Genomic DNA, 72089 nt, shown 5'->3' on the forward strand with positions numbered 1-72089 from the left:
GCTATTCATGGAATTCATATTTAAAGAAAATTACAGTTGACAAATGGCTAAGAATTATAAAATATAGCTCAAATACATAAAAAGGAAAAGTTAACATAGAAATGAACAGCTGTCACATTTTTATTTTTATTCCATGCTTACCTCAATGGTGTCCATAGAAAGAGCCAAAGCCCCCTCCTCACCAAATACATGGTCTGCACAGCTGTGCACGTCTCCTGTTGTCAGCCACACAGACCTCCTGCTGCCTCTTCTAATGCATGGTCCCCATGTTCACTCCTGCACTAACAGGAGAAAATAATGTCTTACCATGTTTCTATGTCTGACTTCATGATAGCTTTCTTATTTCAGTTATAAAAGCAGATCTCAGCACCATTTTGATAAAAATACTTTAATTTTTCTATATTCCATTTTTTTAACTAGAGGGTTACCTAAAATTGGATGAAATCCAACTTGTAAATTACCTTCAATTTTGACATTGTCATAAAAGAAAAACAAATGAAGTTGTATACACGTTTACGTGGGATACTGTTATGGTGCGTAAAAGAGGGTGGTTCCTTGTGCTTTCTGGTCCCAATCACTTTGGTTACCCTTCCTCCCTCCCTCCATCCCTCCCTCCCTCTTTTCCTCCCTTTCTGTTTTTTTTTTCCCCAGGACAGATTCTTCTAGTAGCTTTGGCTGTCCTGAAACTCACTCGTTAGACCAGGCTGCCCTTGAACTTAGAGATCCCCCTGCCTCTGCCTCCCTAGTGCTGGGATTAAAGTTGTGCACCATCACCACCCAGCTTTGGTTACTTTTTGCATCCTTTCACTTTAAGGTAGTTCCTGCTCTTAACACAGATTTCTTTTCATCAACATTTAGCTAGCCTGTTTTGTGTGTGGAAAGTCTATTAACATTTGAAGTTATTACTGCAGAGGTGTCCGTCGTTCCTCTCTCCAGTCTCCCCTATGCTTCGTCCTCTCTCCAGTCCAAAGTGTTGCTGTCAGGGCTCTCCTGTGGGCTGGTGTGATCGACATGAGTTCTATTAGCCTATTTGTATCCCAGAAACTTTTCCTTTCTCGTTTTGCAATATCTGATAGTTTTGCTGAGTATAGTAGTCTATGTTGGGAACTCTGGTCTCTTCCAACTAGGAGTGACGTGGCCCAGGATCTTATAAATTAAAAAAAAAAACTTTCTGAAACTTAATGAACTTAAAGTGGTCCTGTGGTGGAAATTTATATCTTTAATAGTATATGTTTAAAAAATCATAACGAACACCAGTGACTTTATGACTCAACTCAAGAATTGTGCAAAAGAACAACAATCCAAACATAAATCCAGTGACAAAAAAGATAAAAATCAGAACATAAGGTGTTGAAATATAAACCAAGAAAACTATGAAAACAACCAATGAGACCCCGAGCTGCTTCTTTGGGACGAAGATGAACTGTTGGCTCTGCTGACCGGAAGGAAGAAAAAGATGATCAAATTAAAAGGACCAGGGATAAACTGGGCAACACAACAGTGAACACCAAAGAAAGGGAACACTTGGAGCCTGCCCTCCATCCCATTGGAAATACAAAAGAAAAGCTCGCCTGTCTAGATTCCCCCAAACCACGTATGCTAGGCTAAGAGGAGACCAGGGCACCAACAGACCATGCCAGTGTCGGAACTGAAGCTAATTCAAAGCCTTCTCTCTCACTCACAAGAAAGTCAACAACCCCTTCCCCGCACAAAAGAGGGAAGGAGGGAGAGAGAGAGTGCAAAATAGATTCACAGAAGAATTCTACCCTGCTCTTTTAAACAAAATCAATAGCCAGGATTTCTTAAAACATTGCATAAAAAAAAACCAAAGATAAAAAGAAAGGGGAGCATCGTAGCCAACCTGTGACTCAGTTTCCATCTGGAATCATTTCTGACTTAAAGAAGTCATTGGAATGCTTCCAAACTCCTAGAAATTCAGTGTTACTACCACGCTCTGAGCACATTCATCGTGAATTGCTGAGAAGCCACTTCTCACGCACTGTGGCTTCCGCTATGAGAAATGTGTGTGTGTGCAGTGTGCTGCATGATACAGGCATAGGATTGATCCCCTACTAGATGTGTTCGATTTACTTTTAGCATTGTTAACTGTATAACAGCCATGGGCACGTATAGGGCCTTTTACCATTCTCTTTACATGGGTACTTAGGTTCATGCAACTACATAAAAAATAAATTGGTTGTATCATTCTCCCATGTCAGCAGCATTTCTAGCTCTGCTTTTACCTAAGCACAAACACATGATGCCTGTTGGTTTAAATGGTTTTAATCAACTTATTTAATGGTTTTAGTTATTTTATTGTGTGGTAGTCATTTGTTGATCTTTATTTCAGGAAATGGTGTCATTCAAGGATGTGGCCATTGATTTCTCTGCAGAGGAGTGGGAATGTCTGAACTCTGCTCAGTGGACTCTGTACAGGGATGTGATGCTGGAGAATTACAGCAACCTTGTGTTCCTGGCCGAGGATCACGTCCAGAGTAAATTCATAATTCACTGTCAGCCTGTAACTTCCTTCTATAGACCATCTCATAGGAGCTTGTACTTTCTAATGAGGTTCACATAAGCTCGCTTTTTTGTTAGTTTGCTTTGAAAGAGGGTGTTTCTGGCTATCCCGGAACTTTCTTTATAGGCCAGACTAGCCTTGAATTCAGGGTGCCTCTGAGTTTTAACCTCTCCCTTTAACCTGGGGTTAAAGGCATGAGCTACCTTGCCCAGCTCATAGGCCCCCTTTTCAGGAAGAATTGTTGATATAAGTAAGACATATTTCATCTTAAGCTTTTCATCTGTTTGTCTTAGTGTGTGTATCCTTCACTGTAGTTGTAATGTCAGAAACTAAATGGGATGCGACATGGAGCACACATGGAAAAGAAATATTTTTTTCTAATTTTATAGTCTTTGTAAATGACAGAAATGAAGATCTGTGATTATAAATTCCTCCTAAGTAAGTATTCTAAAATGCCTATCCAGACTGATTTGATTTGATTTTTGTAGTCATTCATTTATATTTTATAACTTTTTGAGATTTGTCTTTTATGTATATTCTGCTCTTTCTGCGCATACACCTGCATGTCGGAAGTAGGCATCAGAACCCATCATAGATGACTGTGAGCCACCATGAGGTCGCTGGAAAATGAGCTCAGGACCTCTGGAAGAGCTGCCAATGCTCTTAGCCATCACCGAACCATCTTTCCAGCCACCTCTTCAGTCATTTATTGTGTTCTTTAATTCTCTTCTTTGTCCCTTCACACAGGCCTTTCTTTCTCCAAGCCATTACTGGTCAGATTTCTGGAGAAAAACCAAGAGCTTTGGAATGTGAAGAGACAAACAGCAGCTGTGCCCCGAGGTGTGTAGCAATGAGGGGTCAGAGGGCAGGGTGGGAGGTTAAATCCAACAGAGAGGTCAGATGCCGGAACGAGTGGTCAGATCCAACAGAGGGGTCAGAGGGAATTTTTTTTTTTGAGATTACATTATTTCCCTCCTTTGCTTTCTTCCTTCTACATCCCCTTGCTCTCTTGCAAGTTTGTGGCCTCCTTTTTAATTAATTATTGTTACATGCATATTTGTATATATACTGTGTATGTTTTGGAGATCCGGTGTAGAGTTATTTAAGATCTTTTCCCATTCTGTAGGCTGCTGTTTTGTCTTGTTGACCATGTCCTTTGCTTTACAGAAGCTTCTCAGTTTCAGGCGGTTCCATTTATTAATTGTTTCTCTCAGTGTCTGTGCTACTGGTGTTATATTTAGGAAGTGGTCTCCTGTGCCAAAGCATTCAAGTGTACTTCCCACTTTCCTTTCTATAAGGTTCAGTGTGGTTGGTTTTATGTTGAGGTTTTTGATCCATTTGAGTTTTGTACATGGTGATAGATATGTATCTATTTGCATTTTTCTACATGTTGATATCTAATTATGCCAGTACCATTTATTGAATATGCTTCCCTTTTTCCATTTTATATTTTTAGCTTTTTTGTCAAAAATCAGGTATTCAAAAGTGTGTGGATTGATATCTGGCTCTTCAATTTGATTCCATTGGTCCTCCTGTCTATTATACCAGACTGTTTTCCTTACTATAGCTCTATAGTAGAGTTCCAAGTCAGGGATGGTGATTCCTCCAGAAGTTCTTTTTTTGGACTGGACTGTTTTGATTATTCTGGATTTTTTTTGTTTTGTTTTTCCAAATGAAGTTGAGCATTGTTCTTTTGTGGTCAGTGAAGAATTTTCCTGAGATTTTGATGGGCATTGCATTGAATCTGTAGATTTCTTTTTGTAAGATTGCTATTTTTACTATGGTTATTCTTCCTACCCAAGAGCATGGGAGATCTTTCCATTTTCTGGTATCTTCTTCAATTTCTTCCTTCAAAGATTTGAAGTTCTTGTCATATAAGTCTTTCACTTGTGTGGTTAGTTACCCCAAGATGTTTTCTAGTATTTGTGGCTATTATGAAGGGTGGTGTTTCTCTGATTTCTTTCTCAGCCATTTTATCCTTTGTATAAAGGAGGGTTATTGGTTTCTTTTTTTTCCAGTTAATCTTGTATCCTGCTACATCACTGAAGGTGTTTGTGAGTTATAGGAGTTTCCTAGTAGAGTTTTTGGGGTTACTTATGTATACTATCTTATTATCAGCAAATAGTGAGAGTTTGACTTCTTCTTTTCCAATTTGTATCCCATTGATCTGTTTTTGTTATCTTATTGCTCTAGCTAGAACCTCAGGAACTATATTGAATAGATATGGAGAGAGTAGACAGCCTTGTCTTGTTCCTGATTTCAGTGGGATCGCTGGGAGTTTCTCTCCATTTAGTTTGATGTTGCTGTTGACTTGCTGTATATTTGTTTAGATTTGATTGTGTTTGGATATGTTCCTTGTATTCCTGCTCTCTCCAGGACTTATCATGAAGGGGTGTTGAATATTGTTGAAGGCTTTTTTACCATCTAATGAACCTTACTGTTTTTTTTCTCCTCCTGTCTTCTGTAGCTATCTCCCTCACCCTCTCTGATTAGAACCCCGCCCCTTTTTGTTTCTCTTTGTTTTGTTTTCTCAAGACAGGGTTTCTCTGTGTAGTCCTGGCTGTTTTAGATTTTGCTTTGTAGACCAGAGACCCACCTGCCTCTGTCTCCCAAGTGCTGCAATTGAAAGCATAGACCACGCCTGGCTCTATCATGGTTCTTTCTATCATGTTCTTAAATTCCCTTATCGGAGTGCTATCTGAAACATTGTATTCATCTTCATGTTTTCTCCCACAGTGTCAGTGATTTTACATGCATGCCCTTTGTGGGTGGCCAGTCATGGGTGAAAGCTGTCCAAGTGTAGAAGAATGTTTCTTACAGTAGCTAAGAATTTTATTTTGTGAGTTTGAGGTTCTTTGTTCCTCATTTTGCAGGTCTGTTTTCTCTGTTATGTTTTGCCTTCTACGGCGCCTGAAATCATCTGTTTGCATGGGCTCCGTGTATAATCATCCATGAAAAATCTATATTGAAGTATCTACTTCTGTGACCAACAGACTTGTATATTTCTGTTTATGTTTGTAAACATAGGCCTCATATTTTGCATTCCTTGTTTATTTTCTCTCTTTATTGGTTATTCAGTAGTTATTTCTCTAGCAAATAAATAGTTCTTTAAAATGTGTTGATTCACAGGTATGTTGTTAGCAAAATTATGTTATTTGTAGCAGAACTTGAATTTTTTCTGATATTATCTTTCTGATATTTATGTTCTTGTCATTAAAATATAATATAGAGCCTACTAATTTAAATTGATTAAAGATATTATCTAATGGCGTTATGAACAGTCCTCTTGTTATGCAGCCTCCTTTTTCTATTTTCCACAACTAAAACTTCATACTTAGGATCAAGCATTGTCTTTTTCCATGTCTGTCTTGTTTGGTATCATCATCAACTTCCTGTTTTCCTAGTTCATCTACTTCATAATTTTCTTGTGTGCACACTCCTATGATTTCTCTGTTTGTTTAATGGATTGCTTTCTGTTAGCACAATGTCTGAAGATTTTCCACTACTATCCATGTTACATCTTTTGTAGTTAAATTTGAATTATATTCCATTATTTCTATACCCTCTTTTGTTGTTTTTTCTCTTTCAATTGAAGTTTAAATGATTTCCACCTATCATATTTTCTAAGTATAGGTTCAGTGAATATAGATGTTGAATATATTATAGTTTCTTAGTTATCCATGAAAATAAAGTCTCGGTGTTAAAGATAAGCATTGTAAATATGACAAATATTCCTAAGTTTTTCTCCATTTCGTTTTATTAACCAGGAAAGAAACTCTATAAGTGTAAAGAATGCGGGAAAGCCTTCACTAGAAACTCAGTTCTTACTTATCATCTGAGAATTCACACTGGAGAGAAGCCCTACAAGTGTGACGTATGTGGCAAGGCCTTTTTTATGCACTCCATACTTAATAAGCACCAGAAAATTCACATCAGAGGGAAACCCTACAAATGTGGTGTGTGTGACAAGGCCTTTTCTATGCCTTCCACACTTACTAACCACCAGAAAATTCACACCGGAGAGAAACCCTACAAGTGTTCTATATGTGACAAGGCCTTTTCTATGCCTTCCACACTTACTAACCACCAGAAAATTCACACCGGAGAGAAACCCTATGAGTGTGAAGTATGTGGCAAAAAGTTTTCCAGTCGTGCAGACTTTACAAAACACCAAAGAGTTCATACTGGAGCGAAACCATACAAGTGTGAAGAATGTAAAAAACCCTTTAGTAATCTTTCAGCCCTTAGTAGACATAAAGTTGTTCATACTGGAGAGAAACGCTTTACCTGTGAACAGTGTGGCAAAGCCTACAGTAGGAGTCACCACCTTAGGCGGCACCAGAAAGCTCACACCGGACAGAAATCCTACAAATGCAAAGAATGTGGCAAAATGTTTTACTATGCTTCAGACCTTAAAAGACATCACAGAATTCATTCTGAAGAGAGACCCTATGAGTGTAAGGAATGTGGCAAAGCCTTTCCCAGTCCTTCCGACGTTACTCAGCATGCAAGAACCCATAAGAGAATCAAGCAGTACACCTGTGAAGTGTGCGGTAAGTGCTTTACTATTCAAACGACAATTTCTAACCTCCGTAAAATTCGTCTTGAGGGAAAGCCATCTGAGTGTGAAGGATGTCGGAAGAACTTTTAAAGACTCTTTGTACTTTAAAACACGCAAAGCGTTCAAACAGCCCGCAAATGTGAAGGACATGACAGAGTTTCAGGTATCATTCACTTGTTGCTCAACCTCACACAGTTCATATCTGAGAGAAACCCGACATGCGTGCAGGAAAGGACCAGGGTTTAGCTGTTCCTCATGTCTGTATAAGCATCGGAAACCCCATCCTGATGAGGAAGCCTACGAAAGCAATCAGTGTGACTGACGAGTTCTTTACCTGTTCATGCCTTAAGTATCCCCAGAGACGTCAAACCTCAAAGATTTTTTAAAAAATTGTGCTTAAATAACCAAATAACTCATACTAGTAAGGAACTTTGTGAAGGCAAAGTTATTGGTTAGCTATTGAACAGTGATTTTGATATCCTTCAATATTTTAAATTTAGACATAGAGAAACCCTGCAAATTCAAGTGATAAGAGAAATTGTTTATTCGTCACATATCACAGAATGTGTTTTGTTGAGAAGCCATATATATAAACCATATATTTATTTGTCACACCTCTTCCAATAAGGACTGATGTGGGAGAATTATCTGTATTCTGTCAATCATGTATTTTAGTAAAACGCTGATTGGCCAGGCAGGAAGTATAGGCGGGTCAACCAGACAGGAAGTAGAGGCAGAGCAATGAGAATAGGATAAGGCTAGGGAGGAGAACGCTTCCTCAGCATTCCTGTACAGACCACCGAAGAGGCAGCATGTAACTTGCCCAGCAGAGAAAGGTACGGAGCCATTATGGCTAACATAGATGAGAATAATGGGTTAATATAAGTTATAAGAGTTAACAAGAAGCCTGACCTAATGAGCCAATCAGTTTATAACCTTATGGAGTCTTGTGTGTGATTTTCTTTGTTGCTTGCCGGCTGTTGGGGTACTGGGAGGGACAGAAACCCCAACAAGCCAGCCCTCATACTACAAAGGACACATCTCCTGATTCTTTCTAAACAGTCTACCAACTGAAAACCAAGCATTCAAATACATGAGCCAGTCCCATTCTTGCTCAGACCACCATAGTGGTGACCGCAGCCTTTGACCATGAGCTAGATTAAATCCTCCTTAAAGTTGCTCATGCACTGTATTGCACCGATTGGAACACTTACTAATGAAAATAATGAAAGTGTCCATTTGATATCAGATATGTACGCATATAGTGTTTTCTTCCTGCCTCTTTATTTCTCTTCTCTTCTGCCCCCTTATTACCCGTTTTCCTTCCTAAAGTGTTTTCTGTTTACGTGTACACACGGCCATGAACACTGGTCACAGATGCAGTATCAATATTCTTTTATGTTTAGTCAATGTCGTTATATTTTTCTAAAAAAATGCAGAAAAAAGAAAAATTGTCATGTGGTTTAAATGTGTGCATGTCTGTGCTATTATTTACTCTGATAATATTTGCATTTTAGTGTTAATTTGTTATCTTTCATCCTTTAATATTTTCTAATTTGCCACTTAAATCTTTAATGGTGTTTCATCATATCATGACCCTGTGACTTGTAAGAGATTTGAGTAACATGGTTATTATTAAAATTCCTTAATTATTTCCTAGCATTCGCAAGACCATTATTGGTATTTGGTTATAATGAGAGACCTAGGAAGGACATGCTTAGTGTTGTTTGACAAAGTCAAGTTCCAGATAGGACACGAAGGTTATTTTGTTGGAGCTCCCAAGCCTTGTGCTGTGTCCTGTAGCTGACTCGTCAGGGAGAGGCGCTATCCATGAACCTAGTCAGTTTTATCACAGATCTCTGCAAAACTGACCGCAGAGAAGGGTCCGTATATGAAGCTGAAGTCTCTTTAGTTGTGGCTTTATACTGTAGAAAATCATTTCTTCAATAGACGATAGGTTTTTGTGAGCCCCCTTAATCCTCTTCCCTACTACAGTCTGATCATTTATACAGCTAAGAGAAAGCACTAAACTAAAACCAAACAAAATCTATTAAATTTGTGACCCTTCAAAAGATAAGACTTTATCCCCATAACTTTATTAGTTTAAGATTTGGGATCTTTAAAATTTAGGACAGTTTCAATCTTGATACTGCTGTTGGGTACCAGGATACTTAGAGGACACTGTGATGGAAGGGTAGAAGATTCTGAAGCAGAAAGTGCTTGAGTTCTTTCGAGTAAGCACTAAAGTTCATATCCAGCCGGTAAATGATACAGAAGTGTGAACAATTGCAATGTGCAATAATCCCACGGAGGAAAATGTAGCTGGGAGACTTTAGTTCCGCAGGCAGGCTGATGGGACAGATTCTCAGGCTGTACCAAAAATAATTTAGGTGAAAATTTGAAGATAATTTAACTTCTAATACTTGTAATTTCTATTTAACCTTTGTGGCCTCTAAGGAAATGGGATAAACATGCCATTATCTTTGCATCATAATACCCAGAGGAAATACTTTTAATTTTTTTTAATTTTCCTTTACTCCTTATTAGTTTTTAAAAATCCCTCAAGTCTATTTACACTATTATTTTAAAAATGTTTTTTGCTGTATGAGAATATTAATTTAAATATGTTTTAGTAATAAAAGACAAGGTAATTTTTTTATTTTGTTAATGTTGCTGTTGAACTGATAAAGCCACAGTTTTCCATCAACGTCAGCGAGCTGGGGATAAATGAGAGCAGGAAGTATAATCCAGTGGCCTCTGTCAATCAAATGTTTTAAATGCCATATTTAATATGTCTCTAACAAATTGGGTGATCATCTATTAAGTATGCCTTATTTCAAACAAAGTTTCTTTGTAGTTACTTCTCTATATGAAAACATGGATACAAGACTACAGCTTATTCTTGTAAGTGAATTACATTTGTGCTGAGCTTGACTACAAATACAGTCTGAGCACATGGAAGAATTGAGTCATTTAGAAGGTGACTGACCAGTAACTTGTATGGCGTAGTTATCTTTTACAATTTACAGTAAGTTACTAGCTTTTAGAAGTTTAGGATTTTACACTTTTATCTGTGTTAAGTTTTAACCTTGAAAAATTGAATTGAAGATCCCTTAGCATTAAAGTAAAACTATAAGCTATAAATATAGTTGTAAAGACAAAAATGCTAATCATATATCTTTAAGTCAGTTTCTGATAGTCTGAATAGACCTTAGGGATTTAGACCTTATTTATCAAACATATGTTGTTTTTTACTTTAAAAAGTTTAGAAGCCTAATATATACATAGAAATAAATGGTTAAACATACAGTTATCAAAGACATAAATTGTTAGACATTTCTCTCAGTCAGTTTTCTTGTTAGCTTGAATATATCTTTATAACCTTAGGAATTTGATGGTATATAAAAATCCATCTTAATCTAAAATACTTTGGAGACCCGCTGTTGACTGCTTAGTCTACAAAGAAGATATGATAATACATTAAGGACATTGTAGAAATTAAAAGTTTTACAGGTGCTACCTTTGTTTTTACAACGTGGTCATCTTAATCTAAACGATGGTGAAGTTACGTAACCTGTGATCCTTATCTTTGTAAAGATGATTGCTAACTAACTGCAGGACTATTTTATCCTGATGAGGTCATCAGCCAAGATGGAGGCAAGATACATGTCTACTTTAAAATCATCTATTTGTTTTGCAATTTTCTGTTGTAGACCTGTTTTCCTAAAAAATGTTTAATCATACTACGTAGTATAATATGTAGTTTAATGTAGTCACTTAAAATTACCTATTTATAGATTTAACTGTCAGCTGATTGTTATAAGCTTGAAGCTAAATTTTTGTTTTCTTCACCATACCCATTGAATTTATTGATCATAATATTAAGAATTTATAGAGATCAGAGAGATATTTCAATGCATCATGTGCTAACTTATACATGACATTAATCAAAATATTTAATGGTTGGAAAATATTTAGTGAAAGCTGGTTGATAATAGCAATTTTAGATTGTTGAGCTGTGCAACCCAGGAATGGGTACAATATTTTCTGTGGAGTCTACGGAATTTGTATGTAAAATATACACTCTTGTCCTTTTAAAAAGCCACGTGTAAAAGCATTAAAAGTAATCTCTGTAAGAGTGTAGGTGTAATTTTAGGCAACCCCTAATGAGTGTTTAAAATAGCTTAAAAGGGTGTCCTTTGCGTAAAGATTGCCTAACTTAGTGTTTCTGTGCTGTGAATAGACTCCGCGACCATGGCAGTTCTTACAATGGAAAACATTTAATTGGGGTGAGCTTATGGTTCAGAGGTTTTAGTATTTTATTATCATGGTGGGTGGCATGCAGGCAGACACTGTGCTGGAGAAGGAGCTGAGAATTTTACATTTTCATCCTCAGGCAACAGAAATTGGGTGCGGCCTGAGCATATAGGAGACCTCAAAGCCTGACTCCAAAGTAACACACTTCCTTTAACAAGGTCACACCTCCTAATACTGCCACTGACTATGGGCCAAACATTCAAATAAGAATCTATGGGGTCATACCTATTTAAGTCATCACAGTGATTGTCTGAGTAAGGTGATACAGCAACCTGCCAGTTACTAGTACGGAGCAAATAACCAACTTGCATTTTACTTAGTGGTGTAATAATCTTTGAGGCTCTTCTCAGTAAGGGATTAATTCTATGAACTATCCAAAAACATTATTTAACAAGCTAATAACCTGATCTCTTTCAGGTGTTATATTTCTTAGTAACAGAGTTTTCAGAATGCAATTTAAAGAGCAGAGCCAAATCCCTAGTAGTGATGGGAAGATTAGAGTGCACTTAATTGAAATACCCCAATTATAATACATTTTGCTATTTTAGTTTATTGACCATGAAATTAAGCATTCACCTAAATACAGATTTTATAGTTGAGAAGGAAAAGAGAATATCATCCATATATTTCAGGAATAATATCTCTGGGAATCTAAATGTGTTTTATGTCCTAATTGTAATTGTTCCTGTACTAGAAATTGTGCCGATTTTAATTTTTACTGATGAAGGTACCATTGGTCAATGTATACTAAACTATTACTACCATAGGGGAAAAACAAAAGGAAACTAACAAAAATAAGCAGATAACAACAGCAATAAAATCTAAGCTCTGGGGCAGCCAGCCTGGCCCATACTGTAGCAGCAGAACCCCATCAACCCTTGGAACTGGGGTGAGACAGAGGCCACTCTCTACATTGCAGTGATCAGAAAGGGCCACATGGCCAGAGGGCTTTGAGTTCCAATCAGATTTTTCAGGAAGACTGAACAAACTTGATTGGCCTGGAAGCCAAGCAGCTGCTGAGTCTTGCTGTGTCCTGCCAAGATGTGTTCAGCAGGAGAAAAAAAAAAAGGTTTTTTGTTTGTTTATTTTGTGTATGTTTTGTTTTGTTTGTCTCTCTTTTCTATTGTTTAAAAAAATAATCAACAAGGATATTTATCTCCTCCTTCATGGCCTCTTTATATTATATATCTTTATTTATTGAGTATAAAGTGGAAGAATTATTACTCTGAGTATTTTATTCCTTTGGATCTTAGGAGATTTTTCTCCACCTTGCTAGTCCCGCTGGACCAGTTACTCTCCACCTGCCGTCTCCCATCAACCGCTTGTGAAATAACCACTCTAAGCCTTACTATCAGTTACAATTGTTTGGCCAACGTCTTAGACTTCTTACTGGCTAGCTCTCTCTTTTCAGTTAACCCATTTCTATTACTTTGTATTTTTCCACAATGCTCCTGGGCTCGTGGCTTGTTACTTCTCATCTTGCTTCCCCACTGGCTACATGGAGTCTCCTCCTCTGCCTTCTCTATATATCTCTGTTTAGATTTCCCATGTAGGTATATTCTGCCTGACCATTGCCTGAAATGGCTTTATTCATCAATCAATAAAAGAAACTTGTAGTCACAGCATACAGAAGGACATCCTTCATCATCGTCTATTTTCTGTCTAATTAAAAAGAAAGATATTAACTTTAACATAGTAAAATTATATGTATAAGACAGAACAGATATCAAACAAGAATTACAGTTGCAATATTTAGTCTATTTATATTTGACAAATTAAAGAAAATACTCTATCATCTATCCTATCTTTTAGAGTCCAAAGCTCTCTTTCTAATTTATGCTCTATCATAAATAAGGAAAACTATAATTCTAAGTATCTAGTCTTTAAGTCCATCAAGGACCCCACATAAACTATTACCAAGTAAACAGGAAGTGCATTGTAAGCAGTTCCAAAACTCTAGAATTGACAGACAACTCACTACCTGGACAGTCACCCAAAGTTTTTGTAATGTTGGGGCATCCATCTTTAGCCTACTGGCAGACTTTTCAGTGAAGCAGGAAATTTGAAAATCTGTTCTGCCTTGTGCTAGCAAAGTTGGTCAGTTGCTTTCTTCCTTGTCCTGCAGAATGTCTGTCAGTTTCCTCTGTGAAACACTAGTCCTGAAGAACCATCTATCCTATCTTGACAAGTTTAGCCATCCTCTCCTGAAGGTCCTGTATGTCCAGTGCATACAGCATACCATCAAGCCGTCTACCTAAGAGCTGTTTCTTGCCCAGATGGCTAGCCTTGTCACATTGAATGCCAATTCCAAAACAAGTTTCTTTAATGCCTGTCATCCTCTTTAAGCAGACATGTCTCACTGTCAAGAAAAGACTAAGTTTTAAAACACTTTAAATGCCATATTCCATAGGTCTTTGAAGTATTGAATATTATCTATCTAAAATAGATCTCTTTATATCTAGAAAACCTAATATGACCAGAAGTTTGATTTTTATAGATGACTATTAATCTGTATTTCTTAATTATATGTTTCATTTTTAAATGAGCTACATAAACATCATACCTTAAACAAGAGTAGAAATATATGTATATATACATATATGTATATATATATATACACATACAGTGTAGCAAAATTGACCTTAAATTTGTATCAATAAGCCAAAATCCATACTAATGTAAAGCACTTATTTCTGTATCATGTTCCCTCCTTTTTTTAGAAAGAGTTTGACTATGACCATTAATAACTTATAACCAACCCTCCTTTAAATGAAAACAAGAACTTATAAACAATCATTATGGTAATTTGACCATAGTTTTATCCAAACTACTTTCTGCTGTTTGTAGGTTGAAATATTTTTAGGGTTCACAGAGACATTTCAGGGTGGTTTTGTTCCATCAAACCACATTAGTCTGGCAGGAATCCATAGGTTCTCATCTTCTGTAGAAACAAAAGTAGCCTCTTTTCCAAAGCAGCATAGTCTTAGACTCAAATTTTGGAGTCAAAGTACCTTTAAAATATATATGTTGGCTTAGTTTAGAAGCCCCCAGAAGTAAAAAAAAAAAAAAGAATTTAAAGAAAGCATAATAATATACATAATGCAGACTCTCTGTGTATTTTTTATCTTTATGTGACTTATACTTTTTAATTTTATTTTTCCTTTAAGAACCTTTGTTTATTATCCCTAAGTTATTTTGTAATCTTTGACTGTCTCTATCCTTTTGTCTTTCACACAAGCTTATGTACATCTTTTAAACACACTGTGACCTGTTTAGAGGTATTTTTTTTGTCTGAGTCTGTCCCCATTGTGTATCTGAAATCATTTTCTGAGTAAGAGCACTTTTAAAACAGTAAAAAGACACAGTTGTAGTGGCCCCAAATGCTGACTTTGCCTCTCTCAGCCTTCCAATATGGTGGAGGTATGGTCAGCACCATCCCTGGGAAGCAGTGTACAGCATGCTGCCCATATATCTTTTTTGCGTGTAAAAGCGAAATCTGTCATGTAACTCGCTGCATGGCTAGGAAGTGTCTCCATGTACCATGGCGGGAATCCGCCATGCTCTTCTGCCTGTGCACACCTAGCAGACCCAATGAAGCCAGTTGCGGAAGTGCGGAGTACTGAGCTCTCAGTTGCTTTCCTCCGAAACCCAAGCAAGCTTAGACGCCCCAGGATGCAAAGTGGTGCTGGGGCCACTTTGTCTGAATGTTTGGGTTACCCAGATATCTGGTACCAAATGGAAATGGAGATTTTTCTTCCCTATCTCGCCCATCCCACTTTTTTCTCCACTCACCAGGCCCCCACAGCTGCTTGTAAAATAACCACTCTGAGGCTTAATATCAGTTACAGTTGTTTGACCAGTGGCCTGGGCTTCATATTCGCTTGCTCTCTTGACCCATTCCTATTAGTTTATGTTTTACAGTGAGACCTATGGGCCTGTGGCTTTTTACTTCACATCTTGGTTCCCCAGAGGGTACATGGCATCTCTTCCCTGCTCCTCTGCCCCCCTCACCTTCTCGTCTTCTGTCTTTGTTTGGATTTCCCACCTAGGTATATTCTGCATGGCCATAGGATGAAAAAACTTCTTTTCATCAACCAATAAGAGAAACACAGTAACATCATATAGAAGGACACCTTACAACAAATAAATAGATAAAACACTGTCCCTGGCACAGAATACTATGAACCTATATTTATCCCACTCTCCCATTTAAGATTGTGGACCCTTTTAAGTGAGTTCTTTTGTCAGTTTGCCCCTAATTTCTGCTGAAAGAAAAACTCCCTTAACTTCTAGGACCAAGTCCCCCATTGTCAGGTCCCTGCAAGCTTCATGGCTGGCACAGAAATGGTCTATGTGAAGTGAAGAATGAAACTGGGGTCAGCACCACTTTAGCCAGTGCTGGGGCAAAAATTTCTTGGTTTTGACCAAACCATTTATTTTTCTTACTCAGTTAAACAGAGTAAAAGTTGTGGAAAAGGTTTCCATTTGAAAATTATCCTGGCAAACATTTAGATGTGGCTACGTTGAAACTCCATTGCAATGTACATCTCTTTGGTGAGGCACCTGTGACCTTTACCCTCAGAAAGGGTCTTGTTCACAGAGAAACAGAGATCAGGATAAGGAGGACGGACATGTATTTAATTGACTCAAAATGCAAATTACATAGGACCTCTTTCATAAAGATGGATTTTATGCACTGAGAGACAAAGAGACCACTGAACAATGTTCAAGATTGGGGTGGTGGCGAGATTCAGATGACAGTGGATCTATAGACTAGCAGAAGCTCACCTGGGTGTGAGACAACATCCATTCCTACTTCCTAGGGACCAGACAGCAGTCATTTCCTTCACTTAAAAAATCCTTCATGTTTAACAGTTCTGGTTCATGTAATGCTTTCCGCAAGCTGTGCCTTTTACATCATTTCCTTGGTCCTTTCACCAAAACATCTGAGAAAGTCTTGGGTCAGTGAAAGTCCCCATAGTGACTAAACTTATTGCCAAATTTCCTAATTATAAATTTGTTTAAAAATATCTGTCCTTTGGTTACTGAAACTAATGTCCGTTGGTACGGTCATCTGCATCAGTCTGTGCATGCTCAGGAATTCTGGACCTCAGCCCAGAGTGCTGGATTAGAGCTGCATCTTCATTGAATTTATCATTTGTTATTGTTCATATTGAGTTGAGCGGCACCCTCTCCATCACCATGGCTCTCTAATGTGAGAAATGTACATTATGTGTGGTGTAGTGTGATATTAGCATGGGACAAAAATGCTTATTTCAAAATTTTATTTAAGTTGTGTGCATGGTTATACTAATATTGTCTTTGTCTAAGAGTTTGTCGGATTCTCTGGAACTGGAGTTACAGACAGCTGTGGGCAGCCATGTGGCTGCTGGGAATCCACCCAGGTCCTTTGGAAATGCAGCGAGGGCTTTTTACTACTGAGCCATCTCTTCAGCTGCAACAGTACTCTTCTATAGAAACCTTTGCTCTCCATTGTGTGGTTCTTAAAAGTATAATATGCACGGGAGTTCCTAGAATCTTCTGCCATTCACTTTCCTTAGTGATGAGTCCTGTGCAACATCACAGCACTGCATCAGACTAATGTTAGGGATAGAACTCGCCTATATCAGATGCGCTTCTAGCTCTCTTCTCACTCGGGGTGACCTTTAGATTAATGTGCAGAAGTGTATATTCCTCTCTTTATTTGTTTTTATTGCTGTTTCAATTTTGTATTCATTTCTTTATCTTTATTTCAGGAAATGATGTCATTCAGTGACGTGGCCATTGATTTCTCTGCAGAGGAATGACTGTGCCCTGATCAGTGGAATTTGTACTGGGTTGTGATGTTGGAGAAGAGTTTCAGCAACTTTGTGTCCCTGGGTGTGTTGTCCTCTTTTTAAATTATCATTGCCTTTTAAGCCAAGGCTGTCCTAATCGGGAACTGCAATTCTTCCACTTCCAGCAGTGGTTTTTGTCACAAAAGCTGCAGCCAGGGGGAAAGTCCCCTCATGTGCTGCTCTTTCAAAGCTATGTTGGGAACTTATCTAAATCTCTGTCCTTCTAAAGAACTCAAGATTCGGAGGTTGAGGTGGAATTGTTCTCCTCAGAGAGGCTGAATAGCAAGTAGCCCACCTCCTCTTCTGTTTGTGTCTACTAAAAGCCCTCATTCTCCTCACCCTGACCTAAAAACCCTTCTCCACCTGGCTCCTTTGTACCAATTCCTGTCAGCTCGCTCCCGACTCAGCCTCCTGACCTCAGGTGAATTATATTTAATCAAACAAATGTAACATATCTCTGTATCATTAAACAAATGTTCCAGAGCTTGAACAAAAGTAACGTACCTTGAAATAGTATTCCTCAACTGGGTGAGGAACACTTCCACGGTGAGCTCTTAATTAACTGTCAGCATAAACTCGCTTACTTTCTACAGTGTCTCAAGGGAGCTTGTGCTTCCAACAATGAAACTTATGGGGCAAATTTTAGGGAAAATTAAGGAGAGTATTCGTGCCTTAGAATGATTTTATTTCTTCTCGTGTTCATCCTTTGTAGAGGTCTCCTTTATCTTGGTGGTAATGCTGTAAACTCAGTGGCTTGAGTGGGAAGCACACATGTTAAAGAGAATATCCTACTCTCCAGTTTTAACATTTCTCCTTGTAACTGAGGGACATGAAGCTCGGGCTGCACATCGTAAATCCCTCCTAAGCATTCTGTTGTGCCCATCAGGAAACACATGAAGAACTAATCCTACAATCCTTGTTTATATCTCCTCATTCCTTATTCATTCAGTCTGAGAGAGAACATATTATCCTCAGGACAACACTAATAACGTTCTCTTTTCTCATAAGCAGGTCTTCCTTCCTCTAAACCATACCTGGTCATGGAGCAAAGACGAGGCCTATGATATGCAGAGACAAGCAGCAGCTGCCTTGGAAACAGGTGTGTAGGAATGAGGGGACAGAGGCCAGAGTGGGAGGCCAGAGATCCAACAGAAAGCCTGGCTGTATCACAGATACTGATTTGCAAGATTCTGATAGAAATCATGTTTTAAGGATTTTCTTTTCTATCTTTTACTGTGGAAAGAGGCTGTTTATGGTGAATTGATTCTCTTATACCTTGTCCTGCCATTAGATCACCTTAAGTTTACAGTACCTACCTAAATTCTCTAAATTCTAACTCTCATTTGAATATGATTTATTTTTTTATAAGTTGGTCAGTGGATCTTGATTCATAAAATGTGAATATATCCTCCTGTCTTCAATCTTTGAAATATATTATTTAACATTGTTATGGACAGTTTTCTAGCTTTGCAACCTTACTTTCCTACCTTCCAAAACTAAAAGTCTGCATTTAGGATATATATGAACTGCAAAAACAAATGTTTTCCAACCGGGACTACTTTATATTTTGTGTTCATCTAGTCATAAAATTTGTATATTTCTTTAAGCATCTTGTTTACAATAACATAATAGTTTTGTTTTCTTAATTGTTGGTGTTATGCCTTCCTTACATGTTTGACTTTGATTAGTACTCCCTGGTTTCTTTGTTCTGTGTTGTCATGGTCTTCTTCTTTCACTGCAAGTTACCTAATTTTCACCTATCATGGTTTTTTTATTGTTATAAAATTTTTTAAATTAGGCTCTACTGAATACAGCCTTAGAAATTTATATGTAGCATATTATTTACATTGAAAGATGCAGGTATGCGTAAATGTCTCTGTTTTTAAAAATAAATATAGTCATACAGTGGTGGCACACACCTTTACCCCAGCTCTTAGGAGGCAGAGGCAGGCGGATCTCTGTTAGTACAAAGTCAGCCTGGTATACAAAGTAAGTTCCAGGCCAGTCATGAATGCACAGAGAAACCCTGTCTGAAAAAATCAACCTATCACTCAGTCAATCCACATATTCAACCATTTGTTAAAACTTACTTTTCTCAGCCTAACAGGTAAAATGGGCGTGTGTGTGTGTGTGTGTGTGTGTGTGTGTGTGTGTGTGTTTTCTGAGACAGGGTTTCTCTGTGTTACTGCCCTAGCTGTCCTGGAACTAGCTCTTATAGACCAGGCTGGCCTCAAACTCACAGAGATCTGCCTGCCTCTATCTCCCAAACAGATATATTTTTTGATAGACAGGTCATCTTCAAACACTTCAGAAATCTACAGAATATGACATTTAAGATGTTTTAATAGCAAAGGTTCCTTTTTTTTTTTTAAATTACAATAAGACATGTCTGCTAATGACAGCACCAATCTACTTTGGAGATGATAGGCATCCTACACTGTGTTTAGACAAATGTGTCTATAAGTTGTCTTTGTTAGCCCTTTGTTAGTCTTGTTTTCTGATTCTTCTGTCTTAATCACCCAAGATACTGCATGGCAGGCGGGGTTACCAAGGATGGTTTCAAAAGGCATCTTGAAGAGATGGTGCTAAGTTTTACATTAACTTCCTGCTTCCTTATTTTTAAGTAAAACAGATTAGTCTTAGTTTTCACGCAGTTGTAAGATCCCAAAATAAGTAGACCTGAGCTTTAAACTGACAGGTATTAGCGGAAATAATTAGGAAACGTGGTAAACATTACTATGAGAGGCTCGGCTCACAGGCTAACACCGGGTGCTGAGATCGCAGGACTGAAATAGCCTGACCCACTGTGGGGGTCCCTGTGCTCAAGCCTGTTTCTTCACAACTTCATCAGCAAGCAGTTGGACTGAACATAGGCACTGTACAAATCACCTTTTATGCGATCCCGGAAGTTGTTCGCGCTGACTTATGGGAAATGTGGTTCCAAACACGATGACAACACAAGACTGGTCTTGGATACTTCCGCGTTCAGTCTTGAAACTTAGCTTCTTCCCAAAGTTAGGCGAGTGTCCTGTTCAGCTCTGGGCTTGGATCCCTGACATGGAGGTTGGTGCAGGGTGCAGCGCCGTCCTGCAGATCTGAGGGACTGTGGAAGGTGGCGGGTCCGGCATGGAGGGAGCTGACTTGGGCTGCTTAGCAGGGAGGCGGGAGAAGCTGACCTGGAGATGCTGTGCTGACCTAGGCTGGGCCACAGCACCTGGGTGCAGGTTTGAGGAGAGAGGGCGCCACACCAAAGCCATGTGCTGTAAGTGCCCAGTCTCCTAGGGCGCCCCTGCTGCCCGAGCCCACCTGTGCTTCTGGGACTGCAGGGCTGACTCAGTAGACTAGGAATGGAAATTGGAAAGAACCGGGTTGCTAGGGCAGAGAAGGTCTGTGACTGCTCAGGTCTAAGGAGTGAAGGGAACTACTTTCCTGCTTGCCTGGGAAGCATGCTCTCCCTCGTGACCCTTGCTCATATAACCGTAGTCATAATTCTCAGGACTTCTAGACCTCTTTTCTCCTATCCTCTATGGTCAGCCTACTGCTCCTGATTTAAGCTCACAGAGATTCCTATCGTTCCGAGTTTCCAGAGACAGAGGCCTGTGAGGGCTATTGTTATATGGAAGGTTAGTTGTTCCCCTGTGGCATGATTTGTTATGGATGCCTCTGATTGAATAGGAATTCCTGATGTACAAGCCTTGACTTGAACCATCACATTAACACCCCGAATAGCCACAGAATAATCTTGTAATTGGTATTAACGTGTCATTGTGCAATCCACATAATAACAGATTTTACACTGCATAGTGAAAGAGACTAGACAATAGTACCACATCAGTATTGCTTGAGACTGTGTGGCGTCAGAAGTTTGGACTCCTTTTCAGATGTGAGGGAGGACTTGATGTGATGAGAGAAATGGGCCTCATGATTGACAGTCGGAGGCTTGAATGTCTGTGTAAGGGAGGGGAAAACGGCCCTGCTGTTCTGGCAGCTGCTGTACGTTGTGCTCTCATTGCATGCTTTTCTTCTATCTCTTCCTTTTGTCAGCATTGTCTGCACTCAGTAAACATGCTCAGTCACTGAATGTGGCATCCAGGTCCGCTGATGCTCCTCGAATAGTCTAGAAAGATTTGCCAAAGTTATCGTGGTGAGCTAAAGATAAATTTGGAAGGCTGCTGCCCACTGAGGGTTCTTTGGATTGCATATAGAAGCTTCCTGTTCATGGGAAAACTGCTGCTCTCATCTTAACGGGAAAACGGGATAGCTTTGTCTGGAGTCATTTGGGTGTCCATACCCTTGGGACAAAGAGTTTGGTTATCCCAAATAACTTGTTCCAATGTGGAAACAGTTTCATAGGTTTACAGAACAAAGAATGATATTAATCAAGACAAGTTTAAAATACATTGATAGATACTATGAGATAGGGGACCTATTCTGTCTGCTTAAGACACTATCTGGTGACATTCTTGACTCTTGAATAGATGGAAGCTAGCATTCTGCCAAGTCAGTGGATTCAGTCTCTTTCATCTATTGTCATAAGCTGTTTGGTCCACCACAGAGTGATAGAAGAAATGAACATTTCTGAAGGATAAAACCAGCCCAAGGAAAGGTAATTACTCTCTGAACCTGCAATATTCCAGTCTCCCCATAGTAATGAATCTCCACATAGCCCTTCAGTCTCTGCAGACACAGACTCCTCCCAAGAGTTTTCCGTCACACCAGACACAGCTTCTTTTCAGTAATTTTCCTCCACAGCCACTCCCCCTAGCTCACGTGCTCTTATATTGCCCAAGTGTGTGTCAAGCGAGGTGTTTGTGCGCTGGAGCCTGGCTGATGGCATTGGAGTGCATTCTTAGTAAACATGGGCTTCAGACCACCTTGTTTTAGCTCTTGGAAATTTCAGTTCGTTTCCAACCATATTTAAAATAATAGAGACTTCTGGTTAATGTTGCTGATCTCTAGGGAAACTCATAGCTGTATGGGAAGTGGGAAAGCACCCGCCTTCTCCATCAGAGCGTTTCAGTCAGTCAGTCTAAGGACACTTTGCAAGTGCAGTGATATGTTTTGAGTTGAAAAGTGTGTTTCAATTTGTCCTTGGAGACTGTCAAAAACTATTCAGTTGTTTTGTTTGTGGTAAGTTGGCAACGAAAGAAACAAAACCAAGAAGGGAATAATCCTGAGAAGTCTGGGTTCGAATCATTTTCAGTTTTGAGTTAAAAATTTCTGTCACTGAATCAAGGACGCTTGTCACCTTCTATGTCATGTCTCTCCATAATCAGTGTCCCAGTGTTCTTCTCAGTTTCCCTCATGAAGTCACATCCGCCCTGTCTTCTCTCTGTCAGTACTCTCTAGCACCCTGCAGGGGTGTTTGTGAACATCATAGTTAGCAAAATAACTAGGCAGGGAAAGCAGGAAGGCAGTTCTACCCAACAGCATTCAGTAGCAGGTGTTAGTTCAAATGTCAGGAGTGTGCCCCCAGGGTGTTACGTTAGACACATTTATGCACAAGCACAATTAAGTGAAAATTCTTCTGATGATAATTAACCCAAGCCCATATGCATAACAGAGTATACATAAATTGCATTGATGAATAACGTAAACTAAATACAGAACATATGTGACTACAGGGATACTCTCTGTAATGCTATAGATTGAATGAGAAAAACGGGTTGAAGGATGGATGAGATAAACTAATTTACAAGGGTCTGCAGGAGGGTCTCGGTCTGCAGGAGGGTCTCTGGAAGCATCAGCTCTAGCCACATAGATAGAACAAAGTCGACAGACTTGAAATCTGCTGTAGGCTTCTGGACAGAAAATGGGTTTTGCATTCCTTCCCTTGAAGGAAGAACCCTGTATGCTTTAAGTGCCAGGCTCCTCAAGTGCATATGTGCAGACAAAGACCTCTGTGCCCACTACGCATCCCACAAAGGTCATTTTTTACATTCCAGGTTTCTGCAGTTACTTCAGTACACATAAAAAGCATGAAGATTTTCATCTAGAGGCCTCAGATGACAAAAGACATGGAATGTTTGTCTTTCTGCTTCTGGGTTGCCTCAACGTGATCGTTTCTCGTTCCACTTTCCGGTGAATTCCATTTTTCTTTACGGCTGCACAGTATTCCCTAATGGATGTGCACCACGTTTTCATTATTGTTTTGTCAGTTGAAGGATATTTATGTCATTTCCTTTTCCTGGCTCTTAGGAATGGAACAGCAATGAACATGGCCAGGAAACTGTCTGGGAATTGGATGTCAGGATCTTTGAATATTACAGAGTAGTTTAGTTGGGGCATATAGGAGATTTATTTTTTAGCTTTGGGAATTTCTCTTTTCTGATTTCTAGAGTGGCAAATAGTTTGCAATACCAGCAAAAGTGGATAAAGCTTCGCTTTTCCCCACACCTTCTCCAGCATTGCATGTTAGTTGCTTTGCTGATCTTTGCCGTTCTGACTGGGGTAAGATGAACTCTCAGAATTGTTTAGACTTGTGTTTCCTTAATCGATCAGTACCTGAACAATTTTTGAGATATTTCTCTGACATTTTTGTCATCTTTTGAGTATTCTCTGTTCAGGTCCCAGGCTCATTTTGAGAATGGGCCCTTTGTTTAATTGTTGTTGTTTTTGGATTCTGTTTTTTGCATTCTTTGTATATTCTGGAGTTTACTCCACTGTCAGGTGTATAACTGGCAAAAGTTCTCTTCTATTCTGTGGCTTCCTCTTTCCCCAATTATTATTTCTGTAGCTGTACTTAACTTTTTTTCTGGAGCAAATCAAGTCCTGTTCACAATGTCTTTCCCTACACCTATTTCATATGCACTACCTCCTGTGTTTCCTTCTGTCAGTGTTAGGGTTCAGGTTTTTACCCCTTCGGTATTTGGTCGGTCTGTGTTATTTTTCCTATACAGTGATAGATCCAGATGTAATTTCAGTCTTCTGCAAGTGGAAATCTATTTTCTCAGGAACAGTCGTTGTTGAAGATGCTTTCTTTTCTCCAATGGATGTCGTTGGCATCTTTGTAACCTTTAAAAGGCCAAAGTTATCTATGCTCATGTTTAACAATTCAGTTTTGTTCTGTTTGTCTGGTCTACATATTTGTTTTCTGTGGTGGTTCCATTTTTCCCTTTTATTACTTTGGCTCTGCACTGTATCTTGAGGTCATGAGTGGTCCTCCTCTTTTTGCTCAAGATTGTTTGGGCTCTGGCTACGTGAACATCTTCTGTGATTGTTTATGAACTTTTGATACTGTTCACTTCTGTGAAGAATGAGATGTGGATTGGTTGGTAGGATATAATTTTTTCAATACTCTTTATATTGTGGATAGTTCTTTCTACTTCAACTATGACAGCAAGTTTTGCTTTGGATAGTAGCTCAGCTTGGATGTTATGATCTTTTCATATTTGGAATGCATTTCTCCAATCTCTTCTGGCTTTCAGAGTTTCCATTGAGAGACTGGCTGTTGTAGTGATATTTTATTTATATTTTAATAAATAAAGCTTGACTGAAGATCAGAGGACAAAGCTAAGTAAGCCACTAGAGCCGAGGGAGTGCACACACCCAGAGGCCGTCAGAACTCTGTGAGTTCAAGGCTATCCTGGGCTACACAAAAAGCATCCAGAAACAGATTCAGGTGATGGTGGCTCACATCTTTAATCCCAGTGTTTGGGAGTCACACACCTTTAATCCCAGCACTAGGGAGGTGGGGATAGGAGTGATGTGGCTGAGCAGAGAAAGGAGTATAAAGGGGAAGAGACGGGAACTCACTCAAGTGTGGAGTTTGAGGATTTGTGAAGACAGGGTCTCATCCTTTTGGTCTGAAGATTTGGCAGAGGTAAAGGGGTTCTCTGGTGGTTGGCTGCTTTGTTTTTCTGATCTTCACCTTGAACCCCAATATCTGTCTCTGATATGTGCTACAGGCTGTTATACAAATAAATGTGCTCTTTTTCTTAGAGATTTTAGTATATCATGAGGCTCATATTTTCTAGTCTTGTTGATTTAGTGTTCTTTCTCCTCCTTATATTTGTATGGGTGTGTATTTCTTTAGTTTATGGAAGATTTCTTTTATGATCTTGTTGAAGATCTTGTGTATGGCATTGCCTGGGGATTTTTTTCTTCATCTGTGCCAATAATTTGAGGGTTTTTTCTTTTCATAGTGTCTTATAATTCCTATCTTTCCTTCCTGCAGATTTTTTATTCTTCTTAGTATTTCATATTCTTAGCTTATTTCATCCAGATCTTCAATTTTATCTGTGAATTCTGACATCCTATCTGCTGCTAGATTCATCCTATTGTAAGTCTTTCCTCTGAGTTTTCTTTTTGAATTACTGGGCTTTTCAGTTCCTTCTCCTTTCCTGCTAGAGTCCTCTTCAATATTTCCATTTATTGAATTCCGGCTTCAAATGATGGATTATTTTGTCATTTATATCATTCTTATGTTTTTATTTTCTTTGGCATAACCCAGACATTTATCTTCCTTATGTTCATTGTCTTTAATGGCATTGAGATGTGTCTTCATGTCCTCCTTAGACTTTTTTTGGTAGTCTTTGATGAAGTTAATGATTGTACCTTGAAATCTGTGTCTTGGTTTGTTCATCTCTTGGTAAACATTTCTACAGAATGTGCAGTGTTTGGGGGGACGATGTCATCTGGATCTCTCATTTTTCCTGTGAGAACTGGGTGTGTGGTCTGTAGGAGAAAAACACAGGCTCACCCTCGCAGTCAGCCTACCTGTGGCAAACTTAAATGTTGTTTTACTAGGTTTGCGTGTCTGACTTCAGACCAGCTTCCTCTATTCTTTTCTGTTATGAAACAGCTCTCCCTGCTTTTGACACACGTGCTTCAGTTTTCTTTATATTCATTTTTCTGTGGTGTTGAGGTCATCCAAAGGAGGCTAGAAATGAATTTCTATAATTTGTGTGAATTTTAACAAAGTCATAAAAGTAAAATAATCAGGGAATTGTGGTCCACATGTTTAATGTGGGATACTAGTCAACTGCATAAGGATGTAATATAGTCATTTGCGACGGTATAGATAGTGTTAGATTTCTGAACACAGAGAAGAGACACAAGGCAGGAGAGAGGCTAATGACAACAGAGGAGACCAGCCATTAGTACTCACGGAGACGGGCAGCGGCTCCCTTCAGGTGCCTCCTGATGTGCTTGTGCTATCAGGCTTACTGTATCAGAAGCTCTTCCAGCTCGGATCAGCAGCACTGGTCAGCTGAACTTGGAAGTGAAACGTGATTCCTGTGTGATTACAGGTGTCAGCCTTCTCAGTCATTCTAGAAAAGAACATCTGTTGGGTCAGCCGGCCTCAACTTTGACAAACAGTGTGATGAAGGAGAGAATGCTAGAAAGAAAGGTGGGCTTCGTGCTGTCACGGTTTCCTCATTCCCTGGACACTCATTCTACCACCGTAAATGTTAGATCCACCTTTTCCCCCTGGTAGACCTCCCAGTTTCCCACAGGATTTAGACTGCTCTTTGCTGTTCAAACTAATAAATACAGTTCTGTGTGTTGAAGTTCAGACTCCTGACTCTTTTCTGTCTTCTGTCTCTTTATGCTGTCTCAGAAATCTCACATTGTCAGTTACATGTTGAATCTGGAGAATTTTAAATCAAGGAAGAGATGTGATGGTGACATCAGGAAGAGGAGGCCTGGAGAATCACTGGTTACTGGATGTTCTTGTTCAGTTAGACAACAGGAAGGAATGTTAGGTGCTATGGCTGACCTGAGTCTACAGGAATAAGGATTTCAAATGACTAGGTGCCAAATGGGAACACCAGGAGTGAGAAATAAAGATGAAAAAAGACATAAAGAAGACAAAAGCAGTAGTAACTCATGACTCAAAGACAAGGACCATCATTAAAAAGTCCAGCATGCTATATAGTATCACCAGTGGGAAATGGCCACAGGCAGCAGACACCTAAATCACTCAATGTTGGTATTAAGAACACAGGATACCTCAGAAACAGGTGCCTTGGGGCTGATAACCCTACTCTCTGGAGTTAGATCTCCCAGTAAATGCCCGATTGGCTCTTTCATGGCACTGGATCCTGTGTCTGACTGGCCCAGACAAGTACACTATTGGACAGGGAAAGAGAAATGTATTTCCCATTGTTCTTTCATGAGGTCCTCTGAGGATGCCTTGGGATAGTGTAAGTCCTCACATTGAATAAACTTCTAAATTTCCTAATTATAAACTTATTAAAATATTTGTCATTCCATTTTGTCTATGAAATCTTCATTTATTGTTCTACCTTTTGTCTGATCAAATTCATGTCTCTGGCTACACTGTTACTTGCATCCTTCTCTACCTGTTCAGGATCCCAGACCTCATCCCAGAGGTGCTGCATCAGATCTGCATCTTCATCGTATTTTTTATTCATGATTGTGTGTAATATGTTGAAAAGTACCTTGTCCATCACCGTGACTCCCTACTGTGAGGAATGTATATAATAGGTGTTGTATTATAGTACAAACATGGGACACTAGAGGAATATTTTTTTTCAAAATTTTGTTCCTTATTTATTTTCTCTGTGTGGATATTTTGCTAGTGTCCATGTCTAAGAGATTGTCTGAGCCTCTGGAACTGGAGTTACAATTTTCCGCAACCATGTGACTTCTGGGAATCAAACCAAGGTGCTTTGAAAGAGCAGTCAATCCTCATGATCACCGAGCCATCTCTCTAGCCCCACCATAATGATTCATAGATCCATATACTCCCCATTTTATGGTTCTTAAAAGTATAATGTCCATGGGAATTCCTAGGATCTTCTGCCCTCACTTTGTTCAAAGATGAGTTCCATATAACATCACAGTACTACATCAGACTTATTTTAGGGACATATTTGCTTACCTATATCAGAAGCATTTCTAGCTCTCTTCTTATTCTCAGTGACTTTTAGATTTGTATGCAGAAGCACATGATTCTTGATGGCATTTGTGCTATTATTGACAGTTTTAATAAATGCAATGTATGGTATTCATTTATTGTTCTTTATTTCAGGATATACTGTCGTTCTGGGATGTGGCCATTTATTTCTCTGCAGAGGAGTGGGAATGTCTGGGTCCTGCTCAGTGGAATTTGTACAGGGATGTGATATTGGAGATTTACAACAATCTTGTGTTTGTGGGTGAGGATTTTTTCCGTGATAAATTCTTAATAATTGTCAGCATGAAACTTGCTATCTTTGTAGACTATCTGATGGGAATTTGTACTTACAACAGTGAGTGGTAGTGTTAGAAATTTAGTTGCAAGAGCAGGGTGTGTCCATGTTAAAGAGAATTGTACACTCATCAGCTTTAGTATTTGTCCTTGTAACTAAGGGCCAAGAACCTCAAGACATTCAAGTCCTAAGTTCCCCTGAAGCAGTCTGATGTGCTCGTTAATAACACATGAAAAGTTGTTCCTCTGTGATCATTTTTTGTATCTTCTTATTCCCTCTGCACACAGTCCTGGGAAGGACATGTGATTCCCAGGCGGACACACTAACAATGGTGTTTTCTTTTCACACTATCAGGTCTTGCTTCATCAAAGCCATACCTGGTGACATTTCTGGAGCAAAAACAAGAGCCTTCAGATGGGAAAACACAAACAGCTGCCGCCACGCAGCCAGGTGTGTAGGGATGGGGGGGTCAGTGAACAGAGTGAGGGGCCAGTGGTCCCGCAGAAATCGGGCTTTATCCTTAGAACTGAGAAAAGAGATTTTGGTGGAAATCATTTTTTAGGGATCTCCCTTTCTGTCCTTTGCTTTCTAAGGAGGACATCTCTCAGATGTTTATGATGCTTGAAGTTTCCCACACTTTATTCTTCTCCTCCTATGAGGTTAGCCTGTGTTTACAGTAACTCCAAAGTGCTGTCATTTCTTAGTGAACCTGACTTATTTTTTATAATATGAGTGTCTTGGGTATTTATTTTCCTCATAAAATATTTAGTAATCTTCCTATCTTAAACCTTTGAAATATGTTATTTAATATTGTAATGACAGTCTTCTGGTTATCCAATGTAACTTTCATACCTTTCAAAACAAAACTCTGTATTAGAATATATATAAATTAGGTATATAATGTGTGTACATTATAATATATAATCATAATATATATAACATGCATATAATTTATATACATAAATTATGTTTAAATGTGTTTTCCACATTCAAATACTTTTATCCTTTGTGTTTATCTAGTTAATAATTTATATTATTGTTTAAGGGATTGATTTCCATTAGCATAATACTCAGAAGGGTCTTCTGATTGTTTTGTGCCTTCCTTCCACGTTTGATTTGGATTAATCATCCTTTATTTCTCTATTCTGTGTTTTCATAGTCTTCTTATTTCAGTGTAAGGTTCATGATTTCCAGCTGTTGTGTTTCTAAATTGTGCTCCATTGGGTGCAGCTGTAGAAATTTAGATTTAAGTACATCATTTCCAAAGGGACAGGCAAGTATAATAATGAGTAACTGTTTTGTTTTTAAAAATAAACACAGTAGCAATAAAGAATTTTGCTCAGCTTTCATTCATTTTTCATCCTTTACTTGTCAGGCAACGGACAGGATACAGTCAAAGAATGTGGTAAAACCCTTCACTGGAGCTCACAGCTTACTAACCACCAGAGGATACATTTAGGAATGAAGCCCTATACGTGTGAAGAATGTGGCAAGTCTTTTTGTTTCCCATCATTACTTTCTATACACAAGAGAATTCACACAGGAGAGAAACCCTACAAGTGTGAAGTATGTGGCAAAGCCTTTCATTCCCCGTCATTATTTTCCGTGCACAAGAGGATCCATACAGGAGAGAAACGCTACAAGTGTGAAGTGTGTGGCAAGGCCTTTCATTGTCCATCATTACTTTCTGTACACAAGAACATTCATACTGGAGAGAAACCCTACCAGTGTGACGTATGTGGCAAGGCCTTCCATGCTCCATCAGTACTTTCTAGACACAAGAGAATCCATACAGGGGGAAAACCCTATAAGTGTGAAGTATGTGACAAGGCCTTCCATTGTCCATCAGTACTTTCTGACCACAAGAACATTCACACAGGAGAGAAACCTTACAAGTGTGAAGTATGTGGCAAGGCCTTCCATGCTTCACCATTACTTTCTGCACACAAGAGAATTCATACAGGAGAAAAACCTTACAAGTGTGAACTGTGTGGCAAGGCCTTCCATACCCCATCATTGCGTTCTGTACATAAGAGAATTCATACAGGGAAGAAACCCTACAAGTGTGAGGTATGTGGTGAGGTATTTAGCACCTCCTGGCAAATATCCAGTCACTTGGTACTGCATTCTGGAAAGAAGCCATACAGATGTGAGGAATGTGGAAAAGCCTTCTCTACAAAGTCATACTTAACTAAGCACAAATTACTTCACAATATGGAGATACTTTATAGATGTGAAGAATGTGGCAAACAGCTCAACAGTTCTCAAAGTCTTCAAGAACATCAAAGGATTCATTCTGGAGAGAAACCCTACAAGTGTAAAGAATGTGGCAAAGACTTTAGAACATACACAGCACGTTCTAGACATCGGACCGTTCATATCGGAGAGAAATGTTACAAGTGTGAAGAATGTGGCAAAACCTTTTACCAGTCTTCTGGTCTAAAGCAACACCAAAGAAATCATCTGTGAGAGAAAGCACACTGGTATGAAGAATGTGCCAAGGACTTTGAGACTACAACTATTTGTTGAAATGGCAGGCTATATAAGAATATGGTTTTGAAATTTTGGTGAAAAATTCCAATACGTTAACTTAATGGTTTATCTTTGGTTATTAACCTTATAGTAAATTGTCTACGTGCTTATTTTATGTATTAATGTAGTAACTTTTATAATGTGAAATCTGTTAAACCAGGAGCTTGCAATATCCTGCTCTCCTATAACGTCTTCTTTGGGTAATTTATTTTTTATTTATTTTATTTTTGCATATGGAAGTCTTTTACGTCTTCTGTTAGGGTTGTTCCTGTATTGGTGGGGCTATTGTAAATGAACAAGTTGTTTCCCTGGTGACCTTCTCAGCCTATCAGTTGTTGGTGTATGTAGAGTCTAATGATTTCAATAAACTGATTCTTCTGAACTGCTGTTTTACTGAAAGGGGTACCTGTGAGATTCATGACTTTTTGCTGGAGAGTGTGTGACCTTTAAATCAATGGGTCATGGCATTTTCAAACAGGGATAATTTAGTTTCCTTGTTTCCAATGTTTGCCCTTTTGCTATTTTCTGTTGTCTTATTTCTTCACTGAAGTATTTTTGAGTCAATTCTTGCATGACAGTATAGATATGGAAGTCTTACCTCATGCCACATTTTAGAGAACATGTTTTTGATTTTTTTCCTTCTTTTATTGATGATTGGCTGTGGCCATTTCCATCCATTGCCTTTCTTATTGTGAAAGATTCGTCATTCATTCCTGCTTTCCTAAGGATTTATTATAGAGGTATTTTGAAGTTTGACAATTGCCTTCTCTGTAACTATTGAGACAAGTCTGTGAATTCTCTGTTTTTCTCTATCAATTTGATTTATTATACACAAGATTTGCCCATGTTTGGCCAAACTTTTTTTTTTTTTTAGGGATGAAAGTGGTCCATTGTAAAGTAGGATCTTAGTGGTAATTTAGGGCTTTTAGAAACTTTTCTACTCATTAGGGAAATTGTTCTGCAATGATTTGTTTGTTGCTGTTAATTAAAAATCTGTTTGACCAATCACAGGGTAGAAGAGATTTGGTGAGACATGCTAATGCAAAGAGAATTATGGGAGAAGGAAGCGTGGAGTCAGGGAGAGATGCCAATGTCTGCTGAACAACAGGAAGTAAAAACAATGAGGGAACAAGCCATGACTCACGTTGCAAAGCATAAATAGAAATATGGGCTAATTTAAATGTAAGAGTTAGCTAGTAACAAACCTGAGCTATTGGCTGAGCATTTATAATTAATATAAGCCTATGACTGGTTATTTGGAAACTGGTGGGTGGGAGAGAAACTTCTTTGTACAGTTTGTTATGTTGTATTTTGAGATTTTTAAAGTTTATTCTTCTCTCAGTCAAAACATTCCAACTGTAGCTTACTCTCCCTTCGCTCTTCCCACTTCCCTCACCTCCCGTCATCTTTAAATCCACTCCCCCCAGAAAAGAGCATTGCATCAAGATGGGCAAGGAAACCTAGTAGGAGGAACGTAGTCCCAAGAACAGGAGAGTCAGAGACACCCCCACTCCCACTGTCAGGAGTTCAACAAAACTCCAATCCAACAGGCATAACATATATGCAGAGAATGTAGTGTAGACTCACATAGGATCCATAATTGCAACTTCCCTCCCCGTGAGGCACTATGAGTCCTGCTTAATTCACTCTGTAGGCCATGCTCTTACAGTGCCGATCCTTCTGTCCAGCAAAATTCTTCATTCCCCACTTCTACAGGCTTTCCCAAGCTCCAAGGGAATGGACCCAATGGAGACTTCCAACCCATGGTTCTCTCTCTGAATGCCTGGCTGTGGTTCTCTGCATCAGCTCCCATTGGCTCTCAGAGGAAGCGTCTTTGATCATGACTAGACTAGGCACTGATCTGTGAATATGGCAAAACATCAGGAATAATTTCCTTGATATTTTTTTTGTCAGTTGAGTTTGGTTCTAGCCTAGGTCTTCATGCTATCCACCTTCCTGTTCATTCATACAGTGTCAGGCATAAGTTCTCTCCCATTCTATGGGTTTCAAGTTAGACTAATCATTGGTTGACCATTTCCACAAGTCACCAGTTCTGTGCCACCATTGCCCAGCACATCTTGCAGGCAGGCAAATTGTAGGTTGTATGTTTCGTGGCTGGGTTGGTGTCTCAGTCCCATTACTGGAGGTCTTGCTACTTTACAGAAGATGGCCAATTCAGGCTCCATATCCTCCATTACTAGATGTCCTCACCAGGGTCACCTTCATATATTCCAGCGAGATTCTACTGCTCTAGGTTTCCGCTGCCTCACAAATCACCTCAAATTTCAGTCATTGCTCTTTCTGCTATCTGCTCTCTCCCTCTACCCCTCCCCCAGTGTGATCCTTCCCATTCCCATACTTCCCCACTCCCAGTCCTCCGGTACAATCTATTCACCTTCCAGGAAGATGCATGTATCCACTATAGAACCCTCCTTGTTACTTAGCCTCCTCAGGTGTATGGATTTAAGCATGATTATCATTTACTTAACAGCTAACATATACTTATAAGTGACTACACACCATGTTTGTCTTTCTGAGTCCGAGTTACCTTATTCAGAATTATATTTTCTAATTCTGATGCGGGAAAATTGTCTGTATTCTGTCAATCATATTTTAATAAAACGCTGATTGGCCAGGCAGGCAGTATAGGTGGGAAAACCAGACAGGAAGTAGAGGTGATGCAATGAGAACAGGAGTATCCTGGAAAGCAGGAAGCCATTCCTTCACTCCTGCGCAGACCACCGAAGAGGCAACATGTAAGCTGTCACACTGAGAAAGGTACTGAGCCCATGTGACTAACATAGATAAGGATAATGGGGTAATATATGTTATAAGAGTTAACAAGAAGCCTGACCTAATGGGCCAATCAGTTTATAACCTTATGGAGTCCTGTGTGTGATTTTTCCTTGGGACTTGCTGGCTTGTTGGGGTACTGGGCGGGACAGAAACCCCAACAAGCTGGCCCACATACTACATAATTCCATCCATTTGCCTTCAAATTTTATGATATCATCTCTTCAACAACTGAGTAACACTCCATTGTGTAAGTGTACCATATCATCTTTATCCATTTGTTGAGGGACTTCTAGGTTGTTTCCAAATTCTGGGTATTATGAATAAATCTGCAATGAACTAATTAAGGAAGTATCCTTTTGTTAGGATGGATCATCCTTTGGGTATATGGCTAAGATTGGTATAGCTGGGTCTTGAGGTAGATTAATTCCCAGTTTTCCAAGGAACCTCCATATTGACTTCTAAAGTGGCTATAAATTTTGTACTTCTACCAGCAATGCTAGAATGTGCAAGTTGATCCAAATCATGAGCTGGCACTTGTGTTGTTGATCTTAGTCATTTTCATAGGTGTAAGATGAAATCTCAGTGGCATTTTGATTTGCATTTTCCCGATGGCATAGGATATTGAACATTCCTTAAATTGTCTTTGCCATTTGGGATTCCTCTACTGAGAATTCTCTGTTAAGATCTGTATCCCACTTTTAATTGGATTATTTGGTGTGTTGATATCTAGTTTCTTGAGTTCATTATATATTTTGGATATTAGCCCTCTATAGGACATGGAGTTGATAAGGATCTTTTCTCATTCTTCAGGCTGTTCTTTTGCTTTTTTGATGGTGTCCTTTGCCTTACAGAAGATTTTCAATTTCATGACATCCCATTTATTAATTTTCTATCTTAGTTCCTATGCCATTGGTGTTCTATTTAGGTAGTCATCTCCTGTGCCAAAGTGTTGAAGATTATTTCCAACTTTCTCAGGTTCACTTTATCTGGTTTTATGTTGAAGTCTTTGATCCACCTGAATTTGCAGGATAATAAGGGTGGATCTATTTGCAGTGTGCTACATTCAGACATCCAGTTAGACTAGCATCATTTGTTGAAGAAGTTTTTTCTTCCATTGTGTATTTCTGGCTTTTTTAAATCAAAAATCAAGTGTCCTTATGTGTATGGATTTGTGTCTGGTCGACAATTTGAGTCCATGAATAAAAGTGTCTTTTTGTGCCATTATCGTGCAGTTTTTATTACTAAAGTGTAGAATCATTTTTCTTTAGGTCACCAGCTCACAAAACCAACACAGAGACTTAGTATTAATTATGAAAGCTCTGCCTTAGCTTAGACATGTTCTTAGAAATGGAGACTGAAAATGAGTTGTGAATGAGTACTGTATCCTGAAGAATCAGCACTTCTATGAATGAGCAACTCTCTAGTCATGTTTCAATGTAACAGACACAAACACACATGTGCACACACAAACACACATGTACACACACTCACACACAAACATGTGCACACATCAATACATCTGCACATACAAATGTACACACTGTCTTACACAAAAACGTGTGCACAAAAAATACACATGTGCCCATACCCACATACACACATTTTGGAAGCCTATCCATGCTCAGAAATTCTTAAGAAAATCTTAAGGTTGCTGACAATGCCCTTCACTGCAGCACTAGGGAGGAAGAAGAGCAGATGTGACCTTATTGTAGACAGACTTGTCAAATGTCCAGGTGGAAGCACTGCTTGTTGAATCTAGTTCCTTTGAGTTGAGGAAGTTGTTGTGAGTCAGGGGGTAAAACATAGTCTGCAATAAAGGAATTGACTATGAAGTTCACACAGTCTTCACTCACAAACAGTTCCTTGTGAATCAGTCTATCATAAAAACATGAAATCTTCCTTGTGATGGAGTTTGTATCTTTGTCTCAAGCATGAAATGTACCAAAATCTTCCAAAGGAGAGATGGATATTCTCAGTACTCCATGATTCCATGTAGCTTCTTCGTGACAGTGAGTGCAATCCATGGTCCTAAGAATATATTTCTGACACCTTTGAAGTCAAGGAGTGTCCCATGCTACCGTCTCGCCAGCAAGAACCACGCAGGACACATAGGATACTTCTGCAGAAAAGCTTTAATGCCCCTTGGGAGAGCGAGCATCAGCCAACATGGCGGAGACCCAGAAATGAAGGAAGCCATCCCTTATATATGAAACAGACCCTGCTTCGGGACGTGTCACTCTTGGATTGGTCAATTGTCCATAATCCCAGGTGAATGCCTCGGGAGTAGGCGGGGACAGTAGTGGAAAAATACCAACATGTGTACGTTCACCTGGCGGTGAAGCCTGATGTCAGCGCCATCTTGTGATGGAGAATGTGGCTGTGGCCTTCTACAAAGGAGGAATCATCTCAGTGTTCTGCTTAGTACAAATGAGGGAAGATCGAGTCAGATACTGTTGATGTTCAACTTAGTGTCAAAGATGAACAATCTCAGCATAAGAGGAGAAATAGTGAATTTGATAAGGAATATCAAACGTAGTGCAGAGGGAAATCCTACAACTCACAATGGACCAGTAGATGGTGCACACTTCAGTGCGATCCCAGGACTGTGCCCCTTGCGGGAGGTGCAGAGGAGGAAATCATGCGCTCAGGGCACAGCTGGAGGTGATTTATGTGCCCGAGTTTGTGAAAAGTCAGGGAGAAGTGGGTGAGGTGGTTAGGTCAGAGTGGACACAAAAAATAAATTAGACAAACAAATGGGTGAAAGTGTGGAAACGGAATTTACAGAAAAGTGGAAAGATCCTTAGATGGATTTTGGAAGTTTATTCCAAGTAAACTTCAGAGATTGGTAATTTTCACTTCGTTCAATGATTTTAACCATCTCTGTGACCCTGACCCACTGCGTGGATTCCAGCGTTCATATGAACCCTATGCCGGCCCTGGAGTCTGATCCACGTCTGCCTCATACTGGGTGTCAGCACAGGAGAACGAGGATTAATTTTATTACTGGGTATTAAACCAAAGCCACCTTCATTATAGTCAAGTGTCATAGCCTTACCCTAAGCTACCCCTGTCCATTCTTTACCGTGTGTTTAGATAAAACAGTCTATAAATTGTCCTTGTTAGCCTTGTTTTCTGAGTCTTCTGTCTTAAGCACCTGAGTCGCTGCATGAGCGACAGGATTACCAAGGATGATTTCAAAAACCATCTTGAAGAGATGATGTTCGGTCCTATATTAGCTTCCTGCTTCCTTATTTTTAAATAAAACAGATCAATGTGAGTTTTCATGCTGTAGTTAAGATCCCACACTAAGTAGACCTGAGCTTTAAACTGACAGGTATTAGCGGAAATAACTAGGAAACGTGGTAAACATTAATGTGAAAGGTTCGGCTCACAGGCTAACAGCGGGTGCTGAGATCACAGGACTAAAACAGCCTCATCTACCATGACTACCCCTGTGCTCTAGCTTCTTACAACTTCATCCGCACAAAACTCGGCAGGAAGCCAGTCACTGAACACTTCACCTTCTGGGAAGGGATATCGGAAGTCCTTCGCGCTGACTTATGGGAAATGTAGTCCAGTCTACTATGACGACACAAGAAGGGCTGTGGATACAGAACTTCCGCGGTCAGTCTTGAAACTTAGCTTCTCCCCAAAGTTAGGCGACTGTCTGCTCAGCGCTGGGCTTGGATCCCTAACATGGAGGTTGGTACAGGGTGCAGCGCCGTCCTGCAGATCTGAGGGACTGTGCTAGGTGGCGGGTCCGGCCTGGAGGGAGCTGACTTGGGCTGCTTAGCAGGGAGGTGAGAGAAGCTGACCTGGAGATGCTCTGCTGGTCGAAGGCTGGACCGCTGCACCTGGGTGCAGGTTTGACAGGGGAGAGGGCACCACACCAAAGCCATGAGCTGTGAGTGCCCAGTCTCCTAGAGCACCCCTGCTGCCCGAGCCCACCTGTGCTTCTGGGTCTGGAGGGCTCAGTAGCCAAGGAATGAAGTTTGGAAAGAACAGGATCGCATTGGCAGGCAGGCTGGGTCTGTGACCGCTGGTGTTTGAGGAGCTGAAGAGAGTTAACTTTCCTGCTTGACTGGGAAGCATGTCCCTAGATGACCGTTGCTTGCATGGCTGTAGTCAGATTTCACATGACATGTTGAATACTTGGACAAATGCGCCTGTTAAATTTATGTCCGGCCTATTACTCTTGGTTTGATCCCACAGATGTTCCTAAAGTTCCCAGTTTCCAGAGGCAAAGAGTCCTGTGAGGGCAATTGCTGCATAGATGTTAGTTCCTTTTCCCTTGGAATGAATTGTTAGATTTATGGAAGCGTCCATAAATAGGAATAGGAATAGGAATTACTTATATACACTCCTGTGACTGGAATCATCACATTACACTCCCATTTACCCGCAGAACAATCTTGTAGTTAGTTTGTGTGACACGCTTCCTGACCAGCAGGAATGGACGATCTCAAAATCAAGAATCCTTCTCAATCACAATTTATTAGAGCTCCTTGATTGAAAGGGGGAATGGGGAAAAGGGATGAGAGAGAGAGCGAAAAATCCGAAGACAGCCGCTTTTCTAGGGTGAGAGGCTCGAATGCTGATTGGTTGATGCCATTCTGCTAGGGCTCGAGGCCACAGGACAGGTCAGGAAATGGAGTCTCTGAAATGCAAAACTAGGCTCTGAGCACACCGGCCTAAGGCGGCAACATCAAAGGATTTGTATACCTCCAGGCTGTAGGACTATCTCGCCAAGGCGACATCCTGGCGGCTCCCTACAAGTTTGACCCTCTCTTTGCAGAATCCAGATAATTATGAATTTCACAGTGCAGAGTGGAAAAAGACTGGACAATAATACCACATCCAATTCCATTTCAGACTGTGTGATGTCAGAAATTTAGACTCCTTCTCAGATATGAGAGAGGACTTGGTGTGATGAGAGAAATGGAATTCGTGATTGACAGGAGGAGGCTTGAATGTCTGTGTAAGGGAGGGGAGAAATGGTCCTACTGACCTGGTAGACTCCAAACATTGTCCTCTGGTCACAGGCTTTTCTGCTATCTCTTGACTTTATCGATAGTGTCTAAACTCCCTTAAACAAACTCTGCCACTGAATGTGGCATCCAGGTCCTCTGATGTTCCCTGAACAGTTCAGGAAGTTTTTGTGCTGAGTTAGAGACAATAAAAGATGACTTTGGAAGGCTGTGGCTTACTTAGGTTCCTGTGATTTGCACATAGTAGGTTCTTGTCAATGCAAAATCTTCAGCCCTCATCTTAAAGGGAAAAAGAGGTGGTTTAATCTGAAGCCATTTGAGTGACCATGCCTTTGGAACACAAATTTAGGTTACCCCAAATTACATGCTCCAAAGTGGAAGCAGTTTCATGGGTTTACAAAACAAAGAATGCCATTGGTTAAGGCAATTTTATAATCCATTGGTGGGTACTCTATTGGTCATGTTCTATGATGGGGTGACATTCTAAAAGCTTCTTTATCTATTGTCACAAACTGTTTGGTCCACCACAGACTGATGCAAGCAATGACTGTTTCTGAGTGGTGAATCCAGCCCAAAGCAGGGAATTCTTCCCTGAACCTGCAACGTGCCAGTCTTTCCCCAGGACTGAAACTCCACAAGAGTTTTTCGCTCACAACCAGGCACAGCTTCTTTCTGGTAATTTTCCTGCCCAGTTTCTCGCCCTGTTTCATGGACGCTTACATATATTGCCATCTTCAGTCAAACCAAGCATGCTGGAGACTGGCTCATGGCATTGATGTCTCCTCCTAGGAAATATGGGCTTCAAATCACCTTGTCCTTTCCGCTGGAATTTTCAGTGAATTCCCAACCATATTTAAAATAATGGCCACTACTCAGTTAAGGTTGCTAATCTGTAGGGAAAAGAGTAACATTATGGGAAGTGAGAAAAGCACACTACCTTCTACATCAAAGCAACTTCCTTACATTGTAGGAATGATACAGCATCATGCTCCCGTATAACCTACAGGCCTCAGACACTTACAGATATTTTGAATTAAACCTATTCTGTAGCTCTTTCTGTCATCTCTGAATTTCAAGAAAGAGTCAGGAAACCCAAAGTTCAAAATCAGCCTCTGCTTCATAGCAAATTCAAGGTGACCCTAGGCTTCACAATACCTGTGTTTTTAAAAAAGATTCTTAAAAACATAGTTTATTGGGTGTAGTCGTTGAAGATGCTCTGTTTTCTCCAGCGTATATTTTGTCATTTTTGTGAACTGGTAAATGACTGAAGTTATATGTGCTCATGTTTGGTTCTTTGATTTTGTTCCATTGCTCTAGTATACATGTCTGTCTTTTCTGAACCTTCCATCTTGTTTTTGTTACTATGCCTCTGTCTTATATCTTGAGTTCTGGAGTTGTCCTCCTATAATTGTTCTCTTTTTCCAAGATTGTTTTGGCTATATGGGTTTTTTTGGTGAGTCCATATGAACTGTATGATAGTGTTCATTTCTGTTAAAAATGAGATGGGAATTTTGAATGTGATTGCTCTGAATCTGTACATTGGTTTTGGTAAAATGGTTATTTTACCAGTGTTAATTTTACCAATAACTTAGCATTGAATATCTTTCTATTTTCTAGTATCTTTCTCCATCTCTTTGTTCATTTGTTTAAAGTTTTCTAGGTAAAAGAAATTCACCTCCTTGGTGTGTTGCATTCTCAGACATTTTATATTCTTTGAGGCTATGGTGGATGGGTATGGGTTCATGATCTCTTTCTCTCTACATTTGTTGTTTATGTATAGAAAATTATTCATTTGTGCAAGTTGAGTCTTTATTTTTCCACATGCTGAATTTGTATGTATATCTAGAAATTTTTCAGTTTTACTTTGAGATTATCTTTGTATATCATCCACAAATAGGAATACTTTTGTTTTCTTCCTTCCCTATTTTTAATTTATCCCTCTTGACTTATTGATCCAGCTACTACTGCTCCTAGCAAAATTGGGAAAGGATATGGATAGTTTATACTTATGTCAGTTGCTTGCTTCATGTTTTCCTCATATAGGAAGATTTGGGTTAGATGTTTTCTCATACATGGATTTTATCTAGTCCTCCCTTCTCTAGCACGTTTATCCTGAGTGCATGTTGGATTTTGTTCAAGGCTTTTTCTGTATCTGTTGGGATGCTCTTGTGATTTTTTTGTCTTAAGATTATTTGCACAGTTTATTACATTTATTGGCTTGTGTATGTTGAATCCTCCCTTATCAAGAGATAAGTCAACTTGATCATGTCAGATAATCTTTTTGATGTGTTTGTGTTCTCTTTACAGGATTTTGTTTTTTTGAGCATTTTGAATCTGTGTTCATTATGGACATTGTCCCTTAGTGTTCTTTTGTTCTTGTTGTTTTATCTTTACGTAATTGTGTTATTAGAATGATATTGGATTCATAGAAGTAGTTTGGGGTAGTTTTTCTGGGTTTCTTTAATATTTGAAGAATGATTAGCTGTAAATCTTTGGATGTCCTTGAGAATTCTGTTGTGAATCCATCTGGGCATGGAATTACTATTTTATCTGGAAGATTTTTTATTATAAATTCGGTCTTCCCTTTTGTTTTGGGTCCATTTAGACTCGTTAAGGTCTTCCTTAATGTTGTTAATTTATATATAAAAGTCAAATATGAATGAAAATGAAATGACAACAACACTAAGTTTCTGGAACCTCTTAAAATCAGTCCTACGGGCAAAGGTTATGACTCTGATTGCCTACATGAAAATATGAGAAAGAGCATCCAAAAAAAATCGCTAAATGATACAATAAAAATAGCTGGGATAAACAAGAACAAACCTAATCCAAACCAACAGATGGCAAGAAATATGAAAGCTCAGAAGAGAAATTATTGAAATGAAATCAAAGGATTCAAATGATCAACAAACTCACATCAGATTCATTAATAAGAGTGAGTGACTCTTGTGCCAAGGAACCACTCTGTTCGTGACCACAGTAGCAGAACCAGAATGAAAAGGGAGATGTTAAAACAGATACCAAAGAAAATATTTTTGAAAACCTGTTCTATTCCATTGGGAAAATGTAAAGGATCCCACTTAGTTGTGTTCCTTGTGGACAACAGAAAGATTTTGTTTCGTTTTTAATTGTTTTTATTGAGTTTTACATTTCCCCCCTTTCTTCCTTTCTCTCCTCTCCCGTTCCACCCTCTCCTGTGCCTCCCAAACTCCCAATTACTCAGGAGATGTTATCTTTTTTTCTTTCCCAGGTGAATCCATGCATGTCTTACTTAGGATCCTCTTTGTAATCTCAGTTTTATGGGGCTGTGGACTGTAGGCTGGTTTCTCTTTGCTTTCTCTCTACTATCCACTTATGAGTGAGTACATAGTACATATTATATTTGTCTTTCTGGGTCTGGTTTACCTCACTCAGGATGTTTTTTCTAATTCCATCCATTTACCTGCAAATTTCAAGATGTCATTATTTTTTACCGCTGAGTAATACTAAATTGTGTAAATTTACCACATTTTCCTTTTGCATTCTTTGGTTGAGGGGCATCTAGGTTTTTTCCAGGTTCTGACTATTACAAATAATGCTGTTATGAACATAGTTGAGCACATATCTTTGTGGTATGATTGAGGAGAAACCTTTGAGTCTATGTCCCAAAGTGCTATTGCTGGTCTTGAGAATTTATGTTGAGGTCTTTGATCCATTTGGACTGAAGTTTTGTGCTTGGGATCTATTTGCATTCTTCTACATATTGACATTCAGTTATGACTCCAGAACTTCCTTTATTATACCAGATTGTTGTGGCTATCCTGGTTTTTTTTTCCCATGTGAAATTGAACATTCTTTTTTCAAGGCCTGTGAAGAATTGTGTTTGGATTTTGACGGTGATTACATTGAATCTGTAGATTGCTTTTGATAAGATTGCCATTTTTACTATGGTTATTCTTCCTATCCAAGAATGTGTGATATTATTCCATTTTCTGATATCTTCTTCAATTTCATTCTTTAATGACTTAAAGTTCATACAGGTTTATCACTTGTTTGGTTAGAGTTATCTCAAGATATTATATGTTGTTTGTGGCTATTGTGAAGGACCATGATTCTCTGATTTCTTTCTCAGCCAATTTATCATCTGTATATAGAAAGGCAACTGATTTTTTTGAATTTATCTTGTATCCTGTCACATTATTGAAGGTGTTTATCAATTGTACAAGTTCCCTGGTAGGATTTTTTTTGGGTCACTTATGTAAATTATCATATCATCTACAAATAGTGAAAGTTAGATTTCTTTCTTTCCAATTTGTATCCCCTTGATCTACATTATTGTTTTATTGCTCTGGCTAGAACTTCAAATACTATATTAAATAGATATGGTGAGACTGGACAGCCTTGTCTTTTTCCTGATGTTAGTAGAATTGCTTTGAGTTTCTCTCCATTTAGTTTGATGTTAGCTTCTGACTTGCTGTATATTGCTTTTATATGCTTCTGACTTGCTGTATATTGCTTTTATATGATTAGGTATGTTCCTTTTATCCCTGCTCTCTCCAAGACATTTATTTTGAAGGTGTGTTGGGTTTTGTCAAAGACTTTATCTGCGTCTAATGAGATGATCATTTTTTTCTTTCAGTTTGTTTATATAGTGAATTACATTTATAGATTTTTATATGTTGAACCATCCCTGCATCTCCGGTTTGAAGTCTACTTGATTATGATGGGTGATTTTTCTGATGTATTTTTGGATTCAGTTTGCCAGTATTTTAATGAGTATTTTTACATCAATGCTCATGAGGGAAATTGGTCTGTAATTCTCTTTTATTGTTACGTCTTCATGTGATTTTGGTATTAGGGTAACTATTGACCTGTAAAAAGAGTTTGCTAATGTTCCTTCTATTTCTATTGTGTGGATCCATTTGAGGATCATTGGTATTAGCTCTTCTTTGAAATTCTGGTCATCTGGCCCTGGGCTTTTGTTTAATTTTTTTTTTAATTTGGAGACTTTCGATGACTGCTTTTATTTTCTTAGGGGTAATAGGTCTATTTAAATTGTTTATCTGTTCTTGATTTAATTGTGGTATGTGGTACCTATCCAGAGAATTGTCCATTTCCTGTAACTTTTCCAATTTTGTGGAGTACAGGTTTTGAAGTATGGCCTGATGATACTCTGGATTTCCTCTGTGTCTGCTATTATGCCTCCCTTTTCTTTTCTGATTTGTTCATTTGCATATTCTCTTCCTTTTGGATAAGGGTTTGTCTATTTTGTTTTTTCTCAAAGAATCAACTTTTTTCCCCCTCATTGATTCTTTGTGTTGTTTTCTTGTTTCTATGTCATTGATTTCAGCCCTCAATTTGATTATTTCCTGTCATCTACTCCTCCTAGGTGAGTTTGCTTCTTTTGTTCCAGAGCTTCCAAATGTGCTGTTAAATAGCCAGTATGAGATTTCTCCAGGTTCTTTATGTGGGCACTTAGTACTATGAACTTTCCTCTTAGCACTGCTTTCAAAGTGTCCCATAAGTTTGGGTATGTTGTGTATTCATTTTTATTGAATTCTTGGAAGTTTTTGATTTCTTCCTTATTTCTTCCATGACTCAAGGGTGATTCTGTTTAGCGTTGTTCAATTTCCATGAGTTTGTGGGCTTTCTGCCATTCGTGCTGTTGTTGAATTCTAAACTTTAAATCATGGTGATTTGATAAGATACTAGGAGTTATTCCATTTTTTTTGTTTGTGTTGTGGTTTGCTTTATTACCAAATATATGGTTAATTTTTTTAGATGGTTCCACGAGGTGCTGGGAAGAAAGTATATTCTTTTGTGTTTGGGTGGAATGTTCTATATATGTCTGTTAAGCCCACTTGAATCATAGCATCTGTTAGTTCCTTTATTTCTCTGTTATGTTACTTCTGGCAGACCTGTCCAGTGATAAGAGTCGGGTATTGAAGTCTTCCACTACTAGTGTGTGGAGTTTGATGTGTGATTTAAGCTTTCGTAATGCTTCTTTTACAAATGTAGGTGCCCTTGTATTTGGTACATAAATATTTGGAATTGAGACGGCATCTTGACGGATTTTTCCTGTGACAAATGAAATGTCCTTCCTCTTCTCTTTTGATTAATTTTAGTTTGAAATCTACTTTGTTAGATTTTGAGATAATTACACCAGCTTGTATCTTAGATCTATTAATTGGAAAATCTTTTTGCAACTCTTTACTCCAAGGTAATGTCTGTCTTTGTAGTTGAGGTGTGTTTCGTGTATGCAACAGAAGAATAGATACTGTTTTCGTATCCATTCTGTTAACCTGTGTCTTTTTTCAGATGAATTGAAACTATTGCTATTAAGAGATCTTAATGGCCAATGATTGTTAGTAGCTGTTATTTTTGGTTTTGTTTGTAGCAGTGTTATTGTATGTGTGTTTTCCTTCTTTGGGTTTTTCTGGTGTTGGGATTATCTATTGCCTGTGTTTTTGTGGATGCAGAACAGTTTCAAGACTGCTGTCTGCGATAATCCAGCCTCAGAAACTAATCTAGCCAAGACTCCAGATAAGCCTTGTGCTTTCCCACTGCACAGAGACTGGGTAACATATGTTATTGCTGGTTTTTCCAGCAGTTTGTCATTATCTTAATATTTTCAGGTTACCTAAAAAGATGCCTTTGCCCATAGACAACAGAAAGCCATATACTCTAGAGAATATAACACTCACATTGCCAAGTGGTTGGGTGGGCAGTTTTTGGTCATTTGGTGGGTAATGGAGGTTTGTTATCATTTCGGGGAATATAGGAATACAGAATAAAAAGACAGCTATTAACCTCAAATATTTTGCATTGTCATGAATTTTGACACATTGATACGAATTTAAAACTATTTTTGTTATACTATATATTCACATTTCTATTCTTATTTGGGGTATTATGCTTATGCAGCTCATCTAAAAATGTAATGTATACTTAAGAAATGCAGGTTAGTAGTTAGTCCCCTGTGATAATCAAACTTTTAGTCATGGTGGGTATGTTTTCAAGTTTAAACAGACATTTTAGATAGATAGGTGATCATCAACATTTCAAAGACCTACAGAATATAGCATTTAAGATGTTTAATAACCTGAGAAATTTCAGGACAGTGAGAAACATTTGCTTCTGGCAGCACCAGCTTACTTCAGAGAAGGTAATGGGCACTGAAGAAATTCTATATGGAGTTTCCTTTCATTTGGGCAGGAAACTGTGCTTGCCTTGACTGCTGACAATATGCTGTCCAAATCCAACAAGCACGAGAAAGGAAAATGATTGCTGAACTTTGCCAAAGCAAAGCAGGACAGTACAATAAAACTTCTGTTTCATAGAAGAGTTTGAGAGATGTTCTAAACCTGTAGGCTGGAGACAGATGTCCCAGTATTACAGAGGAAGTTTTGGTAAATGTCTGCTATTTCTATATGTTTAGAAGTGGTTTGCAATACACTTATGGTTTACTCAGCTAATATTATATCCTTCTGGGGTCGTTTTTGAAGTTGAACACTGCATAATTATAGTTATAATTTTTCTTATATATAATAGCAGGTAAAGTAGGTACAAATTTTAGGCTCACCAAGATAGGATTAATAATGTAGTGCTTTCTCTGAATTTGACAAATACAAATGGACTGGATATTGTAAATGTAATCCTTCCTTGATAATTTTTCTTGTTTTATATAGTTTTTCTTTGTTAAAGTTAAAAGCCTTCTGTTTATTTAGACAAAATGGGGAAATGGATAGACTTTTACAACTAGGCAAAGATGTGTTACATTTGTTTATGCAGTGGATTATTACTTAAACCGTGTGGAGGTGTGTTACTGTTGTTTATGCTGCATTTGCTTAATTATGAAAAGGTGTGTTGGTTTTGTTTCATCTTGTCCTAGCTAAGGCACCTGGTTGTCCTCATAGGCAGCTGAGTGACCAATAACTAGGCAGAGGGAGGACAGGTGAGGCTGGAGGGCAGAGAGAATAAATATTAGGAGAAATCTAGGCTCTGCAGGAGGAAGGAGGAGGAGGAGGAAGAGGAGAGAATGAGGGAGATGTTCGAGCAAAAAGTAAGGCAGCTGCCAACCAGTCAGATACAGAGAAACAGTGAAAGATATACAGAAAGAAGTGTGAAAAGCCCTGAGGGCAAAGAGAGATAAAAAGAAACAGGCTAATTTAAGTTAAAAGAGCTAAACAGAACAGTACCTAAGCTAGGCTGATCATTTAAAACTAATAATAATTCTCTGTCATGACTGGGAGGTGGTTAGCATCCTAGGAAAGGCTGGTGCAGTTTTTTAATGACATTGTGGTGTTTCTTCATGTCTTTTAAAAGCTTTGTATAGTCTTTGATGGAGTTTATGTATTCTTAAAATCTGTGTCTTGGTGCCCATCTAAGTAACTCTTATTGCTAAACATTTCCATAGAACTCATAGTGTTTTGAGGGGAGATGCTGGCTTGATTTCTCATGTAGTCTATTTTTTCTGTGAGACCTAGGCATGTAGTCTGTAGTAAAAAGAAATGCAGGCACATCCTCACAGTCAGCCTAACTGCGGCAAACATAAATGTCATTTTATCAGGTTTGTGTGTCTCACTTTGTTCATAACATGTCCCTCTATTCTTTTTGATTATGAAGCAACTGCATATTTTTAGCATTAATGTTTCATTTTTTCTTTCCATTCCTTTTCTTGTGGTGTGGGGTCATCTAAATGGCACTGGAAATGAACTTCCACAATGTTTGAATTTTAACAATTTCCTAAAAGTAAAATAATCAGGGAAATGCAGTACATGTGTTTAATGTGGGATACTATTCACCACATAAAAGGATGAAATATGGTCCTTTGCTGTCGGTAGAAGCTGCTTGTTTGTTCCCGTCCACCCAGACCTGAAATAACCACAGAGAAGCTATATTAATTGCAACACTGCTTGTCCTATTATCTCAGGTTTCTTATTAACTAACTCTTACATCTTAAGTTAACATAATTCTTGTCTATGTTAGCCACATGGCGTGGTACCTTTTATCAGTGAAGCAGTCTCATCTTGCTTTCTCTGGGACTGGGTTATGAGCACAGACTGAGCCATTCCTCTTCCCAGAATTCTCCTGTTCTGGTTGCCCCACCTATACTTCCTGCCTGGCTACTGGCCAAGCAGCATTATAATTAATATAGTTTCTGTGTGATTATTTCAGGTCTGGATGGCTTGGAAATAAACAAGCAGTCTCCATGTATAGAATGGTGCCAACTACAATAAGGCAATTACATCCACATAAAACGTGAGAGATCTTGAGAAGTAATTCTAGGTACAAAAGAATGGAGTTAAGCATGGCTTCTTGGTAGCAGCATTTTCTTGGGTGGGCTCTGTTTGCTAGAGGCAAGTGTGTCTCATTGAAGAGAGGCTTCCTGACTCAGCTTTAGCTGGGACATCCTTGCAGCTCTTTTAAGAGGCCACATCACAAAACACTTAAATGGTGCTAATGGTGTTGATGAATAGCTGACAACATGCTTCTTACAATCTGTGACAATATGGATGTTAGCTTTCTGAGTACACAGCAAAGAGACAAAGGCAAGATGGAGACTAACAACACCAGATGAGACTGTTAATTAGTATTCGCAGGGAGGAGCACCAACTCTCCTCGACGTATAGGGGAGTTGAGTGAGGGGTAGAGAGCTTGTTGGGACCTTTTATTGAGGCAGGTGAGAGGCTTGGGAATGAAGATGTTGATGCTGCTCTAGGGGGCCCCTGCAGATCTGCAATCTCTCTTTCTTGATATTGTTTGCTTAAGCCAAGAAGATTAGCTTAGGAGACAAGCTATCCCCAAAATATTCTCCTCTAGGTTGTAACTGACAAATAATTTGGAGGAAGGTCAGCTATAGTCACATAAGAATTCTATTTTTTACAACCAAGACTCTATCTGGTGAGAAAGAACATTATCATTTCTGGCATAAAAAGACAAACCCCACATGACATGTGACTGTACATCTTGTGCTGTCAGACTTACATACCTATATCAGAAGCACTTCTAGCTCTGATCACCAGGACTGACCAGCTATACTCGGAGGTGAAATAGGATTCCCATGAAACTACAGGTGTAGTCTCATACAGTGCTTAGCCTTCTCAGTCATCCTAGAAAAGAATGTCTGTTTGGTCAGCCTGTCTCAACTTTGGAAAACAATGTGATGAAGGAGAGAAAGGTGGGCTTCATGTTGTAACAGTTTCCTCATTCCCTGGCTTCTCATTCCACCCCAAAAAAGGGGTTATAGTCATCTTTTCCCTGGTAGACCTCTCAATTTCCCACAGGATTGAGACTGCTCCTCAGTGTGCAAGCTAATAAACTGTCCTATCTATTGAAATCTATTTTCTGCCTTCTTTCTCTCTATGCTGTCTCAGAAATTTGTCAGTCAGATGTTGAATCTAAAGAATTTTAAATGAAGCGAAAGATGTGGTTTTCATCCCACTGGCTGGTGACATCAGGAAGAGGAAACCTGGAGAATCATTGATCTGTGGATGTTCTTGTTCAGTTAGATAACAGGAAGGAATGGTAAGGTACTATGGCTGACCTGAAACTAAAGGAATAAAATTCTTAAATGGCTAGGTGTGAAAGGAAAGTATCAGGAATGAGGAATGAAAAAGGAAAGAGACAAAAGCAATAGCTAGAATCAGGCAGTCTTGTATAAACTGATGACTCAAAGGCAAGGGAATTTAAGAAGTACAGCATGCTGCATCCTGTTAGCAGGTGGAAAATGGCCAAGGTCAGCAAAGACTTAAATCACACAATGTTGATTATGAGAACATGGAATATGTCAGAAATAGTGGCCATAGGACTGATAGCATCAGCTTTGGGAGAAGAGTTAACTGCATTGTAGGTATAATTAAGGAAGTTCACAAGTGCCTGCAATAAAGGGTAACAAATATTTGTATGGGGGAAACTCAAAATAGGAAAACCACTGTGGTCTTCTGCTGTGTGGGTGCTGGGAGCTGCGAACAGAATCCACACCACCAACCAAAAGGAGCGAGCCTGCTTCTCATCTGTGCTTGTCAACTCACATGTAGTACCTCAGACTGTGCCCTAATGGACCAGTACACACAAGACTGTTGGGTGAATGAATTCCCACAACACCTCTCTTTTGTCTAAATAAAAAGGTTCTAAACCTATTTACAAAACTATATGCAATAAGAACAAATATATAGTATTGTCCAGGATAAAGAAAAGGTATAACAGCTGCAAAATGGAACTACAAACAACATGAACAACATCACGCCAGAAACATATGCAAAATGTCCAGTCTAAGGTAGTTAACAAATAACAGAGATTATTTCAATGGTTGTCCTATCCTGGAGCCTAAGTCTTATACTAAAAATGTCTTAGCTAAGTCATGAGATGAAAGTAGCTATGACTATCTAGTCTTCAACAGCATCAAAGACCTGAGAAGGAAAAATAATATTACCTGAGTAAGCAGGAAGTGCAAGCATGCAACTTCCAAAAAGGTACAAAAAATGACAGAGACATTTGACTACCTGGGCAATCACCCAAAGTCTCATTTGCAGTGTTGGGGCAAACAACGTTGGATAAGGCCTAAAGTATCTGACAGGCCATTTTCTGAGGCAGAAAATTCAAGCCTGTCCTACCCCATCTTGGCAAAGTTTAACAGTCATTTTTGCTTGTATTCTCCTTGTCCAGTTTGCACAGTGTGCATATTGTCAGTAGTTAAGGCAAGGGCAGTTCTCTGCCCAAAGACCAGTTTGCCATGAAGAAAACAAGCCCCAAGGGGAGTGTGTCCAGTGCCCAATAGTCTCTTGTGGATAGATCAGTACTGCCAGGAGCAATCATGTCTCACGTCAACAGAATCCTGAGTTATTTAAATGCCATATTCTACAGTTCTTTTATGTGTTTGAAGATTACCTATCTATGTGGAGTACAGTTTCTGTGCCTCTGGAGAACCTGACTACTCCAACTATAAGTATGACAAACATGGAGAACTATTGACCTGTAATTCTAAATACCTATATAACTTGAAGACTAAGGCCTCACATTATTAAAGTATACAATCTTTAAACAGATGTACAGCAAATGAAGACAATGACCTTGAAATGTAAACAATATATATGCACATTAACCTTAACATAACACAAGGAAATAACAGACTGGTTGAGGGTCGTGGACTACATACTTAAATATCTACCAATCCAATATTGCCTTAAAGGAACTGGAACCTTATTTGGATCCTTAGACTTTTGTTTGAGGAAGAAACATCTACTTCTCTATTCCTGAAATACAAGGTCTGGATATTAGCCTGTTGACAATAATCTTGAGAGAGCAGAACTCTCTGACCTATTTCTATGCGGGACTTTTGTTTGAGGTAGAAACAGACAATATCCTTGAAGGAAGAGAGGTAAGTTCCAACTCTCGGACCTTTGGTCAAGGTTGAAATAGGATTACATTTTTGGGCCACAACACTAAATACACTACTGTATGGGACAGAAGAGTAATGTTACCATTGGCCTTTCATGAAGGCCTCTGGCAAAATCTTGAGTCAGCGTAAATCCTCAAAGTGGATAAACTTATTTATAAATTTATTACAATACTTGTTATTCTATCTTGTCTGTACTATACCCCTAGTCTGATTGAACTTCTGTCCCTTGGTTCTCTGTCCCTTTGCATTATTCCCTACATGCTCAGGATCCCAGACCTCATCCCAGAGGTGCTGCATCAGATCTGCATCTTCATTGTATTTCTAATTCAGGATTGTGTATAGTATGTTGAGAAGTATCTTCACCATCACCATGGCTCTCTACCATGAGAAATGTACATAATGTATGGTATATTATACAGACAGGGGACTCTAAAGACATTTTTTCAAAAATTTACTAATTTTTGTTGTGCTGTCTAGATTCATAGGAAATTTAAATAAACTATAGTCATGTGAGTGCAGAAATGTCAACTTAGGAAATACATCCATAAAATTGGACTGTGGGCCAGCCTGTATGTCATTTTCTTAATTAGAGACCAGTACAGCATGACACAGTCTCTTCTAGAAGGTGCTACCCTTGACTAGTAACCTTGGATTATATTTTTTACAATGATGTAAAACAATCCAGTAAACAGGACACCTCCACGACCTTGGCATCAGCTCCTGCCTCCAGGTTCTGTCCTGTTTGAATTCCTGTCCATACTTCCTTTACTGATGAATAGGGCTGTGGAAGTGTAAATCCAATAAACCCTTTCCTCCAAAATTTGATTATTAGTCATGGAGTTTCATTGCTGGAATAGAAACCCTAACTACGGCATATCTGTATAGTTGATTCGCTATTTACATCTATAAGACTTTATCTGATCTTTTAGAATAGGAGTTACAGACAGTTGTGAGCAGCCATGTGGCTTTTGATAATCAAACCCAAATCTTCCTTTGGAGGATCCGCCAGTCCTGGAAATTGCTGAGCCATCTCTCTAGCCACAACATACTGTTTTATAGATATATTATTTTTCCATTTTATGATTCTTAAAAGTGTAATATTCATGGGAGTTTCTAGGTTGTTCTGCTGTCCACTTTTCTTAATAATGAGTCCTGTGTAACATCATAGTACAACCATCTCTGTGTACTATGTACTAAGTACTTCTGTCTCTCCTCTCACTCTAGATTACCATTAGATTTGTATCATAAGCATATGATGCCTTTTGTTATTTATACTCTTACTGATAATTTTAATCAACACAATATGCATTTTTTTACTTTTACTTCATTTCAGGAAATGCTGTCATTCTGGGATGTGGTCATTTATTTCTCTGCAGAGGAATGGGAATGCCTGGGCCCTACTCAATGGAAATTGTACAAGGATGTGATTTTGGAGAATTACAACAACCTTGTGTTCTTGGGTGAGGATCATTTCCATGGTGTCTTCAGCATGAGATCACCTCCCTTTGTACATATATCTCATGGGAGCTAGTGATTCCAACGATGAAGTTCATAGCGCTACTCTAAGGGAAATTAAGATTATTCATATACCTTAGAACTATTTCATTTCTCCTTGTGTTCATAGTGCCCCTCCACCTTTTACATGTATTCTTCATATTAATGCTATTATTAGTAAGTCAGTAGCATGAGCAGGGGTGGTGCATGTTAAAGAGTCTGTCACACACTTCAGCTTTATTACTTTTCCTTGTAACTGAGGGACATGAAGCTCAGTACTTGCAAACCCTAAATCTCTCCTAAGCAATTCTAATGTGACCATGAGGAAACTCATGAAAAAAATAATTCTTTATAATCCTTGATTATATTTTCTCATTTCTTATACATAGTTCTAGAGAGGACATGTTATCGCCAGGAGAACCCACTAACAATGATGTTCCCTTTTCTCAAAAACAGGTCTTGCTTCCTGTAAGCCATACCTGGTAACATTTCTGGAGCAACGACCAGAACCTTCTGATGTGAAGAAACAAGCAGCAGTACCTGCCATGCAAGCAGGTATAGAAATGAGGGGTCAGAGTGGAAGTTCAGAGATCCAATAGAACATGAGACTTTCTCTTGAGCATTAATACAAAATGTTCTGGTGGAAATCACTTTTAAGGATCTCTTCTGTCAAATGGTGATATCTGTCAGATGTTTCGGATGATCTGAGTCTCATAACCTTTATTTTCCCCTGCCATGAGATTAGCTTGTGTTCCAGTGACAGTCAAACTCTGCCATTTCTAAAAGAATTTAACTGGGATATGTATTGTCTTCATCAGATATGCACAAAACTTCTGTCTTGAATCCTTGACGTGTATTTTTTACTGTTATTATGGACAGGCTTCTTCTGCAACTTAACTTTGACAACTTCAAAAACCAAATCTCTATATATTAAAAGTACACACACACGAAAAAGAGAGAGTATATTTAGGTATTTTCAAAGCTTAACTACTTTGTTTTTATGTAGTCATAAGATTTCTATATTTGTTTAAGGGACTGATTTCCATTAGGATAATTAGACAAAAGGGGGAAATTTAGTGACATTTCATTTGTATTTTAATAAATAAAGCTTTTAAGATTTTTTAAATTACTGATTATATGCCTTCCTTACATGATTGACTTCCATTAATATTCCTTTGTTTCCATGTGATATGTTGTCATGATCTTCTTTCTTCAATGGAAGGTTACATGATTTATAGCTATCATATGTTATAAATTAGACTCTGTTAAAAACAGGTATAGAAAGTTGATTATAGCTTATTATTTATTCAGGATAATGCAAGTGTGAATAAATATTTCTATGCTTTTAAATGAGCACTGTAAATATAAAGGATGTTTCTCTCATTTATTTCTCAACTTTTACTCACCAGGAAAAAAATGTTATACATGCAGAGTGTGGCAAATCCTTTGATTGGAAATCAAAATTTAGTAAGCATCAGAGAATTCATTTAAGAGTGAAATCCTACAAGTGTGAAGAATGTGATAAAGCCTTTCGTGTTCCATCATTACTAAGGGAACACAAGAGAGTTCATATAGGAGAGAAACCATACAAGTGTGAACTATGTGCTAAGGCCTTCCATGGTCCATTATTACTTAATAAACACAGGAGAATTCATGCAAAGGAGAAACACTTCAGTTGTCAAGTAAATGGTAAGGCCTTTCATTTTTCAACTGTACTTTCAGAACACAAGAAAATTTATACAGCACAGAAACCCTACAAGTGTGAAGTATGTGACAAGGCCTTCCGGTTTTCATCATTACTTTCTGAACACAAGAGAATTCATACAGGAGAGAAACCCTACAAGTGTGAAACATGTAGTAAGGTCTTCCATGCTCCATCATTACTTTCTGTACACAAGAGAATTCATACAGCAGAGAAACCCTATAAGTGTGAAGTATGTGGCAAGGCCTTCCGTGTTCCATCATTACTTTCTAAGCACAAAGTAATCCATACTGGAGAAAAACCCTACAAGTGTGAAGTATGTGACAAGGCCTTCCATTATCCTTCAATACTTTCTAAGCATAAGAGAATTCATACAGGAGAAAAACCATACAAGTGTGATGTTTGTGGAAATGCCTTCCGGTTTCCATCATTACTTTCTGAACACAAGAGAATTCATACTGGAGAGAAACCCTACCAGTGTGAAGTATGTGAGAAGGATTTCCATTGTCCATCATTACTTTCTAAACACAAGAGAGTTCATACAGGAGAGAAAACATATACGTGTGAAGTATGTGGCAAGGCCTTCCGTGCTCCATCAGTACTTTCTGTACACAAAAGAATTCATACAGGAGAAAAACCATACAAATGTGAAGTATGTGGCAAGGCCTTCCGCTGCCCATCATTACTTTATAAACACAAGAGAATTCATAATGGAGAAAAACTCTACAAGTGTGAAGTATGCGCCAAGGCTTTCCATTCTCCCTCATTACTTTCTAAACACAAGAGAATTCACACAGGAGAGAAACCCTACCAGTGTGAAGTATGTGGCACAGCTTTTAGGACTTCCCGGATTCTTTCTACTCACTTGATAATGCATTCTGGAGAGAAACCTCACAAGTGTGAAGAATGTGGAAAAGCTTTTTCTACAAAATCATACTTACGTCAGCACAAATTAACTCATGATGCAGAGAACCCTTACAAATGTACAGTATGTGACAAAGTGCTAAAAAATACAAAAAACTTTATGGATCATCAAAGAATTCATTCTGGAGAGAAACCTTACAGGTGTAAAGAATGTGGCAAAGATTTTAGAAGTTCTACAGCACGTTCTAAACATCAGATAATTCATACTGGAGAGAAACGCTACAAGAGTGAAGATTGTGGCAAAAAGCTACTACCAGTCTTCTGGTCTCAAGCAACATGGAAGAATTCATTTGTGAGAAAAACCACACAAGTGTGAAGAACATGCCGAGATAGTCTGTACTCACTAAGAACTTTCAAAATACCTGATAATTCTTACCGGACATTAATGCCACAAGTGAGAAAAATGTTACGAACCCTTTAGGAGGTTGACCAATATTTCTCAACACATGGTAGTTCATACTGAGGAGAAATAGTACAAGTCTTAAAATGTTCACGAAATATTTTTACTTCTTGATATCATAAAAGATATCAAAATTTTTCATTTTGAATAGAAGCCCTCTATGTGTGGGAAATGTGGGAAGGTCTTTGAAATCATTCAGACCTTGCCCACACAAAAGAATAAGTTGTAGAGGCCAGCCATACACATATACAGAATATAGAATGTTTTCATTCATCATCATGGCCCTCAGTAGAATTCGTGCTGGAGAGAAACATCACGGCTGTGGAGAGTATGAGATGCCTTTAAAAGTTCCTCAAACCTTAAACAAAAGGAAAGCACTCATACTGAGCAACCATGACACAAATGTGACTAGTGTTCAAATGGTTTTATTTATCATTCGTTCCGTATTGTACATCACGAAGTCACACATGAGTCTCTGCAAATACAGTGTATGACCAGTTGTTTAGATGGTCTTCATGTCTCTACTCACATCATAGGATTCCTATTGGTAAAGTGCACTATAAATGCTAAGACTGTGGCAAGACCTTCACCTGGTTGTCACATCAAAAGTGTTCTTCAAAATGTCTTGAGTGAGAAATTTGATACACCCAAATAATGCAGATTGTCTTCAATAATATTTCTAATCTTTATCACCACCAGAAATATTTGTTGATAAGAAGCTTTGCAGGTACTTATATCCTATTTTGCTTCTGATAAAGTTTACACAGATAAACAACATGTGATATTGTCTCAAGTAGGTACATGACTGAAACTCATTGACCCATGGGCGTGTCTGTGGGGCATTACCATGAATACTAACAATGTACACGAATCTAGACCACAAGGTGATGCCAGTGCTCCTTGGAGAGCCACTCCTGGACAGGTGGTCCCAGGTAGTCCCAGATGGTCCCAGGTGCATGAGATCGCTGACTGAACCCAAGTCAGAGAGATTACAGCAAACAGCATTCTACCATGGTTTCTGTTTTTTCTGAAATCTGCTGCCCCAGATTTCAGCTGTGTTTCTCTGCCCTGACTTCAAGGAATGCTGAAGTGCAATCCACATCACTCCCTTTCTCTCCTGTGCAGGTGCTCATCATGGCTTTTATCGCAACAACAGAAACCGCACTGAGTAAAGAATGTGGCAAGGTTTTCCACTCTTCTTTATGCCATAGTTATCATCAGAGCCTCTTTCCTTGAGACAATGTCACATGGCTCTGAGGTTTGTTCAACCTGAACTCTACATTAGAGCATTCGCATTGGATAAAGCTCCGCTGTTACAAAGGATATGGTAAAGTGCTTCTTGATTTTTTTATTGTCAGTTGAACACCATGGTGTAGAGGAATCCTGTGAAAGCAAATGAAACTGTAAATAGATGAACCATGAGAAAATGAAATTAGTCATGAGAAAATCATATTTAAGAGAAACTACTGTAAACTCCAACAAAAGGTTATTTGACACACCTTCATATTAAGAATTTTTTGTTGAGAAAACCTACAGATACAAATCATGTGGAACACGTTCAGTTTAAACTCAATTTTTGTTAACCACAAGTGAATTCATATTATGTAAAAACCTTGTACAAATAACTCCAGCAATAACTTTTAATTTTGTCCAACATACACACTTTATAAGACTAAATGAGGTTATATCAGAAAACATTTATGTAGGCAAAGAATATAGCAAAGTATTTCATCCTCCCTTAGATAACAATCAATAGAAGGAAATTAGTATATAAGAGAAATCCTGTTAATATGGAGTGTTGAAAATTGAGAGGTATTGCTTCGGATTATTGTGACATCATTGTTTGATTGCTGGGGAAAAAATACAAGTAATGGATGCCATAATCATGCAGTTTACTCAAGACTGTGGTAATCCTTTTCTTATATAAACAAAATTATTACGTTGACCAAGATATTGGGGGAGCCAGTTATATGATGAAGGGAATTCCAGGATCTGCTAAAGAAACCTACAAGCAGTGAGGAGCATGCATAGGAGATAGGTTATATGTCTTCCTGGTGAAGCTGGAAGGGTGGGGCCACATTAAGTCCTTTGAGATCAACACCAGTGCTGCCAAAGTCCCAAAAAGTGGAGCCATCTGATTGTGTATTTGTTCTTCTCGATTTTGGGCTAATCCTTCTGTACTGTGTTCTAATTATTCTGACTCTGAATAGCATGTTTGTTCTGTGTCAGTGTGTGGTGGAAGTAGTCACTTGGTTTTTAGATTGCAGGAGCTTATGAGTAAGAGTTTTTCTTGCATCTCACATTAGATATGTACTGGAATCTTTTAATCCTTCAAGTTATGAAACACTCTGTGGGATTTTCTATTTGGATTCTATTTTACTTATGAGTAAATATATAAATTGTTTATATTATTAATTTATATTAATATATTAAATATATGATATATAAAATATATTGATTATATATATTCACATCATTGGTTGTGTTCCTCTAGAAACAGCTTACTAATAGATACCTTACTCAACCAACAAAACCAGTAACAAAGGCTATCCAGGTAAAATGGTTTGGGCTCATAATCCTAGCACTCAGGAGGCACAAGCAAGAAAATTAGGAGAACAAGATTATCCTCATCTTCACAGAGTGTGTGAAGTCTGCTTGGAATATATGGGATTATCTCAAATGGTATAAGTTATGATTCTCAAACTTATTTGTACACATTTTAAATTATTGGAATTTCATTTAATACTTTCTATTGCAGAATTCTTCAATCCAGTCTTTGTTGGTGGAATATTCTGTTCCACCAGCCAACTCCACAGTAACAGCAAGTGACTTATTATTAATTTTAAATTCTCAGCTTATAGCTTAGTCTTGTCAATTCTTCTAACTTAAATTGACACATATTTTTTATGTACTACTGCATGGCAAATTACCTTTTTCAGCATGGCAAGTTCATCTCCCAGCATCTCCTGTTGTCTCCACCTTCTTCATCTCAGAGAGCTCTTTCCCTGTCTGGAAGTCTTGCCTAACCTCTTCCTGCCTAGCTACTGGCCATTAAGTTCTTTTCTGAACCAATGAGAACAACACACTTTAACAGTCCCAAAAGATTGTCACACAACAAGTTTTTACCAAATGTGAGTTGCCTGTGGGTGACATGTCTTCTATCTCTTTGAGCATCAACACGAGCATTATTGTGAGTACAGTGTCTACTCCATGTGTGCTGGACTCTTAATGACCATTACTTCAGGGAATATGTTCTTTGAGCATTGGACAGAGATGTGAAACTTCTGTCATTTTTCAGAAGCTATACTAATTTCTCAAATTACTTTAAAATAAAATTGACAGGTACACAGTACCTGTTTGCAGATTTTCCATTTGAGTGGGCCTGTAGGAGCACACGAAGTATTCATAAACATTGCATGGTTCTAAAGTCTGTCAGGACTGTTAATATTTACCATAAAATTTAATTATCTGTATCACTCATTCTCTTTTGCCTAATTACAGATTCTGGTATTGATGTTGCTATGATGTAGTAAATGAAACTCATGCTCGGTCATTGCAAGGAAGAATAAAACCAGAAAGAGGACATGAATTCCTCACAGTGGTTGAAATTGCAGTGGGATCTTTCTTCTGTCTCAGCTCAGAAACAGCTTTCTGAAGAACCATGGGCCATCACATGACAATGTACCCCTCCTTTTATAAAGGTTTGTACTTTGGTCTCTGGCTTGACCAGTTCAGAAATGAACATTACAGAGAAGAGAGATGGGATCCCATTGTCACATGTGTCTATGTAGCTTCTTTATTTCAGTGAGCCCATTTGTAATTCCCACAAATGTATTTCTAATGGTCCTTCTACACATTAAAGCATCATCTCTGCTTCCTGATTTGGGGAAAGTGAGGGAAGCTCAAGACAGAAACTCTGGACTTTGAAAACACTGCCACATGGGAGAGATGTCAAAATCAGTAAGAAGAAAGACTAATCAAGCCTAAGGCAAGGGAAGCACTGCAATGCACGACGGACCGTGAGTCAGTGCACACTCTGGTGAGACACCATGAGTCAGTGCATACTCAGGTGAGATCCCAGGCGCTGTGTCCCTCCTCTTGAAGGAGGTGCAGGGGAGGAAAGCATGCGCTCAGGGAACAGATGGTTTTCAGCTTGCCTGAGTTTGTAAAAAAAAAAATCAGGGAAAGGTGTGTCAATTTATAGCACAACTCTAACAAGATTTAATTTCTTACACAAATTAATGGATAAAAGTGTGCACAAGACACTTATGGACATACGGAAAGATGCTAAGTGGTGCAGTGGGAGGCTGCTTGTTGGTTCCCTGCCGCTTAGCCCCGACATAATCACACAGTGATTGATTAAATCACTACTTGGTCCGTTAGTACTAGCTTCTTATTGGCTAACTCTTATATTAACCCGTTTCTTTTAATCTATATATCACCACATGGCTGTGGCTTTCCGGGTAAAGTTCCCAACATCTGTCCCCAGAGGCGCATGGCTTCTCTCTGACTCCCAGCATACAGAGCTAGCTTTCCTCCTCTTAGCTCTGTTCTTCCCTGCTGTAGGCTCAAAGCAGCTCTTTATTCATTAACCAACAAAAGCAACACATAGACAGAAGGACCTCCCACACCACAGTCGATTCTGGGAATTCTTTGCCTGTAGAATTTTGCAGTGGGTCAGTGATTCTGAAATTTCTTTCATCTGCTAACCTACACCGTACCCTGGAACGATTACTATGTACACACACACACACACACACACACACACACACACACACACACACACACACACAACTGCATCTCCAGATATGGAGTTTCACCTGCTTATGGTTCCCAGTGCATCAATACAGAAGAAATTGTTTATTTATCTGAGTGTTAGGACTAAGCCAAAGCCTCCCTCATTCTGGGCAAGCGCTTGACCCCTAAGATAGCTATCTATCCCTGTTATCCCTGTTTGTAGTTTGTACTTAGAGATGAGGTGTCTGTAAATGGTCCGAGTTAGCCATGGATAAGGCTTCCTTCTGCGTTAAGATCTAGAGCACCTGGGATGACAGGCTGGGCACAAAGACTGGTTTCAAACTCACGTGAAACAGTTACTCTCAGTCCTGCATTAGCTTCTCCCTTTGTTATTTTACAGTAAACCTAAGTCAATGTGAACTTTCCTTACTCCAGCAGGTCTATATTAAGTAGACCTGAGGTTTATAATCACACACACACACACAAAAAAAAGTGACCGGAGTAACTATAAAACTTAATAAACTACTGTCAAAGTTCGGCTCACATTCTGAATCTCATTTTGTCTTGTTGACATGTCCTTTGCTTTACAGAAGCTTCTCAGTTTCACGGGTCCCATTTATTGTTTCTTTCAGTGTTTGTGCTACTGGGGTTATATTTAGGAAGTGGTCTCCTGTGCCAAAACATTCAAGGCTACTTCCCACTTTTCCTTCTATGAGGTTCAGTGTGGTTGGTTTGATGTTGAGGTCTTTGATCCATTTGAGTTTTGTGCATGATGATAGATATGAATCTATGTTCGTTCATTCTTCTACATGTTGATATCCAGTTATGCCAACACCATTTGTTAAATAGACTTTCTTTTTTTCATTTTATATTTTTAGCTTCTTAGTCAAAAATGAGGTGTTCCAAGGTGTGTGGATTGATATTTGGGACTTCGATTCGATTCCATTGGTCCTTCTGTTTTTATGCAAATACCTGGCTGTTTTCATTACTGTAGCTCTGTAGTAGAGTTTGAAGTTAGGGGTGGTGATGCCTCCAGAAATTCCTTTATTGTACAGGATTGCTTAGACTATCCAGGTTTTTGTTTTTCCAAATGAAGTTGAATATTGTTCTTTCAAGGTCTGTGGAGAATTTTTTTTCTGGGATTTTGATGGGCATTTCAGTGAATCTATAGATTGCTTTTGGTAAGATTGCCATTTTATTGTGTTTATTCTACCTAACCAAGAGCATGGGAGATCTTTCCATTTTCTGGTGTCATCTTCAATTTCTTTCTTCATATATTTAAAGTTCTTGTCATACATGACTTCCACTTGTTTGGTTAGAGTTACTCCAAGATATTTTCTGTTATTTGTGGCTATTGTGAAGGGTGATGTTTCTCTAATTTCTTTCTCAGCCTGTTTATCATCTGTATAAAGGAGGGCTACTTATTTTTTTTAGTAATCTTGTGTCCTGCTATATTAAAAGTGTTTATGAGTTGTAGGAGTTCCCTGGTAGACTTTTTGGGGTCATTTATTTAAACTATCATATGATCAGAAAAATTGAGAGTTTTACTACTTCTTTTCTGATTTGTATCCCCCTTAATCTTCTTTTATTGTCTTATTGCCCTAGCTAGAACCTCAAGTACTATGTTGAATAGATATGGACAGAACAGACAACTTTGTCTTGTTCCTAATTTCTGTGGGATTGCTTTGAGTTTCTCTTTTGCATCATGATATTATTAGAAGCTTATGGGGCCAGGGAATGGAATGTGGTAGTTTGAATGTAATTGGGCCCTATAATCTGTGGTACCATTAGGAGGTGCGGCTTTATTGGAGTAGATATGACCTTGCTGGATTATCTGGTCACTCTGAGAGTGTGCTTTGAAGTCTGTTTGAGCTTCACTCAGTGTGACTGTCATTTGACTTCCTGTTGCCTGTAAGATGTAGGACTCTCAGCTATTTTCCCCAGTACCATGATTGCCTCCCTGCTGCAATGTTTATACTTTGGTCTCAGACATGATCAGTAGAGAAATATTCTTAAGACATAGGAGGTCCCAATGGTGTAAATCTAGCTTTCTTCCGGTGAGTTCGTTTTTCTATTACTATAAACTTAATTTAGTTATCTTTGTATTCAAGAATCATCTCTATGTCCCAAGGAACTGACGGAATTTCAAGGCAGATAGCCTTGACCTTTAAGATATTGTCACATAGGAAGAATTTCAGGATGAGAGCAGTTGGAAAAAACGGAAGAAACATAAAACCTACTGTAGAGATAAATTCTACAACAGAAGATGATGGGCCAAAGGTCAGCACACTGGGAGAGGGGGGAGGTGTGGTGGTGGTGATGGAGGTTGTGGACACAAGGAAAGATTCTTCGGTGGAGAATTCATTTAAACGCCAGAAAGCTGGACTTTTAACTTTGTTCTATGATTTTTAAATCATCTTTGTGTCCCCTGACCCATGAACTACACTGTAGGGATTCCAATGTTTACACTACGCCCCACAGCACCCCACCTCCAGCTGTGGCACAGTTTATTTTGCTACAGAGAAACAGGGTTGTTTACCATAGTGTGTTTATACGCAAGGCCTCCTTCATCCCATGCTCCCTAACTCTTTCTGCTCTTGGCCCAGGTTAGCCTTTGATTTGGAGTCCTTTTGTCTCCTGAGCAGCGGCGACCACAGGGCAAGCTCGGGAGGGAGGGGGCACACAGGGCTGGTTTCAGAAGTCATCTTAAAGAAATGATGGTCATTTCCATATAGTTTTTTTTTTTTTGCTGTGCTATTTTAAAGTAAAATGGAGTCAATGTGAACTTTATACATGGAAGTAAGATTCCATAATAAGTCGACTTGTAAGTTTTGAATCGCAACATACTGACAAGCATCAGTTGCAAACCTAATAAGCCTTCCTGTGAAAGGCTCGACACACAGGCAAACATCTCCTGCAGTGAATCCAGGATTTTAAAAACAACCTGACTCCCTGTGGCTGACCCACCGCAGCAGCTTCTGGCTTTCTTCCCTTCTCACTCGCAGAGAGAAAAGAAAGGAAGGAAACACGCAAACCCGCAGCCTGGGTTCCGGGCGCCAAGACCGACGCGCGGACTTGTGGGAAACGTAGTCTTCCGCTGTCCCGCTTCGCCGGGAGCCATTGTGGAACGGTCACTTCCGCATTGCGTCTGCAGTAAGCGCGTCTCCTCGCAAAGTTGGGCGATTCTCGGGACCCGCTCGGCGCTCAGGTTGCGTCTCGGACATGGAGGTTGGTCCAGGGTGCCGCGCACCTCCGCAGGTCGGAGCGACGGTGCGGGGTGGGCGGGTCCGGCTCGGAGGCAGCGGGGGAGGGAAGGACCGAGGCTGGGCCACTGCGTCCGGACGCCTGGCGGGGATGTGGGGGGGCGGGTGGTGCTGGCCGAGGACGTCGGTGAGGGGGCGGGGGGGGCGGCTACTAGCGTCCACCCTGAGCTTCTGTGATGAGGGCCGGCTCGGTGGAGGAAGGAATTGGGAAGTGTGGAAAATGCAGGATTGCTCGGGCAGGGTCTGCTGAGAGCCTGCACTTGGAGGTGCTGGTGGGCGCACACATTCCAGATGAGCCATGGTCGCGTTCTGTTATTAACTGGCACACGCTTACCCGGCTGTTGTCAGTTTTTTCAGGACGCCGGCAGCAAATGGAGGTCTGGCCCCCTGCAGTATCTTATACTTGTCCTAGTACTGTTAAAGTTGATAGCTTAAAAGTTGCTAGTTTCCAAGGAATGAGAGTTTTGCGAGGGAGATCGACGTATAGGATGTTAATCTCGTTGTCTTTGGGATAGATTGTTAGATTTAGGAACTGCTGTTTACAATAGAATTCCTTCACGGTCACCACTGTGACCTGACTCCTGAGACTGACACTCCTATGTACAGCCAGAGTAATCTCCTAAAGGGAGAAACTGGAGTTTTGCGAAACAAATTACTGGTCCTACACTGTAGAGTGGGAAAATACTAGAGAATAATACCTCATCCAATCCGCCTGGATTATGATGTCATTGGTTTGTACTCCTTTTCAGAACTGCGAGATGAACTGATGTGGGGGTAGGAGTGTATCTAGGGATTGCCAGCGAAGGGGCGCGGGTGCCCGACTTTCTCTGGGAAGGAGAAACGGCCCTCGTACACAACAGTCTGTGTACTTTGCTCTCTAACCACACACATTTCTTCTGTCCTTGTCTAAACTCTCTGCCACTGACTCTGCCACTGATTGTGGCGTCTGGGTTTCATGCTTCTCTGTAAACAGTTCTTTTGGGAGGATTTGCGAAAGTATTTTTACTGTGTCAAAAAGTAAACGATGAATTTGAAAAATTGTGGTTCACTCAGGGTCCTGTAGACTCCACACCCTATCTTTTGTGCTGCTTCCTATTTTCTCACACTTCAAAAATACTGTTTATGTGTTATAGACTGGCTTATGGCACTAAAATCTATTCAGATGAAGCATTTCTTAGCCAGGCAATGGTGGCACGTGCCTTGCTTCTGGGAGGCAGGAGGAGGTGAATCCCTAAGTTTGAGGCCAGCCTGGTCTATAGAGCATGTTCCAGGACAGCCAGGGCTATACAGAGAAACCCTGTCTCAAAAAACAAACAAAAGACCAAAAACAAAAGAAACAAGGTATTTTTAAAACACAAAAGAAACTAGGTATTTTTTTAAAGCACAGTAACTTTTCTTCTTTTTTATTTTTAGAATGACCTTATTTTACCTACCAATGCCTGTTCCCTCTCCCTTCTGTCCTCCTCCTCCTATTTTTTTCCCCACCCCAACTTCCATTCACTTCTCAGAGATACTTGAGGCAGGATCAAGGCCCTCCCTTCTGTATCTAGGCTGAGCAAGGTATCCCCTCCATAGGGAATGGGCTCTCCCTCTCTGTCCGTCACCCAACTTGATCTTCCTCATCCCTTATGCTCTCCTCACTCACCTTCTCCCATCCCCACTTCCCTACCATCCTTCCCTGCCCCCACATGCTGACAATTTACTAAGGAGGTCTTGTCTGCTTCCCCTTCTTGGGAATCCATGTCTGTCTGTCTTGATGAGTTCTCCTTGTTTCCTGTCTTCTCTGGGGTTGTTTACTGTAGGCTGATTATTCTTTGCTTTATGTCTAATATCTACCTATGAGTAAGAATATACCATGTTTGTCTTTCTGTATCTGGGTTACCTCACTCAGGATTTTTTTTGTCTAGTTCCATCCTTTTGCCTGCAAATTTCAATATGTTGTTGTTTTTTACCACTGAGTAGTGCTCCGTTGTGTAAATGTACCACTTTTCTTCATCCATTCTTTGGTTGAGAGGCATCTAGATTGTTTCCATGTTCTGGCTATTAAAATTGATGCTGCTCTGAACATAGCTAAACAAATGTTCTTGTGTATAGGTCTGCATCCTTTGGGTATATGCCCAAAAGTAGTATTGCTGGGTCTTGAGGTAGGTTGATTCCCAACTTTCTGAGAGAATGCCATCCTGATTTCCAAAGTGACTGTAGAAGTTTGTACTCTCCCCAGCAGTGAAGGAGTGTTCCTCTTACTCTACATCCTCTCCGGCATAAGTTGTCATTGGTATTTTAGATGTTAGCCATTCTGAATGGTGTAAGATGAAATCTCAGAGTTGTTTTGATTTGCATTTCGCTGATGGCTAAGAATGCTGAGCAGTTCCTTAAGTGCCTTTCGGCCATTTGAGATTCCTTTGTTGAGAATTCTGTTTAGATCTGTACCCCATTTTTTAATTGGATAATTTGAATTTGATATTTTGATATCTAGTGTCTTGAGTTCTTTGTATGTTAGAGATCAGCACTCTGTTAGATGTAGGGTTGTTGAAGATTTTTCCTATTCTGTAGGTTGCCATTTTGTCTTGTTGATCGTGACCTTTGCCTTACAGAGCTTCTCAGTTTCAAGAGGTCCCATTTATGAGTTGTTGATCCCAGTGTCTGTGCTGCTGGTGTTATATTTAGGAAGTTGTCTCCTGTGCCAATGCATTCAAAGCTACTTCCCACTTTTTCTTCTATGAGGTTCAGTGTGGCTGGATTTATGTTGAAGTCTTTCTTTGATCCATTTGGACTTGAGTTTTGTGCATGGGGATGGATATGGATCTATTTGCATTCTTCTACATTTTGACATCCTGTTATGCCCTCACCATTTGTTGAAGATGCTTTCTTTTTTTCATTATATGTTAGCTTCTTTGTCAAAGATCAGGTGTTGATAGGTCTGTGAATTTATGTCAGCGTTCTTTTCCTTACAGGCCCTTCTCTTTGTATTCTAATGTTTGTATCAATGATGGCATGAGGGAAAAGAGTTATAAGGAGTTGCTCATTTTGGAAACAGTTGTGTTAGATGTGCCATGCTTGGAAAACTGAAAAGGGAAAGTTTGCAGGATGTTGACATTCATTTCCTGTTGATGTATGTGACATATGTTGGAGACTGTGAAGAGAAGTACAGAAGTTATTTATGTAGATTTGAATAGGAGCCAAATATATGCAAGGAATGAAAATGAGAAGCACAGATTTTCATCATTTTTTCTTTTGAGTTTATAAATATTTCTGTCCTTGAATCCATCCATAGTTGTTTTCAAATGCAGTGACATATTTGAGTTGAAAAGTACGTGTCACATTGTCTGGCAAAATACATGCAATTATTATCTCCTTTGAATTAGCTACATAAAATAAATCAGATGAATGAGAGTATGAACCCCTAAATGTTTTCAGGATGGATTGCACTTAGTATTTCATTAGAAACAAAGAGTAACAGTGTACTGAATATTTACAGTTGTTACATTTGCACACTGAACATACATAATAAAGTCTGTGTTACTTCTTTAGAAACTTGTATGTTGTCTAAATATGCATTCCATGTTTCAAATAAAGGCATTAGCTATAGTCTTCCATACCATTTTCAGTGTTCCAAATATACACTCTGATTCATAGTATTGCAAAATGTGTTAAGTGAAAACAAGAATTAATGATAGCTGCATGTCAGATGTGTGGGAGTCACAAGCTGACCTGAGACCTGTGGGTTGGCTACTTTATCATACTCTTGGTGTGTTATTAAGGAAGCATGTTCTCTAATCCATAAACTTTCTGTGTCCAAAAATGAAATCACTAGTAGCCAAAAGTTAATTGGGAGTCCAGCCCTTGCTTTACATATAGCTTTGACTTCCCCATAAGCTCTTGGTACTGAAGATTATTAGGTTTTTATGTCAGAATATCTCTGAGGGACACACATGATATGCAAGAGTTCTTATCACTTCTGCCTGCTCATTCTGCTGATCTAGATTTGCATCTAGGACCAGCCTCCATTCAAAAGAAGGAAAACTAAACTTCACCTTCTGGCTGGTGGCCATCTCATAGGTAAAGAACAGTGGAGGATGAGCTTATTACCTCTTACTTATAGAGATGCTTTCAACAGTCTCATTTTCTTTTCTCAAGAAATGACTGGGTCAGGTGGCACACACTGTAGTGATATTTTGTTTGTGATCTTAACAAATGAAACTGAAGATCAGAGTGCAGAGTTAAGTTACTAGTTAGCCATAGAGGTCAGGCAGTGGTGGCACACATGTTTAATCCCAGCACACGGGAGACAGAGGCAGAGACAGACGGATCTCTATGAGTTCATGATCACACTGGGCTACATGAGATTAAATCTGTCCAAAGAGAAACACACAAAGGTGATCCCAGCACTTGGGATCCCATACCTTTAATCCCAGCACTAGGGAGGTGGAGACAGGAGTGATATGGCTGGGCAGAGAGAGGAATAATTTGCGGCAGGAGAAGACAGGAGCTAAGATGCAGTCTGAGGATTCATAGGGACAGAATCGCCCCTTTGGTCTGAGGATTCAGTGGTGCTTAAGAACTAGTAGCTTCATGTTCCACTTCTCTGGTCTTTCAGCATTAACTCATATCTGACTCTGGGTTTTTATTACTGAAACCAAATAGAATTCATGTAACAATACACCTTTAATCCCAGTGCTTGGGAGGCAAAGACAGGCAGATCTCTGTGAGTTTAAAGCCAGACTCATCTACAGAACAAGTCCCAGAACACCCATCCAGAACTACATAGTGAGATCTTGCCTCAATAAATAAATAAATAAATTAATTAATTAATGAAAATTAAAGAAAAAAAACGAAGAAGACGCAGAAAAAAGATAAACAAAAGGACTGCTTTTTCAGTTAGCCACCTGCCATCATTCTGCTGTGACTTAGGGATCTGTTGTCCTCTTTGCTGTTTCCCTCCGCTGTTGGGTAGAAGACCTTTACCCATATATAGATTTCTCTTCACTGGCTCTGGGACAGTCCTGTTGTTCTGTGGCCTTCTCCACTCTCCAGATAGTGAGGGAGCAGCTAGGAAGCTTTGTTTATAAATTCATGCCTGTTCTTTCCATCCACCATGTGTGAGATATCATCCCTCAGCTTCCCCAGCTGGTTCTGCTAAGTTATTAATGAGAACTTCACCGAAATGCCTTCTGGGTGAGGAGCCACTGTTCTGTTTCTTAGCCTTCTGTGACTCTCGTTAGTGTTATCTAGACTGGAGATTGGGGAAAGTCTTAGTTGGTGTCCATCACTTATCTCAAATAATGTAAGACTTCAATTCTTAAAATTATTTTTCTCTTTTAATGTGTTTTTGGTTTTTTATGAGGAACATTGTCACATATCACAGGCTAGCCATGAGCTCCCTATGCAGATAAGGCTGATCTTGAACATATAGACCATTCAAGAACTGAGATTACCAGACATGTGACATCATTCTGGTTTCCTTGTGTTTTTTTTTTAATTTTTTTTTTTATTCTGTGTGTAATGTTCCATAATCCTTTACACTCTCTCCAGGTTGGTTCTGTCTGTCTTTTTTTTTAAAAATTTTCTCCTTGAGTCAGTATGTATGTTTAGGACCAGATGCAGTGCTGTATCTAAGCAAGAGGGGAATTCAAGAACAGTTTACCATTCCTTAGACTGGGCCCCAAGTGCTTTCACCTGGAGTCACCCCACAGGCCTTCAGTGTTGTAATGTCTTTCTTCATGCTCGGACTTCTGGCCTCCTTCTTCCAGACCCTGCCTAGTGTTCTCTCCTTTACTGTTTGCCACTCGCTACGGCACTTTCAGCTCTATCCTTGTACTTTTCATATTTTATTACATGATTGAGTTCCTATTTTTTATATATGCTGATATTATCTACCTGTTTAATTGTCTGAATTCGTTAGATCGTTAACACAGGTAGTGTTAACCGCATCTTTGGAATGTTTTGTTTTTCTTTTATCTGGTTCATGTTTCTAATTTGAATACTTTATAATGCTTATTAATATTTGGTTTTTGGGAATACCAGTGACCACTCATTTCGAGATTGAATTTATAGTACCTTCAAATGTGTTATAAGAAATTGAATGCCTTTCTACTCTTAACAACCTGAGAAAGGAACCAGGAAATTGGAGGCTGTTCTCCAAACCATGCCTTGCTGGTCCACATGAGTAGTGTGTGGCAAGGAGAGCAAGATGGCTTTTCCTAAACAACAAAGTTGGCTTTATACACGGAATCCAAACAGTAAAGAGAAATGATTAACAGAGTTGTCAAATTAATAAAATTGTAGAGTGAAGGTCAAAAGAGATCGTAAGTGGAAATAATACAGGAACCAATACCTATCTCATTCTTGTCCTTAAATGCATATCTCAGTGGTGTCATTCAAATGAGCCCAAGTCCCACCCTCGGATGATGCATGCTCTCCACAGTTGTCAGAGCTGCACATACTTCTGCATGTTTCTGAGCTTACTTCTTGCTTTTACTAATGCTGCAGCAAGTGCAAATATTATTTTCTGGGTTTGTTTTCCTGACTCTTTAGTTTCCTTTGCTCATTTCAGTTACAAAGCTGATTTTAATATTGTTTCAGCATGACCATTTGAATTTTACTTTATGTTCCCTTTCCTATGATTTTGTGGTCACCCAATCATGACAGTGGCTAAGTTCTATAATTTACTTGATTTTTGACAGTGAAATTGTGGTTCACATGTTTACAGTATGAAACTGTTCAGTTATACAAAATGATGAAATCCTGTAATTTGGGTCAATATGGAAGAGCCTGGAAATTATTATTTCATATACAGAAAGACAAGTACCACATGATCTCAGGCATAGGTCGAGTTTCCAGGATTTTAACTTACAGACGTTGGAGAAATAAGTTTGGAAAAAAATTACTCATCAGTTGGTGACATGGGAAAAGGTAGGCATTGGGAAACATGATACAGTTGGATAGAAGGAAGAAGCCTATGGCAAATGTTGCCCCTAATGATGGCTATCAGTAATCATTTTGTAATATTAATATTACAGAAGGTTGGAAAACAGAATTTTTTGTTTTGTTTTGTTCTGCTTTATGAGACATGGTCTCTCTAGAGAGTCCCGGCATCCCCGGAACTCAGAGATCCACCTGCCTCTGCCTCGTAAGTGCTGGGATTAAAGACACACACTACCACACCAAGTCTAAGGCCTTTGGACATTTTAAGCATAAACATTAGGTGTCTGAGGAAATGAGTACTCTAAAACTGATAGGAAGACAATGCAGGGTCCACCTGTAACAGTAGTACAGCACACCTGGTTAGCATGCAAGTCTCTGATTTTCTATTATTTAGCCACAGAAAGAAAAATAATGTACTGCTGTCATTAACCATTTGAGAACTTTATACAGTGAGATAAAAAGCAACACAACACTAAAAAAAAAAAATCAAAAATGAGGGAAAATAGTAATTAGAATCACAAGTTACAATTCTTGAACTCAGCAGTCTAAGCTAAAGTTGCCATGAGTTCAAAGGCTGTGTATGTATATAGTAAATACATGAACACATGTCTGATAAAGATAGACACAGAAAGCAGGCAAAGGAAAAATGAAAGAATGTTAGTGATACCTAATTATTTTAAATATTAAAAAAGTGTTGTTGTTGCTATACTTCCTAAGAATGTATTTATAAGCAAAGGATGCCTGTTAGTATCTGTTATTGATTTTAATTAATATACTCTATTATTTGTTTATCTTTATTTCAGGAAATGCTGTCATTCAGGGATGTGGCCATTGATTTCTCTGCAGAAGAGTGGGAATGCCTGGGCCCTGCTCAGTGGAATCTGTACAGGGAAGTGATGCTGGAGAATTACAGCAACCTGGTGTTCCTGGGTGAGGAGTACATCTATAGTGAAATCTTTTTTGTGTATATGTGTGGGCTTTTTGTTCTTGTTGGTTATTTTTGTTTGTTTGTTTTTTGAGCCAGGGTCTCTCTATGTACTCGTTGCTTCCTGGAACTCTTGTGTAGACCAGACTGGCCTCAAACTCAGAGATCCTCCTACCTCTGCCTCCCAAATGCTGGTATTCATTGCCACCATGCCTGGCTCATAGTGAGTTCTTAATTCAAGGTCAACATCAAATTCCTTTTATAAAAGCATCTCGTGGACCTTCATGTAGGGAAGGATTGAGGAGATTGTTAATGTAACTAAGACAATCTCTTTTTTAATTTTTCTTGTTTTTTTAACCTGGCTATTTCTTAGAAGTATTCTTTACTCTAGTGGTAATGTTAGAAAGTCACAGACATGAAGCATACTTTTAAGCTTTAGGTTTTTTATTTTTATTGACTTTTTGGGGGTGAGGGGACAATGAAGTTAATGAAGCTGGGTATATCATTTTCCCCCCTAAAGACACAATCCTGAAATAGACATGTTATTTCCCAGGTGAATAACACAGCAACCGTCTTGATCTCTTTTCCCACAAACAGGTCTTGCCTTCTCTAAGCCATACCTGGTCACAT

At 39.1% G+C, this 72089-nt stretch overlaps 3 protein-coding genes across 4 annotated transcripts in view; all 3 read left to right on the forward strand.

Moving 5' to 3' along the window:
* The first annotated feature begins 2353 nt into the window (after positions 1-2353).
* Positions 2354-31309, forward strand: LOC148119731 (uncharacterized). 2 transcript variants are annotated; one of them, XM_087897001.1, is made up of 4 exons: positions 2354-2475; positions 3267-3361; positions 6289-7016; positions 29827-31309. In XM_087897001.1, the coding sequence occupies exons 1-4, from the start codon at positions 2354-2356 to the stop codon at positions 30862-30864; spliced, it is 1983 nt and encodes a 660-aa protein (XP_087753127.1). In that variant the 3' UTR covers positions 30865-31309. The 2 variants fall into 2 exon arrangements, with proteins under 2 accessions (XP_087753127.1, XP_087753126.1); XM_087897000.1 differs by lacking the exons at positions 2354-2475; positions 3267-3361; positions 6289-7016 and adding exons at positions 20184-20299; positions 28236-28362; positions 28750-28845 and having other exon boundaries at positions 29771-31309.
* Positions 31310-37295: 5986 nt separating this feature from the next.
* LOC125415833 (uncharacterized) lies at positions 37296-56729 on the forward strand. Its single transcript, XM_087896995.1, is given in 5 exon segments — positions 37296-37425; positions 52424-52550; positions 53041-53139; positions 53994-54012; positions 54014-56729. Coding segments are annotated over 5 exon segments (1764 nt in total). The 5' UTR covers positions 37296-37419; the 3' UTR covers positions 55527-56729.
* A 6717-nt stretch (positions 56730-63446) lies between these two features.
* The window catches only part of LOC125415842 (uncharacterized), a 12764-nt gene continuing 4121 nt past the window's right edge, over positions 63447-72089 (forward strand). Inside the window, exons 1-3 of the mRNA XM_087896986.1 lie at positions 63447-63605; positions 71338-71464; positions 72057-72089. The exon at positions 72057-72089 is cut by the window's right edge and continues 63 nt beyond it. Coding sequence (XP_087753112.1) covers positions 63570-63605; positions 71338-71464; positions 72057-72089 — 196 coding nt within the window. The 5' untranslated portion in view covers positions 63447-63569. The remainder of the gene's footprint in view (positions 63606-71337; positions 71465-72056) is intronic.

Source organism: Myodes glareolus, chromosome 15 (assembly GCF_982192425.1).
Source record: "Myodes glareolus chromosome 15, mMyoGla1.1, whole genome shotgun sequence".
In the NCBI taxonomy this organism is placed as follows: domain Eukaryota; kingdom Metazoa; phylum Chordata; class Mammalia; order Rodentia; family Cricetidae; genus Myodes; species Myodes glareolus.

Bases quoted from the DNA above. Each gene is read 5' to 3' on its own strand.
- LOC148119731 (XM_087897001.1), top strand. From the start codon at position 2,354: ATGGTGTCATTCAAGGATGTGGCCATTGATTTCTCTGCAGAGGAGTGG. The intron at 2,476-3,266 runs GGCCGAGGATCA...GTCCCTTCACAC, and splicing joins TACAGCAACCTTGTGTTCCT to AGGCCTTTCTTTCTCCAAGC. The intron at 3,362-6,288 runs GTGTGTAGCAAT...TTTATTAACCAG, and splicing joins AACAGCAGCTGTGCCCCGAG to GAAAGAAACTCTATAAGTGT.